This window comes from Microtus oregoni, unplaced genomic scaffold, assembly GCF_018167655.1.
Source record: "Microtus oregoni isolate MIOR12 unplaced genomic scaffold, Mior012 000029F_ref0000214, whole genome shotgun sequence".
NCBI classification, from domain to species: domain Eukaryota; kingdom Metazoa; phylum Chordata; class Mammalia; order Rodentia; family Cricetidae; genus Microtus; species Microtus oregoni.
Window position 1 is genome coordinate 13,939,350 of NW_024543088.1, and position 72,089 is coordinate 14,011,438.

Below are 72,089 nucleotides of genomic sequence, written 5' to 3' on the forward strand. Positions count from 1 at the left end.
TGTTTTCAGTATGTAGCTCTATAATAGAGCTTGAAGTCTATGGTGGTGATGCCTCCAGAAGTTCCTTTCTGTGCAGGATTGTTTTGGCTATTTTGGGTTTTTGTTTTTCCATATGAAGTTGAGTATTGTTCTTTCAAGGTCTGTGGAGAATTGTGTTAAGATTTTAATGGGGATTGCATTGAATCTAAAGATTGCTTTTGGTAGGATTGGCTTTTTTATTATGTTGATGCTCCCTATCCAAGAACATGGGTTATCCTTTCATTTTCTGGTATCTCCTTCAATTTCTTTCTTAAAAGACTTAAAGTTATTGCTGAATAGGTCTTTCACTTCTTTGGTTAGTGTTGCCCCAAGATATCTTATGTTATTAGTGACTGTGTGAAAGGTGATGTTTCTCTGATTTCTTTTCAGATTCTTTTTCATTTGTATATTGGAGAGTTACTTGGTGTGGGAGAATTGTCTGTATTCTGTCAATCATGTTTTAAATAAAAGCTGACAGACCAGGCAGGAAGTAGAGGCGGGGTGATGAAAACAGGAGTATTCTGGAAAACAGGAAGCCCAGACCACCAAAGAAGCAACATGTGACATGCCCCACTGAAAAAGGTGACATATAAAAGAATAATGGGTTAATATAAGCTACAAGAGCTAAAAAGAAGCCTGAGCTAATGGGCCAATCAGTTTATAAGTAATGCAGACTCTATGTGTTTTTAATTGAGACTTGCCAGCTGTAGGGTACCAGGCAGAATAGAAACTCCAACAAGCAGGCCCCTCATGTTACAGCTACTGATTTCTTTGAGCTGATCTTGTATCCTGCCACATTACTGAAAATATTTATCAGCTGTTGGATTTCCCAGGTAGAGTTTTTGGTGTTACTCATATGTACCATTATATCATCGGCAAATAAGAAAAGTTTGTTTTCTTCTTTTTTTAATTTGAATCCCCTTGATATACTTTTGTTTTCTTATTGCTCTATCCAGAACTATATAAACTATATTGAAGAGATATGGAGAGAGTAGACAGCCTTGCCTTGTTCCTTATTTTAGTGGAATCAATTTGATTTTCTCTCCATTTAATTTGATATTGGTTGTAAGCTTGCTATATATTGCTTTTATATGTTTAGATATGTTCCTTGTATTCCTGATTTCTCCATGACCTTCATCATGAAGTGGTGTTGGATTTTGTGAGTGATTTTTTAGTATCTAATGCAATGATCATGTGGAATGCGGCGTGTATCTTGTGGGATCCAGTGAATGGGGGGTTGGTATTGAGGCAGCCTTCCTGCAGAAAATTCTCCTGCTGACTGGCGATAGAAGCTGAGGTAGATGGGGTAGGGATCTTGGATTTTACCCCACTAAGGAGGTCCTAGAAAGTAGGGTATCCACCAGGTAGCTGGTCATTTAGCTCTTGATATTCTCTGTATTGTAGGAAGCTGTGTTTCTGCAGTTGAAAGCTTGAAGTACTAATTAATTAGCCACAGAAACAGTAGCATGGAAGACATTGGTGATGAATGTGATTTGATGAAATTTGGGGGCCTTGCACAAGATGATAGAGAGGAGAATAATATTAATATGTGGTCTGTAGATCATGCTTGTAATACTTTGATAAAGAATATGGTTACTTTTATCTTGACCAAAGAGTCTGCGTGAGGTTAAAGTGAAGAATTTTAAAATAATTTGGATTATTTCCATTGGCAGAGGAAATCTTTAAACATCATGTATAAGCTTTTTCCTCTGTTATTAGTGGTAAAACCTATGAGGATTTCTACTAAAATAGAGCATGCTGAACAGGAGATAAACAGATTTAGAAATGGAAAAGAATAATGGACCTTGGGGCAAGATCCCACCCAGCTAAGTTTTAAACTTGAGAAAAACAATTAAAGAAAAGCTTACAACTAGGTGTGTTGGTCCAATATTTAATCCTAGCACTTGGAAGTCAGAGGCTGGTGAAACTTTGAGTTTGAGGGTAGCCTCATCTACATATCAAGGTCCAGAATATCCAACCTTAGGATATCCATTTAAAACATAAAGATTATAAAGTTGTAATTGAAGAGGGTACCATGTTCTTTTCCCAAAAAGCAGCAGAAGTTGGCAGCTCCAGCCATGTGGTTTCTACATACATATGAATGATACTGAACTTTTCAAGAAAGACAATATTTTATTTTGAATATGTACACCAGTGCAGAAATTATATTCAGTGACATAGGTATCAGCAGAAATCAAATGTTGTCTGACCTCAACCATAATTGGATCCTAAGGAGTCAATCCCCTGAAATAAGTTTGAAAGGTGACTGTGAGAGTCTGGAGATCAGGGTATTGTGGAATGGCTTGTCAAAGAACAAATTTCAGTGACAAAACAGATAATTTAAAGAAATTCTTCAAACTCGGTATAGAACTGCTAATAATAGTAACATACATTGTTCAATTCAAAAGTACTTTGTGTATATTTTAATGATTCCAATAACAAAAATTTTGTAAGATTCTACACGAATGACATCCATGTAATTGTTTGTTTATTGAGACAAAACTATTTGATTTTTCTTGCACTTTCCTTCCTCCATGTATTTCATTGTATCCCTCTTTATTCTTTTGAAAATTTATTCCTTCTTTTTTCATACATTATTGTTCTATATGTAACATGTATACAAATAATAACAAATTTGATTTATTTTATACTATAATTATCAGTAATATATACCAAAACTCTGAAATATATCAAGGGTATTTCTGATAAGTAGTATTAGAAAAAAGAGGAAGAAATAAAGAGATGAAGTATTATTCTACTATTTATTAGTTGTTTTTTGAATTTTTTGTGGGGGGAGAGGATGTATCAGAGTGCACTAACAGCAGAGTACAGACAATGAGTTTGCTGGTTGGAAACATTAACACCGTGATGGTTGAGGTTAAAAATGATCTTCTATACTTGTCTGGAATGTCCTTACTCATTTCTACATCTTCAGACTTATTGCTACAAGGATGAGAGAGCAGACAAGGTGGTCAAGACAGATGCAAGGTTATTGTGTTTCTGGATAACAGACACTAAAAACTGATATCACCACTTCTTCCTCTTGTGAAACCATTGTATGGAATATTGCAACTGAATGCTTTGTGTGGTCCAGCTATGGCTTTTTCTCACTTTTTCTCATTCTTTTGCTATGGGTCATCCAAAATAGCAATCCAAAACATACAAGCAGAATTTCTGTGACATACAGTTATGTCTCAAGTAATGGTGCTTTCCAAAGTCAACTGTGGTTGATTATGAAATTACAGAGTTGAGGGAATAGGAAAAAAAACAAGTATGTTTTTCAAAACATAGAGGGTACAGGTGCAGTGTCCTAGTTCTATGAGATCCCCAGAGCATGAGAGGGAAATATAAGCAAGAAAAGCCAGTGCATTCAGGACAACACTGGTTACATTTAGAGGGGAATCTGAACACTCCAACTTACGCTCAGTTGTCTGGACTTTGTTTCTGTCAGTGCTCATGCCTGGCATGACAACCATAGGCTATGTGCAGCCTGAGAGACTGATGCAACATCGGGAACCATTTGTAGCTAACAGAGTCTTCTGTGATACTGATGAGGTGTTCCATGACCTAAGTCAATAATCTCCTTGGTTCATCCTAACTGCAGGGCATTGTCTCCGTGCAGACCTGACATGTCCATTTCTTTGCTTCTCTTCTTCCTATTCCTGCAGTCTTTGTTTACATTAGCAGAAACATGTCAACGGGACTATTCTGAATACAGGATGTCCAGCACCTTTATGATGGCTGACATAATTCTAGGTGCTTTTATTCCAATTTATTACACAGTAGAACTATTTCGAGAAACCAAGGTATTTTTTGATAGCAAACCGGATCTATTATTCAATATCAATTCGTAAGTACTTGTGTGACTGTGCTGATGGTATTCTGGCTACATGACAGTTCATGCTCCATGTACACATGTAACTCCTTTAAGAATAATGAATTATAAACACAAAAATGTAAAACTCAGTTGCAAATTTTATTCTTTCATTAAGCTACTACAGCCCATTGTATTCCTCTTCTTCATTTTTCTAGTCAGTTAGTGAAAAAAAGAGTGAAATCACTAAATTTTGTGTCTGTCCATGCTGTGATTCTATGGTTAGCTTATATTATTTTTACACACACTGATTCAGATAGGAAAAGGAGAGTTTCCACCCTGTTTACATATATGTAGGGATCTAAATGTCATATGTTTATATGTTTGGTTTTGTTTTTTTACTACAGACTTGGAGAGTTTCTGTTAAATACCCATGTCTCTAATAGATATCTTAGCATCTCCTATCCCATATGCTCCTATCCCACATGGTTCTATTTAAAGGACATCAGAGTTTGGACACTGTAGTCAGGTTTATTACTTACTAATTTCTCATTCTTCATGCTTGATACTCTGTCTTTTGCTTTGTGAGTTCTGCTGGAGTCACTTTCCAGTGTTTTTATTGAAGGTTTTGTAATTTTTATTTCAAGCATTCCTATTTGTTATTCCCTTCTCCAGGAATTTCAATTTCCTATTAGTATTTATATTTTTTTATTTGTCTTCTTGGTACTGAGTCATATACATATATACTGCTTTTTTCCTTTCCCCTCTGACTTTTTCTTCCTGTACAGCATTGTGTTTTGTCTCAATGCCCAGTTGAATTCACTTGCTTGTTTTTATTTTCGTCTAGGTCATTCATCTTTTCACTTTTCGATTTACTCATCTGGCACTTGATCTCTCTGAATACCTTTGACTTCATTTGTTTGTTACCTATGATATTGTGGAGGAGTTATTTAACTTGAGTTTTCAGATTTCCTGTTGTTTTTCCCTGTTGTTCCTATAATTGTTACCCATGTTCTTTTGAACATTGATTCTAAAATAAGAGGTTCCTCTACTGAGAAGTAGTTTCTTGAAAGTTCAAGCCATGTACTTCTCTGTGAGCAGGAATCACCCTTCTAGGCCTCTAGGTATTTGTGGTGTTATAGAGTAAGTGAAAAGAAAATTCTGGAAATGACTGATTTATTTGTCATTTTAAGTACTATTAGGAATACATTCAGAGCATGGAAACTTTAGTAACCCAGTAAAACAGGAGGTAGAAGGAGTGCCAAGACCAGGGGATGTAGAAAGCAAATCCTCAGGAATAGGCAGTAGGCAGAAATGCTTGCACTATTAACTGATAACAACACTTATCTCGAGTCTGTTTGATCTGTCAGAGGTGGCTAAAAGTTTCCACTCTGAATCTTACATGAATATTTTTAATATTTTCAAGTTCACAGATAGAGATAAAAGTTTTAGATATTTTACCATGACCACTTCCTGTGATCTGCACTGAAATCCTCATTGTAGAAAAAGTAGTTCATCGGTGTCTAAAAACAGTTGCAATAGTTTATTCTATATAGGTGTAGGAAAAGCTTAGAACCCAAAGGGGAATACAAACATGAACACTCTTTCCCTGTTTCTTTTGTTCAGACTTTGGATATGAACATCAGAGATTTTTTCACCACAATCAGTACCTCTTATAAATCTACATTCAGAAAACAGTGAAATTAAATTAAAAATGTTGCCCTTTGATATGATGCTTTAGCGAGGCTAGACAAATAAGCTTATCTGATCTTTACTCATTAATATATCTATATTTGTCAAGGATAAATAAATAGCTTATCAGATCTCCATTGATTAATACAATTTCTCCTTTTAAATATTGAAATCTCCTTTTCTCAAGCCTTAAATCGCTTCCTCAGACCTTGATAATTTGCATGTACATATTTGAAAACTCTCAAAATTTACATCAATGTTAAACCATTTTGCACCATCTCATCTTTTACCAGGGTACATAAATGGTTGATTAATGGAAGCAATAAAAGAAGTTCTTTTAAATAAAATAATATTAAAAAAATTTTGCTAGTAATGTCATGGTAACTTCAGTTTAGTTTTCATTTAAACCTATTTTGTGAGATTGTCTTTCTCAGTGTGATACCTGTCAGCAAGGTAACCCTACCAGTGAGTCTGCCTTCTTGAGCAGATGACCTATTATCTTAAAAAAAAAAGACCTGATTCTCAAATATGATATGTACTGACTATGCGGCTGCAACCTTGTTGGATTAGCTGAGTAGATCTACCTATTGATGCTAAACTTATAAAGCTACAATTTTTTAGCAACACCATCTGAGATCTGAGAAGGATAAATATGAACAGGAAATATAATCTAAGTTGCATTTATATCTGGAAAAATGACAGAGACTTCACCAGATACCTGGGCAGCCAGCCTGGGTTCCTCCATAGTGTTCTCAATGACATTTTTGGAAGCAGAGGTTGTCACTCTTTGAATATCACTCAAGACACTATTTAAGCTATGGCAGCAAACGGGCAGCATCAGTCTTCAACCATCAGAACTATGGGGATTTACTATAGAGGAGAAACTTGAGAAAACTAACCTTGTTTGGCCAGGCAGAATATGACGTTCAGTCCAATAGTTCCTACACTCTGGCAAGGACCTGGTGGTGGGTGAAGCATGTGCCAGTTATTAGCCCAGATGTCCAAATTTTCAGAGCTAAGGTAAGATTCAAGTGGAGTCTGTTTCTGCTATGTTTGTGGATAGTCTCAGCTGCTGATTGTAGAAGCTGGTATTTTTGTCTATCATGGGAAGCCTTTTTCACTGAGTAACTTAAATTCCATTTTCAGCAGATTTCTCTGAGGGCATTGAGGGACATCATATAATTTATTATTTACACCTTCAGACAGACTTTATTTATTATTGGTTATTTGCTTCAGGCTTGCCCTTGATAGAATATCCAGAAGGCTAAAGATTGCCCTCATTTCATTTGTACTCATCATAATGAAGAGCATCACTCTGAGCACATTAAAAAGTTTGATTGTTTATAAAGTGTCCTATCATTAACTTGCATGTCTTTTTTGATTTTTAATTTTTATTAAGCTCTACCATTTTCTCACTTCCCCTACCTGCCTTTCCCCTATCCTTCAACTTTCTCCCAAGGTCCCCATGCTCCCAATTTACTCAGGAGATCTTGTCTTTTTCTAGTAGCCATGTAGATTAGATCTATGTATGTCTCTTTTAGGGTCCTCATGTTGTTTAGGTCCTCTGGGATTGTGATATGTGGGCTGGTTTTCTTTGCTTTATGTTTAAAAACCACTTATGAGTGAGTACATATGATAATTGTCTTTCTGGGTCGAGGTTATTTCACTCAAAATGATGTTTTCTAGCTCCATCCGTTTGCCTGCAAAATTTAAGATGCCATTATTTTTTTCTGCTGTGTAGTACTCCATTGTGTAAATGTACCACATTTTCCTTATCCATTCTTTTGTCAAAGGGCATTTAGGTTTTGCCAGGTCCTGGCTATGACAAACAATATTACTATGAACATAGCTGAGCACGTGTACTTGTGCCACGGCTGAACATCCTTTGGATATATGCCCAAAAGTGATATTACTGGGTCTTGAAGAAGGTTGTTTCCTAATTTTCTGAGAAATCACCACACTGACACCCAAAAGGGCTTTACCAGCTTGCATTTACACCAGCAATGCAGGAGTGTTCCCTTTGCCCCACAATTTGTCCAGCACAAGTTGTCATCAGTGGTTTTGACCTTGGCCATTCTTATAGGTAAGATGGAATGTCAGAGTTGTTTTGTTTTACATTTCTCTGATGACTAAGGATGTTGAACATTTTCCTAAGTGTCGTTCAGCCATTTTAGATTCCTCTGTTGAGAGTTCTCTGTTTAGATCTGTATTTCATATTTTTGTTTGATTGTTTGTTCTTTTGATGACCAATTTCTTGTGTTCTTTGTATATTTAGATCAGACCTCTGTCTGATGTGGGGTTAGTGAAGGTCCTTTTCCCTTTCTGTAGGCTGTCATTTTGTCTTGTTGACTGTGTGCCTTGCTTTACAGAAGCTCTTCAGTTTCAGGAGGTCCCATTTATTAATTGCTTCTCTCAATGTCTGTGATGCTGGAGTTATATTTAGAAAGTGGTCTCCAGTGCCATTGCATTCAAGTGTGCTTTTCACTTTCTCTTCTATAAGGTTCAGTGTGGTTGTCTTTATGTTGAGTTCTTTCATACATTTGAACTTGAGTTTTGTGCATGGTGATAGATATGGCTCTATTTTCATTATTATACATGTTGATATCCAGTTATGCAGGCACCATTTGTTAAATATGCTTTCCTTTTTTCATTCAATATTTTTTGCTTCTTTGTCAAAAATCATGTGTTCAAAGGTGTGTGGATTAATATGTAGGTCTTCAATTTGGTTTCATTGGTCCTCCTGCCTGTTTTTATGCCAATACCAGGTTATTTTCCGTATTGTAGCTTTGTAGTAGAGTTTGAAGTAAGGTATTGTAACTTGCATGTCTTAATTATCTTCTATAGTTTACAACTTTGTTTTATTTTCATTTTATTTTTATTTTAAATTTTCTATTCAGTTTTCATACCAACCACAGATCCCCCTCACTTCCCTCCTCCCACTGCACCTCATCTCTACCCTCTCCGGATCCCCCAACCACTCCTTATCTTTCAATAAGTCTTCCTATGTGGAGTTCACAAAACCTGGGACATCAAGTTAAAAAAGGACCAAACAACTCCCCTGCAACAAAACTAAGGAAGGAATATCACCATAGTGAATGTACTTCAAAAAGCCCCCTCATGAGCAAGTGACAGATCCTAGTCCCATTACCAGGGGCTCCACAAACAGACCAAGTTACACTGTCACCCACAAAGAGAGGGCCTCATGTAGACACACCAGCTGTCAGTCCAGAGTCTGTGTGCTTCCAGGAGCTAAGATCAGCTGTGTCTGTGGGTTTTCCCATTATGTCCTTGCCCTTCATGCTCTAATAATCCCTCATCCCTCTTTTTAACTGGATTCCTCAGTTGGACCCAGTGTTTGACTGTGGATTTCTACATCTGCTTCTATTCGTTACTGGATGAAGGCCCTCTGGGAGCAGTGAGGGTAGCACCAAACTGTTTATAGAAGAAGGCCAGTTCAGATACCATCTTCACTATTTCAAGGATTTTTAGCTAGAGTAATGCTATAGATTCCTGGAAATTTCCCTAATGCTAGCTTTCTCTGTAACCCCATAAGGGCTACCTCTATCAAGTTATCTCTTTCATTGCTTTCCCTCTCTGTCCCTCCACCAATTCGAACATCACGGTACCTCATGTTCCCATCCCCTATATCTTCTCCTCTACCCCTCTACCCTTAATTTGCCCAGTAGATCTCATCTATTTCTTCTTTCTAGGGAGATCTGTGCATCTCCTTTAGGGCCCTTCTTGTTACCTAGCCTCTCTGGGGCCACGAATTATTGCATGATTATTGTTTGCTTTACAACCAATATTCACTTATGAGTGAGTATATACTGTGTTTGTCTTTCTGGGTCTTGGTTATCTCACTCAGGATAATTCTTTTCTAGTTCCACTCATTTGCCTGCAAATTTCATGATGTCACTGTTTTTATAAGAGATTAATACTCTATTCTGTAATTGTACCACCATTTCTTTCATCCATTTTTCATTTGAGGGGCATCTAGCTTGATTACAGGTTCTGGCTATGTGACTAATGCTACTATGAACTTAGTTGAACAATTGTCCTTGTGGTATGATTGAACAACCTTTGTGTATATGCCCAAGATTGGTAATGTTGGGTCTTGAGGTAGATTGATTTCCAGTCTGAGAAACCACCATACTGATTTCCAAAGTGGGTGTACACGTTTGCACTCCCACCCTCAGTGAATGAGTATTTGGAAATCCAATATGTCATCTTTGGTCATGGAGCTATTGTGAAGTCAAACTATTTACAATAAAACAGCTTGGAATATTGGAATCTCTAAGTCTGAGACATAAAAGAGATTTGAATACTGTACATGAGGAGTATGCATAGCAAGTTCTTTGAGTAAGTAGAGAACACACTGGGAGGGAGAACAAGGATAGGAGAGAGAAGGGTAAGTTTCTCGTTTTTCCCAAGTGTATTAAGAAATCTGTCAAGGAAAATATCCCAAATCACAAAAGATCAACACGTGTTTCCACGTAATCATGCCCAATATGGCAAGAAAAGCTGCCTCATGCACTCATGCACAGACTACAAAAACCGAATAACCAATTCACCCAGCAATAAGGAATGGCTTCAAGATTACATCTCAAATGTTCTCACTTAATCCAAAATCAGAGAACTGAGATAACAGAAACTGGAGATCCCAAGGTCTTGTCAACTGACACTTACTTAAATATCGATTAAAATCAAGCAACCCAATTTAAAACATAAGGAACTAAACTAGGTGTTCAGAACAGATGAAATATAAATGACAGAGAAAGAGTTAAAAGATGTTCAATCTGCTTTGCAATCAGTGAAATATTAATTACAGCTTCGTTGAGCTTTCATTTTACCAAGGAACATAAATTATAATAAATGCTGACATTTATGTGGGTAAAATGGAACACAAACTGATGTAGGTCCTATGGAAATTTGTGTTAAGGATTTCTAGAAGTATGGAAAGATATCTGCATTATCAACTATGTCTATCAATCCTGGAAATATACCAAAAGTACTGCATATCTGACTATAAAAATTCTTGATCATTTTCATTGTCGTTCTATTCACAATAGCCTTGAAATTGAATATGCCTAGATATCCACCAACTGATGAATGGATATTGAAACTGTGATGCATGTACACAATTAAATTTCATTCATCTGAAAACACAAATAGAATTATGAACTATGCATGCAATGATTGGAGCTATAATGACCAGTTTAAATGAGGTAATGCAGATATAATAAGACAATGCTAAATGTGCTTGTATGCAGATTCTAGTTTTGAATTTTCATGTATCCCTACTTAACTGGAGTACACATATATATCACTAAAATAAAAGGTGCAAACGAGTTGAGATTTCACTATTTGGGGAATAGAATACATGTGATGCAAAGCAGAAATTGGAAATACTGGAGCAGAAAGTGTTATGTGAGGAATGATGGGAGAGCCCAGTGGAGAGAGGGTGTTGATGAATAACTAACATTAAGACCTTGCAGAAAACCTAACGGAAATATACGACTGTAGTCTCTTTCCTAAAATATATACACCTAAAACTCATTTAAATGGAGTTATTTTATAGTTGGGGGGTAATGCCTCTCCCAGATACCGTGGACCATTAAATGCAATGCCCCGTGCTAGGTATGGGTTACCTGTTTTAAATCATTTGTGAATGTTGTCCATGTACACTCAGACACTACAAGCTATTTCCACTGTTCTTGGTTACCCTACAGAATTTGATGGTAGGATCTGTTTAATAGAACATCACATAGTCAAGTCATAGGACACGGAGAAATCAAGTTGAGGCTGACGTGAAAACTTTATTTCTACCTGCTAAAATTCATGGATGGTGAGAGTTGGTGCATATTTGATAAAAGCACACTCTATGCATGCAAGATAGTCTCATGTAATGAAAACATACCTACTCTACTAAATATAGTGAAGAAAATTTGAATCAAATTTTAAAATACAGAAAGGAAGATGAAGTATAACAGAAAGGCCTCTCCCTGTTCTCAGTCATTGCAGATTCCAGATGTACATATGGAGGGAGGTCAACTGACAGTGTGGACTCTTCCCTTTTCTTTGGTTGAAGTTGTACCTGAGTTTCTATTTTATGAAGGTCTAATGTCGACCAGCCTGTGTTAATAGGACCCATTTTCTCACTTTGAACATCAGAGTTCTGTAGACATATTGAATTGTGAATTCTGAGTGCTAGATGGATTCTCTCACTCTCTGAGGTAAACCCAGGCCATGCTACTATGGTTGATTTCAGTTGGAGGGTGTCTCCATAGTGGTTTGAGACTGGGAAGATTTGAGAACAGTAAAGGTCCTGACACTTGAAAAGCTTTTGGTTGTTAGTCACCAGACAAGGGGGCTTGTGTGTGGCTCGAAGACAGACCACAGGAAACTCATGGTCATGTGCTTCACTGCAATGACCAACAGATTCACATTTCTGTATTTTTACCCTCCTCCTGGTCTCAGGCTCAGAGGTTTCATTTAAACTCCAGGATAATTCTCTGGTAAGAAGCTTGGTTTGTGGTTGCCCATGGCTGGAATCACTTTCTTATGCCTTCCTAGACTAACTTACCTGCTGCCTGATCCTCTTGTTCATAATTTTCCTGCACTCCTATCCTACGTCCAACTCTATCCTGTCTCCCCAGCTCCATTCCCTCTCGAAGTCATTGTTTTAGAATTATTGCTATGAAGAAAATGCTCATATATATAAATAAATAAATATAACCACCGGAATCAATTGTTTGGTGCTGCATATTTCTTCTGTGCCATAGGAAAAAGATCTCAACCCTTAGCTCAAATAGGAAAAAAGAGAATTTATTCTAGATCCAAATTTGTGTGTCTATGGCAAGTGAACACAAATTTAGTTGATCCCAGATACCATGTTCTAATGTCGAGGTAGTTTCATGAACTTTTCACTGAAAATTTAAGAAATCTGTCAATCAATTAGTGGAAGCATCAGAGAGGAGGTGACAGGCAAAATGGGAAAAGTTATCTTACAAGTCCAAGATGCTACTTCATCTCAATATTTGCTTTTAGGATGTCAGAAGCCAGTGCTCTACTAAGAGACTAAATTCCAAAAGGGTTTTATTTATTACTTATAGGAGATTTGTTAACCTGCAAAGGTGCCCATAAATGGCTCTTCAGGGTGCTATTATTACCTTGGAATAAGATAACAAGCTTCTAGACCTGCAACATTCCAATCTCCTCAGGTCACTGAATTTCTAATCAGTCAGTCTGAAGACACAGCACTTTCTAGGAGTTTTCATACCTGCCGTTATGCATAGGTACATGTTTATACACATGTGTGCATTTATACACATAGACATTTCTACACTTCAATATATTTACATACATGCATACATTTATGCTCATGCTTACATTTACACACATATATGCAGCACAAATAGCAAAACCCAGAGTCAGATGTTGGAGTTCAACCAGAAAAGAAAAGCAGCCAAGACATTAGAGAATCTTACATCTACCAAGGGTGGGTGACTGCTGACTGAGCACACTAAGCACAGACTAAGCCTCTCTCCTCTCATTTTATATTCCCTCTATTGCTGGATTAAAGGCATATGACTCCCTAGTACTGAGATAAAAGTTGTAGGCCATCTCCACCTGGATTTGTTTCTGCATTGATCTTGTATAGACCAGGGTGGCCTTGAACTCACGCAGATCCATCTGCCTCTGTCTAGCAAATCCTGGGCTTAATATTGTGTGCGACCACTGCCTGACCTCTAGTGGGTTAGCTTTGCCTTTCTGATTTTCAGTCTCCAAATTTCCTGAATTTGCTAAAGAGTTTCTGAGAATAATGTCCTGAGTGTGCTCATCCTTTTGCTCTTCCTGTTTAGGGAAAGATGGGAGAACTACCAATATTTGCTGACCTTTTACTTTGCCATTGAGGAGATCAATAAAGATTCTCACCTGCTTCCCAATGTGACCTTGGGTTTCCACATGTACAACACATTTGACTCTCACAAAAGAACCTTAGAGGGCTCTCTGATGTGGCTGTCTGGAAGCAGTGAGTTTATTGTGAACTACAAATTCAAAACTCAATACAATGCTCTTGGAATCATTGCAGGAATCAGGCCTGAATTTTCTGCTGCAATTGAAACCCTTTTGGGGCTGTACAAAATTCCACAAGTAAGTTAATAAAATTTTGGTGTCCATAGTCAAAGTGGATAACTGATAAAAGAAAATAGAATAGTTGTCTAAGTTTACTACCAGTGATTAACATAGAAATAAATGAATTACCTGTGTCCTGCTATGATCAACAGTAAAGTGTGGCAAAAACATAAACAGTAAATACTGTGGTTTTCTAAGAGGATCACTTAGATCACTTTTGCATTATCTGAAATCATTGTCAAGATGTGTTGTGGCAGCTCAAAGCTGAATGCTGTTCATAAGTCAAAATACATCACAGATAACAAACTGCCCCAACTGGAGTATAAATATCTCACAGTTCATCCAGTGGCCAATGACTAACAGAAAAAGGAGTAGAAAGTCCAGGACATGTAAATAAATTTGGAACAATTCTCAAGGCCATCACTAGTGAAAATGTTCCAAGAAATTTAATTCTCATTCAAAAAAGTAGATCTCTGAATAGCACTGACAGAAAACAGCTACTTACATAAATATAGACCCGCAATTTGCTCTTGCCTGGCACTGCTGAAGCAAAGCAAACATCAGCAGGCACCACTGCAAACAGAGGAAACATTAGATGAGCCCTATGCTTAGTAATAATCAAGATTAGAAAACCAGACAAAGTAACACTATTATAACTTGGTTAAACAACTCATAAATGCATTGCATCCTAATGTAAGAAAAACAATATACACAATAATTTCCATCTTTCTCAGAGATTTTAATTTTACATTAGTTACTGTGTGATGATTTTGTCATATCTATTATAAGAGAAGGAAGATTCAACAATACTTGATGATGTTCCTATAGATGCTCTTTTCTAAATGGAGTAGCAAAATCTATGATAAAATTTGTTATTTGCTTTCCTAACACTAGAGGTCCTAGGGTAGATGATGTCATGTGGTCAGAGTGAAGCACTTAGTAATACTTCTGCAGTCTTTCTCTACAGGCAGTACTCTGTTCCATTTCAACTGGAACAATATTACTCTATCATGTTCTTGAAATACATTGTTAACAGAATACTGTTCATTTCTTAGCTGCTTCATAACTGTTAGTAACTTGGGAGTCCATAGTATTTGACAAAAGCCACATTCCATATTTAAATGAATGAGAGAAGCTATTCTCACAGAAGACATTTTCCTAACCAATATTCAGTTCCCTGATTCTCTTATGTGAATATGAACTCATTTCCTTTCTAATGGTGATGATTACAAATACCTACAAATTCAAAATCACTTTTTTTTTTGTTTTACTTCCTTAGGTCACATATGGAATGTTTGATTCTTTTCTAAGTGACAAGGATATATTCCCATCCCTTTACCAGATATCTCATAAAGACACAGCTCTTACCCAAGGGGTGATCTCTTTATTGCTGCATTTTGGCTGGACGTGGGTGGGTATCGTTGTATCTGATGATCTGAAAGGCACGGAGTTCCTCTCAGACTTGAAAGCAGCGATAGCATCAGAAGATATTTGTGTGGCTTTTACAGAAAAAATCCCAACTCATTGGAAACCTCAGATGTCTGAGGTTGGGTTGGTAGATTCCATTCAATATATACAAGTTAATGTAAATGTATTCTATGGTGATATGAATGAATTGAAGCTTTTATGCATTCGAAATGGAATCATGTCAATCATAAGAAAGGTGTGGATCATGGCAAAACCCCATTTAGTTTACTTAGAATCTGGATTCAATAAGCAGAATGAGTTGATGAACTTTTTTGAAGGAAGCTTCTCATTTTCAAAGAAGAGAAATATTCCTGGCTTCAAATACTTTCTTGAGTCACTTACGCCATCCCAGTACCCAGGTGATCTTTACTTCCATAAATTCTGGGTTAACACTTTTAATTGCTCACCTCCTCTTTGGCTATCTGGAAATGAAAAACCCTGCCCATTGAATCTATCCCTAAAGAATAAGCAAGAGAAAATTGCTGTGATGGTCACTTCTGATCTCAGTTTTTCCATATGGAATGCAGTGTATGCAGTGGCCCATGCTCTCCATAAACTGCTTTTGAAGAAAACAGAAATAGCACCTCACAAAGATGCAAACCAGGACTGGCTTCTGCCTTGGCAGGTAAGCCTACCTAATAAGCAAAAGAAGCATTGGGAACCTACATTGTTAGAAGGTAATTCAGTGAGGTCAAATACACTTAATATTCTCAGTTTATGCTTAAAAGATTAGATAAAATGTAAAGGCGTTCTTTCACAATGGGTGTGTTTGTGTCTGTAATTATGGTGCATCATTTTGGAGTTGGTTGTTTTGAGTTCAAGATATTAAATTTGTACATATTTTAACAAATTTTTTCCTAGTTATGAGGTGAAATTTTGTAAGATATCTAAAAGCAAGTAACATTAAATTTGGCAAGTTTAATAATCAGATTGAAACATAGGGACAATCTCTAACATCAGCTAATTCATATAAATGTAATTTTCATTTAAAGATCCAAGAGTATAGGAAGAAACTCTTATGGGAAATAAAAATAGTCTGCCATAAACTCAAAAGTAGCTGAAAAAGTACTTGCTCTTTGCAGATTATTTACTCTGTTTTGCCTTCTTTGATTATTTTATTTTAATTAGCTCTTTGGGAATTATTCTAACCATATTCTTTTTAATTTTTTAATTCATTTTACATACCAGCAACAGTTTCCCTTTAACATCTCCAACCCCCAACTCCTACCCACTCCTGAAATAGGGTAAACTGAGGCCACACCTCCATTGCTATTGATAAGTGGATATGGTTGGCTTTAAGACACCCTTATTCAAACTTATGACTCACTTATACTTATGATCCTTGATGTTCACTTTCAAATAGGTTATTAGATAATAACACAACATTAAATGTCAGAATTTGAAGAATTAACCCATTGTGCTAATTTAAATATATAATTAAATCATGTTGAAGGGATGACACAGTGGTTAGAAGGACTTGCTTTCTCTTCCAGAGAATCCAAATTTGCTTGTTAGCATCCATGATACCTTACAACTGTCTGTAATTCCAGAACTAAAAAATATGACACAAACTTTTGTCCTTTTCAGGCATCAGGGATGCAGTTGATATATATAAATGCCTATAGGCATTGAACAGAAATAAAACTAGAACAAATATAGGGGTCAGAGATGGCTAAGTGGTTAGATATACTTGCTGCAATTAAGAAGACCCAGTTTCAGTTCCTAGTGTCTACATAACAGGCTTGCATTTTTTCCATTCCTGGAGATCCAGCACCATCTTCTGTCCTCCAGTGCCATCAGTCACATGCGTAGTACACATACATATATGAAGTAAGGAAACTCATAAACTAAACTAAACAAAATCTAAAACTACAAAGAAATTTTTTTTTTAAATTTAGCTATAGCATGTAACATTTGGATTTTAATTTTGTCTCCAATATTGTTCATATCAAAGTTGAAAGTCAAATGCTGTGGTCCAAATCAAATCAAGGAGGAATGGAGGCTGGCAGGGGGTCTATTTTCTTTTTCCTGAATTATAAAGACACACAAAATTTATGTACATTTAATATATATATTTTCATGAACTTGGAGCTTTGCATAAACAGCTGCTAATATTATCACATCATGATACTCTTTATATCTACATGGATACTTATATACCCAATCATACACACATATATGTACCATACTCGGGTTCAGCTGCTCCTACATTAATTTCATGGAGATAAAAGTTCATCTTATTGGAACAACTTGGAGACAATTATTCAAATGAAGCTTCTTCAAACAGAAAGTCAGAGTAGGAAGAGAGAAAGGATTGCTCTTAGGGACCATCAGTGAGAAATTTGTATGCACCATTCATATCCAGATGATTTTTCTCTCCAGCTTCATCCATTTCTGAGGAAACTCCAATTTACAAACACTGCTGGAGACCAGATATGCTTTGAAGAGTGCAAGAATCATATGGAAAAGTATGATATACAAAACATTAAGACAAATGCTAATCATTTTCCATTTCTAGTTAAAGTAGGAGAGTTTGTCTCCAAAAGTCTACAAGATCAAGACTTGTTCATCAATGAAGTTCTGATCAAATGGCCAAGCAACTTCAATCAGGTCTGGCAAAATTTCAGTCATTAATATGTCAAGAAGTATCTGAAGAGTCATGAGATTGGTTGTGTGATGTCTCTTTGAAATTTCAAGTGATGTTTATATTCGAAGTTCTTAGTTCTGCTGTGTACTGTATGAATGTGCTTACGTGTTAGTGCATGTGTCTATTGTGGGGACAGTCAGCCCTGATTACCTTCCTCAGTTTTTCTCCATTTTATTATAAACAGAATCTGTAACTGAACTCCCTGATTTCTGACTTAACTGTACTCTGGAGAAGTGTACCCCATGCTTTCTTCCTGTCTTTATGACCACCATATTGAGAATAGAGCCATAAAGTTCTGTGCCTAAATATACCCTTCTGAATGATCAAATTCAAATTCAGGACCTCATACTTATGTGGCAAGCATATTAAATACTGACCCATCTCTTTAGATCTGTTTCATGTCTTTAATTTAGAATTAAATCAGTCTTTTGTGTTTGACCTTGGTATTTATGCATATACTTGTATATGTACCTGTACATAGACATACAAGCACTCACATATTTTTAACTAATCCCTGTAGTTAGAATTCGTTTGAATTGAATTTGAATTTGTGTGTGTTCATTCATGTTGCAATAAATGAATAAGTCACTATTTGTGACTTGCCATTGCCCATGCCAGAGGAGCAGAGAGTTTCAGTTGAAGTTCCAGGGGTCAGTTCACCAGAAGTGAATCCTCTGATGGGCCAATCTCATTTAGGCAAGGCCATGGGACTACAGACACTGGAATGATTTTACTTCTGCTATGTATATACACGTTTGCTGCTACTCTGTTTCTCTGGTATCTAGCATGATGTGAGCAGATGTAAGAAATCTCCACTGTCTGTAATATAGTGTGTTTATTTCTTGGAAACCACCTGTTCTAGTGGGTACTTTTACCTGTGGACTGTCAAGAAGATTACCCCTCCCTAAGCTTTACTGCCTAATGTGATGATGATGATGATGATGATGATGATGATGATGATGATAACTTATACAGAGTTTTGATGAATGAAAATAAATACAAGGATATGTTTCACAGACAGGGTCTGTGAGTCTCACCAAAGGGGCTGCACAGATTATAGTTCATGTTAATGACTAGCAATTGAGTCGCATTAGCCCAGATAGTTTAAATAATTTTAATCTTAATATTGGGAGATGTTCATAGGTCTTGAAGTACATCACAGCTGAAACAAAGCTTTAAAAATAACAAAGTTAGACTAAGATTTTTTGTTAAATAACTTTGAGGTAAAAACCCCAAGATGACAATTTAAAGTTTTTGAAAGGCACATACTGGAATAGTTGAATGTGGAACTCTTTAATGTCATGGAGCAAGAACAAAGCAACCCAATTATTACTGGCTGACATACTCTACTTTTTAGGTTTGGTTGATGACCAAAGGTGATGGTTGTGAATTACTTATACACATTTCTGTCCTCAATGTACTGATGTAAAAAAATTATTCCTACATCTTTATATATCCTAAAGAGTTTAGGTAAAGCTGACTGATTCTTTTTTATATCTATAAGTTTTCATTTCTAATTTCTTTAAGATTTCTTATAAAATTATCTTCCAAGATGAGTAATAAAGTAATTGGCCCTCTATTTGTAACTACAAAATACAGCGTGATAGTAAAAGACCTGACTAAAACACTTTGGTTTCTGTGCGCGCTTAATCTGTAACAAGTTGCTTGAGTATGAATGTATGTGGGTTCTTGGGATGATTTGTTTTTTCTCTGTAATGCATAAAATGTTCAATCATGTGAGGGAGATGAAAAGTATCTTTTACTTATAACCATTTACTTAAAAAGTGGAATGTAACTGTTTTGATTCTTGCACTGCCTGGAAGATTCTGTTGGGATATAAGTTCTGTAAAACAACATGAGATAGGAGAGAGAAAATTAAGAGAAACAATAAAGAAGAGAAGGAATAAAGAAGAAAAACATTAAGAGAGCTTGTGAGTGCCTTTTTCTCTAACCCCTCTCAGATAGAAAAGGTTAACATCACTGACTCCATGGATTCCTTCAAAGACTTGTGCTTCTTGAAGCTGTTCTCCTAGACAGCAGTAATTGCTATGTATACAAGTATGTGTCTGGGTGTTTCTGTGTGAAGTCACACACATGGGCACACAATCATACACATTTTTATATAAGCATGATGATGCTCAATACAGCCCTCTTTTGCTGTTTTTGTTTTCAAAACAGGGTTTCTCTGTAGCTTTGGAGCCAGTTTTGGAACTAGCTCCTGTAGAACAGGCTGATCTGAAACTCACAGAGATCCACTTGCCTCTGTCTCATAAGTGCTGAGATTAAAGACATGTGCCATCACCACCCCATTAAATCCCTCCTTTTAAGATAACATGTCCATAGTTTTCATAAAGAAGGTATTATGGATTTTTTTTCAAATCATCTTCATAAGTGATTTTTATGAGCTACCTAATTTGTGCGCTGGGAGCTGAACTCACGTTTCTCTGTGGAACATATATAAATTCATAATTGCTGAGCCAAATCTCTAGCCCCACATACCTAGATATTTATGAGACAAAAACTGTGTCTAAATCATGGCAAGAAGCATGTCTAAGGGAAGAATAGAAACATATGCTTGAATATACAAAAATTAAAAATATTAATAAACTAAAATTGTGATAGAAGTGTAGTGGTTAATATGATTAATGTGGTTAAATAAGGCAGTTGAAGAAAATGCTAAACAATATTATCACTAGCATTTCAAAGAAGAGAACATGGCATTATTCTGAGCATTAGGAGTCAAGGGTGAAAGTCACAGTAATGGATAGTATTTCAGTGTCTATAGAATATCAATATGTGATGGAGCCAGCAGAAGCTGTGACTAGTCATCAATGGCCAAACCCTCTTTCATGGGAAATGTGAATCAGAGTGAATGGTTGTGACCACAAGCTAGGGAAGCAAAAGATAGAAACAGAAGAATTGAGGAAGAGAAGCAGCAGAGCAGATGATTGGAGCAGCTTTTGTTCCTCCCCAAACTGGACTTTTAGTTCATATGTCCACTAGCCAGTGGTTGTGGACAACCATTTCCGTGGTGTAAAGAACTTAATTTCAGTATAAACTGGCCCTGGGCAGCATTGCTGGTGTTGACCCTGAGCTGTAGCTGCTGTAATTGTGAATATTAACTGATGTAGTGAAACATGGTGTCCGGTTTTCTGTTGTATTTTTTTTCAAGTGGAAAAGTTATCTAAATGGTTGACACACAAATTGGTGGAGAAATTGTGCATACGCCAATACTTTTGTTTAAAACCTTTTATTTTGAACTATACTGCTTTTGTGATCTCTTTTCAGAAGAACGGCATGAACAGTCTTCAGCCACAGTTGTGATGGTTGTGAATGTTCACAATTGTGTGTTCCCTGGGGTCTGCAAGTTGTTAACTTAAAACATTCTTTAAAAGGCTGGCTTCTTGTTTGCAAGCCAGCTGATATGGTAGCAACCAAAGATTCCAGTGTTTGAGCATTTGATAGACTCTGCCTGCTTACCTGTGCTAGTAATAAAAGCATCTAAAGTGAAGACTTAAGAAAAAAAAAACATAGCGACTACTAGATTATCCTTAGGACTCTGCATTAACTCTATAATGTTCTTGCTACTATAAAAGCATATTTGTCACAAATTTAGTTACTGTCTTACAACTGAACATGTATGTGTGATGCTTCGATAAATGTGATCACTGTAAACATCTATATGATCTGGGATTTTGTTTTTATTTGGAAACAGGAGATTTTTGTTTACAAGTTCATTAAAAACTAAAGACTGTTAAAAAAAAGAGTGACAGGGCATCTTTCTGTATCTCTGACAATTCAACTGTTGCATAATTCATACAAAGTAGAAGTTCCAGATTGCTGTCTCCCAGGAGAGGATATATGGTTGTTCTACACATTTTTAAAACGCTAGCATAAGTGAGTCATAGTTTGTCACCTTAAAGAAACTTTGAACATTTACCAATGGGAAGTGTCCAAACTTCAACTCTACACACTATACGCTTATAAGAAAACTACACAGTACCTCATAAATATGTACAACTGTCATAGTATACTTGCAGTTTAAATTATTTAGCTTAAAAATATTTTAAACCTGTGACTGATATGCAAATTTATGACCAGGTTTTCTGTTTTGCCTTTAGAGTCCTCAATCTGTATGTTCACAGAGCTGTGTTCCAGGTTTCTGGAAAATTCTAGAAGAAGAAAGACCGATATGCTGTTTTTCTTGTATGTTTTGTCCAGAGGGGCACATTTCCAACCAGACAGGTAGAAAAATAATCCCTTTCCTCAAACTGCTTAAGTAGAAGAAGAAATAGTCTGGTCATTGATGTGGCTCATAGTTATCATAGAAGAATAGCACTGTTGACTGTCTCCATCATTTGAAAGCTTACATAATGTCTTCTGGAATCTTGAAAGCTAATCCTCAGGGACAGGACATTTATATCAGAGCCACCTCAAGGGTCTCTGGACACTACTTCTGAAGTACATGGTGTCTTCAGCAATAGGGACTCACTTTTCAACTCTGGATGATAAACAAAGGCAATAGCAATAGGCTGTAGGCTTTGGGTGTCCCTTTATCAACCCTAGCCAACAAGTCTAAAGGAAGCTTCCCATGTCTGCTACTGGATTTGTATATGTTGTCTGCTCTTGGAAGGATAAGCCCAGAAACGAAAAGTTTACTAAAACTACATGTAAGGTGTAAAGAGGATTAACTCTATTCTAGGTGTGATTTTCAGGAAATGGTGATATTATGATTCTTTGTGGGTTATTAGATATCCTTATTGATGTTTTAACACCTCATTCTTCTGTATTTGTGTTTCTTTCACCCCTGCCCCATGTTTCCTTTCTCTCCAGACATCCTTATTGTTATTTCACTCTCTTACTCACTTCAACTGTATTTATCTTCCTCTTCCCTCTATTATTGGAATCTCCATCTTTTGCCTTTCCCGTTTCATGTTATTTGTTCCCTGCTATCTCGTTCTGTTGTTCCTCAAGCTCCTGAAGTTGTCCTGCTCATTTTCCTATCCTCTGCAGTTTCTCCAGGACATGAGCTCACACCTGAATATTTGGAACTAGGAGCCTCAGATAAGAAAGTACACCTGACATTTGTCTTTCTGTGCTGGGCTTTCATGACTCAACTTTTCAGGATCTTTTCTGGTTCCACCCACCTACCCATAAAGTTTATTATTTCATTACCTTTACAGATAAATGGTATTCAATGGTGTATATGTATCACAATTTTATTACCCTCTTGTCGGAACTAGATACTTAGGTTTTTTTTTTCTATTTCCTAAATACAAAAGCAGCATTGCACATGTGAAGCAAATACCTGTGGAGTACAATGGCATGTCATATGGACATATGCCAAGGGGTGGTCATATGACAGAATTAATTTTAGCTTTATAAAATTCCCCATTCTGATTTCCAAGATGTCTATCTAAACCAGTTACAGTCCCAGCATAAGTTAAATAGTGTTTCCTTTTCCTCTGGGTCAGCTCAAACACTTCTTGATGGCTGTTCTTTGGATCTTTGCTGTTTTGGCTCAGGTATGATGAAATCTTAATGTTGTTTTTATTCATGTTTCTATATTGATAAGGTTGGCAACATATTTTGAAATATTTCGTATCCATTTTATTTCAATGAAAATCCACTCTTCAGATCCTAGGATTCCCCACCCTTCTCTCTCTGGTGTGTCAAGACAGAGTTTCTCTGTACCTATAGAGCCTGTCCTGGAACTAGTTCTTGTGGACCATACTGACATCGAACTCACAGAGCTGTGCTTGCCTCTGTCCCCACCCCCTGAGGGCTGGGATTAAAGGTGTATGTCACTCCAGGGTCATTTTTCTTATGCATTTGACTTTTTAACTCTTTGGGTTTTTTTCAGCTCTCTATAATTTCAATGTCAGATATATACCTGACAAAGAATGTCTCCCATTTTGAGGGGTTTCTCTCCACTCAGTAGATTGCTTCTTTGACTGTAACAGAGGCTTTTAGTTTCATGAAGTCCTACTTGTCTGTTGTTAGCCTTAATTCTTGGACAAATGAAGGCTATTTAATGAAGTTTTTTTTTAACTAAAACTAGATCATAGAGGATTTTGCCTATGTTTTATTCTAAGAGTTTGTTTTAGAGGTTTCAGGCTTAAGTCTTTGATCCTTTTGGAGTTAGAATTTGTGAAGGTGATAAGTGTAGGTTTAACTTCATTGTTCTACTTGTCTTCATAATGCTTTCCATTCTCTAACTTATGCTTTTGGTGTACTTACTGAGTATTAAATGATTGAGCTAACATGCTCAAGTTCGGTCTTGGATATGTTTCTGCATTGGTCTACAGATTATTTTCTGCCTATGTCATATAATTTTGTGGTTGATTATGTTGTTATTATTTAACATTAGCACTGTGATATAACTTTAAATTCAGAATAGTAATCCCTATACCATGGTGCTTTTTCATCCAATATTATTTTGGACTGCCTTGGTGTGTTGAGTCTTGGTATAATATTTTTTTCCTGTCTGCATAGAAAAATATCAGAATTTTTTATTGAGTGCCCATTGAATTTATACATAGATTTTTGTATAATATTTTTCATTAAGTTAATTCTACCTACCTGTAATCTTCAAATGGGATATCTTCTTATTTTTTTATGCCTTTCCCAGTTTCTTTGGAGTTTTTATGTTCTCTTGTCAAATTCCTTTGTGTCCTTGCTTAGATTTATTCCTAAATAATGTACTTTATTTCATAGAATTGTGAATGGTAGTGTGTCCAGATTTCCTTTCTATGTTTGTCCTTTTTATATAGAAAGAACATTGATTATGTAGGTTGATTCAGTATTCTGCCACATAGTTGCAATTGCTGATCACTTGAAGAATTTTTGTGGTAGACTTTTTTGGATCACTAATGCATAGTATTTATAAACTGAAAATAGAGATAGTTTGAATTCTTTCTCTATTTTTATTCCTTTAATTTACTTGTCTTGACTTACTGCTTCAGCTATAATTTTGAGCACACTAATGAAAAGGAGTGGTAGTGGTAGATATAGCTGATTAATTCTTCACTTCAGTGGAATTGATTTAAGTTTTTCTTTATTGAGAATGGTGTTGGCTTGAGTTTCTTATATATAGTGTTTATTGTGCTGGTGTATGTTCCCTCTTTCTGTATATTGTATAGAACATTTATGATAAAGGCAGTTTTATTTTGTCATGCTTTTGTCACATGAACATCTAATGTTTTATACATCCATTTTTGTGGGTTTTACATTTATGGAATTAACTATGTTGAACCACTGCTCTATGTCAAAGAAAAAGCCACTTTAGTCGTATTATACAATAGTTCTGTCGTAAATCTGTATTCTATTTGCAAAAATTTTATTGAGTTTTATGAGCCTATTTATAAGAAATAATGGTGCATGGTTTTCTTTTTTGTTGTGTCAGTACCTGGTTTTGGTATTAGGATGAAATGGCTTTCTAATGGAACTTGGAAATTATTTTTCTCTTTCTATTATTTTAATATTTTAAGTAGGATTGACTGCATATCTTCTTTGAATCTCTGGTGAAATTCTGCTCTGAATTCATGAGGTCCTAATATTTATATAGCTGGAAGACTTTTGTTACTATTTCAATCTCCTGTGTGTTATGGGTTTGTTTAGCTTCTTGACTTGGTGTTTTAATTTTTATGGCATGGCGAAAGGTAGAAACTTATCCATTTCATGAAGGTTTACACACTTACTGAAATACACATTTTCTTTTCTTTTTTAAAATATTCTCTTACCAAGATCTCCTGGAAAAAATGGAAACATGGGGATGGGGAAAGAAGGGAAGGCAGAAGAAGAGGAGAGAGGAGAAGGGGAAAGGGGAGGATAATTTGAGGTAATAAAATAGTCAGGATGGGGGAAGGACAGAGACAAAAAGCAAGGAAAGAGCTATTTTTATTGAGGGAGTGTTTATGCGGACAGCAAAAAATCTGGCACTAGAGAAATTCCCAGGAATCCACAAGGATGACCCCAGCTAAGACCCTAAGCAATAGTGGAGAGGTCAAGACCATGATGGGGATAGCCAATGAAAAAGTTTACCTAAGCTAATGGGAGCTCACCAACTCCAGATGGACAGTGAAGGAACCAACATAGGACCAAGCTAGACCCTCAGAATGTGGGTTACAGTTGTATAACTGGGGCAGACTATGGGACCACTGTCAGTGGCACTAGGATTTTTTTTCCTACTGCTCATTCTGGGTTTTGGAACCCATTCTTTTTGAATGGATACCTTGCTCAGCCTGGATATAGTGGGGAGGGCCTTGGTACTTCCTCAGAGTAATATGCCTTACCCTCTCTGGGGAGTGGGTGGAGGGTGGGGTGGAGGAGAAGGTAGAAGGAATGGGAGGAGGAGAGGGAGTGGGAACTGGGATTGATATGTAAATTTAAAAATATGTTTTGCTTTCTTTTTACAAAATAAATAAATAAATAAATAAATATTTCCTAACAATATTTTGAGATTCTTTCATATTTGCTGTAATGTTTCTTTGCCATTTATGATTCTTTTAAATTAAGTCCTCTGTTTCTTTCTTTAGGTTACTTGAGCCAAGTGTCTGACCTTATGGTTTATCTCATCAAAGAGTCCGATATTAGGTTAGCTAATTCTTCCTATTGTTTCTTTTTTCCCATTTCATTGATATCTACTTTAATTTCATAATGTATTACCATCACCTGGGTTTATATATTCTTCTTTCTGTTTTTCCATTATTTAATATTAGAATTATTTTTATTTTTAAAATAATCTTATTTTACATACCAAACTCAGTTTCCCCTCCCTTCCCTCCTCTCACTCCCCCCATCCACAATTCTCCCACCCCACCTCCATCTACTCCTCAGAGAAGGTAAGGCCTCCCATGGGGACTAATCAAAGTCTGTTGCTTCATTTGAGGCAGGACCAAGACTTTCCCAACATGACTAGGTATTCCTCCATAGGGAACAGGGTCCAAAAAGTCACTTCATGCACTAGGAATAAATACGATTTCCAATGTTAGTAGCCCCACAAACTACCCATGCCACATAACTGTCACCCACATTTGGAGGGCCTACTTCAGTCATGTGTAGGTTCCCCACCTCTCAGTCTAGAGTTGGTGAGCTCCCACTAGTTCAGGTTAGCTGTTTCTGTGAGTTTCCCCATCACGGTCTTGACTTCTTTGCTTATGGTATTTCTCCTCCCTCTCTACAACTGGATTTCAGAAGCTTGGCACAGTGATTTGTTGTGGATCTCTGCATCTGCTTCCACCAGTTACTGGATGTAGATTCTATGATAACAATAAAGGTAGTCCTTTACCTTACAAAAGCTGCTTGGTTTCAGCAAGTCTGATTAATTTATTGTTGCTCTCAGTGTCTGTGCTACTGGTATTATATTCAGAAAGTAGTTTCATGTTCCAATGTGTTCAAAAGCTACTTCCCAGTTTCTCTTCTACGAGGTTCAGTGAGGCTACATTATGTTGTGATCTTTGATCCATTTGGACTTGAGTTTTGTGCATGGCAATAAATAAGTATATATTTGCATTCTTCTACATGTTGGAATCCAGTTATGCCAGAACCATTTAATGAAGATGCTTTCTTTTTACCATTGTATAATTTTACCTTCTTTGTCAAAAATTAGGTGAGCATATGTTTGTAGCTTAGTATGATTCAATTCCATTAATCCACCTGCCGGCTTTTGTGCAAATACTAAGATGTTTTCATTACTATAGCTCTATAGTACAGCTTAAAGTCACGAATGGTTATGACTCTCGAAGTCCCTTCATTGTACATTGTTTGGGATATTTCCTGTCTTTTTTCATATAAATTTGAATAATGTTCTTTCAAGGTCTGTGAAGAAATGTACTTGAATTTTGATGGGGACTTCATTGAATCTATAGATAGCCTTTGGTAAGCTTGACATTTTTACTATGTTGATTCTCCCTATCCAAGATCATAGGAGATCTTTCTATTTTCTAATATCTACTTCAATTTATTTCCTCAAACACTTAAAGTTCTCATGATATAGGTTTTTCACTTGTTTAGTTAGAGTTACCCCAAGATATCTTATGTTGTTTGTGGTGATTGTGAATGTTTCTCTGATTTCTTTCTCATTCAAATTATTGTCTGTATATAGGAGGGCTTCTGAATATTTTTGACTTAATCTTATATCCTGCCATTCTACTGAAGGTGTTTATCAGATGTAGGAGTTCCTTGATAGAACCTTTTTGGGTCACGATATTGGTATACAATCATATCATTTGCAAAAAGTGGAAGTTTGCCTTGTTCCTTTCCAATTTGTATCTCCTTGATCTCCTCTTTGGTCTTATTCCTTTAGCTATAACTTCAAGTACTATATTCAATAGATATGGATAGAGTGGACAACGCTGATTTTAGTGGAATCAATTTGAGTTTATCTACATTTATTTCAATGTAGCTAACTTTCTTGGGTTGGAGTTTTCTCTCTAATACTTTCTGAAGGGATAGATTTGTGGAGAGGTAGTGTTTAAATCTGGTTTGTCATAGAATATCTTGTTTTTTCCATCTGTGGTGACTGAAAGTATTGATAGAAATAGTAGTTTGGGCTGCCATCTATGACCTCTTTGTGTTTGCAGAACATCTATCTAAGAAGTTCTGGCTTTAAGAGTTTCCATTGAGAAGTTGAATGTAATTCTGATAGGTTTGCCTTTATATGTTACTTGATCATTTTTCATCACAGCTCTTAATATTTTTTCTTTATAATGTATATTTTGTATTTTGATTATTATGTTGCGAGAGGACTTTTTTTTGGTCTGGTCTATTTGGTGTTAAGTAACCTTCTTGTATATTCATAGGCATGTCCTTCTTTCAGTTGGGCAAGTTTTCTTCATTGATTTTTTTGAATATATTTTCTGTGCCTTTGAGCTGGACTTCTTCGTCTACCCCTATTATTCTTAGGTTTGGTATTTTCATGGTGTCCCAGATTTTTTAAATATGTTGTGTCAAGAATTCCTTGACTTTAACATTTTCTTTGTCTGATGAATTCATTTCCTTTATAGTATTTTCAACATTTGTAATTTAATGTAATTTTATCAATGAACCTATTCCTGCTATAGTATCTTCAACACCTGAGATTCTCTCTTCCATATCTTGTATTCTGTTGGTTATGCTTACATCTATCTGCAGTTCCTGAACCTTTACCCAGATTTACCATTTCCAGATTACCTCGATTTGTATTTTCTTTATTGCTTCTATTTCAGTTTTCAAGTTTTGAAGCATTTGGTTCACTTGTTTGATTGTGGGGTTTTGGTTCTTTTGTGTGTGGAGGGGGGGGGTCTTTTGGGCTTTCTTTGCTTTCTTTAAGGGATTTGTTGATTTCTTCCAATTTCTTTCTTTTCTTCTACTTCTTTAAGGGAATTTTTTTTATTTTTTTAAGGAGGTCTATCATCTTCATAAAGTTATGTTTTTAAATTTTTATTTTTCCAAACAATTACTTACACTTCCTTCCCTCCTCCCAATCCCCTCCCGCTCTCCCACATCCCCTCCTCCCTCTCATGCCCTGCTTGAGAGAGGGCCAGGAATCCTGCCCTGTGGGAAGTCCAAGGCCTAGGGAGCTGTGCATCCATATAGACTAGGTTCCCAAAAAGCCAGAACATGCCATAAAAACAAGTCCCATTGCCTTTATCAATGGCTTCTTTTTTTTATTGAGAAAATGAGAAAAAAAAAACAAGTTTCCACCTCCTCCAAGACTCCCATTTCCCTCCCCCTTCTCCCACCCTTTTCCCCCTCCTCCCACCCTTCTCCCCCTCCCCCCACTCCTCTCCCCCTCCCTCTCCAGCCCAAAGAGCAGTCAGGGTTCCCTGCCCTGTGGTAAGTCCTAGGTCCTCCCCCCTCCGTCCATATCTAGGAAGGTGAACATCCAAACTGGCTAGGCTCCCATAAAGCCAGCACACTAAGTAGGATCAAAACCGCGTGCCATTGTCCTTGGCGTTTCATCAGCCCTCATTGTTCGCCATGTTCAGAGAGTCCAGTTTTATCCCATGCTTTTTCAGTCACAGTTCAGCTGGCCTTGGTGAGCTCCCACTAGATCAGCTCCACTGTCTCAGTGGGTGGGTGCACCTCTTGTGGTCCCGACTTCTTTGCTCATGTTCTCCCTCCTTCTGCTCCTCATTAGGACCTTGGGAGCTCAGTCCAGTGCTCCAGTGTGGATCTCTGTCTCTATCTCCATCCATCACCAGATGAAGGTTCTATGATGATATGCAAGATATTCGTCAGTATTGCTCTAGGATAGGGTCATTTCAGGTTCCCTATCCCCAGCTGCCCAAGGAATTAACTGGGGACCTCGGCTTGGGCACCTGGGAGCCACTCTAGGTTCAAGTCTCTTGCCAACCCTAAGGTGGCTCCCTTAACTAAGAATTGTGCTTCCTTGCTCCCCTATCCAACCTTCCTTTATCCCAATCCTCCTTTTTCCCCAAGTTCCCCCCTTCCTCCCCTTCTCCCGTTTCTCTCCCCATCTCCCCTTACCCCCATTCCACCCCACCCCCAAGATCTCAGTTTTCTCCACGGCAACTTTGTCTACTTCCCATAGCCAAGAGGATAACTATATGTTTTTCCTTTGGTTCACCTTCTTACTTAGTTTCAGGGCCTCTACTCCCTGGGTGCTGCCTCTTTCTTCCTGGCCCACCCAGCTTCCGTAGCTATCAATGGCTTCTTAGTCAACCTCCATTGTCAGCCACAATCAAAGAGTCTGATTTGATCACATGCTCATTCAAACCCAGTCCAGCTGGATTTGGTGAGCTCCCATTAGAACAGGCTCACTGCCTCAGTTGGTAGACCAACCCCTCGCGGTCCTGACTTCTTTGCTCATCTTCTCCCTCCTTCTGCCTTTCAACTGGACCTTGGGAGCTCAGTCTGTTGCTCTGATGAGGGTCTCTGTCTCTATCTCCATCTGTCACCTTACGAATATTCTACGGTGATATTCGAGATAATCACCAGCGTGATAGTGGGGCAAGGACAGTTCAGGCCCCTCTCCTCTGCTGTCCAAGGACCTAGGTGGAGACATCCTGTGCACACCTGGGATCCCCTCTAGAGCCAAGTCTCTTGCCAACCCTAAAATGGATCCCTTACTGTAGGTATCTTCTTCCCTGCTCCTATATTCACCCTTCTTCCATCCCCATCCTCCCACTCTCCCAAGCTCTTGCCAGTCCTTCCTTCTCCCCTTCTCTTCCCAAACTCACCTCCACTCCTGCCCTACCCCCATGCTCACAGCTTTTGCCAGGAAAGCTTGTTTGCTTCCAATTTCCAGGAGGATCTATATATGGTTTTCTTTGGGTTCACCTTGTTATTTGACTTCTCTGGGTTTGTGAATTATGGTCTTAATGACCTTGGTATATGGCTAGAGTCCACAAATGAGTGAGTACATACCATATTCATCTTTTTGGGTATGGGTTATCTCATTCAGTTTAGTGTTTTCTATTTCAATACATTTGCATACAAAATTCAAGATGACATTGTTCTTTACTGCTTTGTAGTACTCTAATGTGTATATATTCCACACTATCTTTATCCATTCTTCAATTGAGGAGCATTTAGGTTGTTTCCAGGTTCTTGCTATTACAAATAATGCTGCTGTGAACATAGGTGAGCAAATGAATGTATGTATCATATTGTAGTATGATTGGGCATCTCTTGGGTATATTCCCACGAGTGGAATTGCTGGATCCTGAGGTAAGCTGATCCCGAATTTCCTGAGAAACTGCCACACTAATTTCCAAAGTGGTTGCACAAGTTTGCATTCCCACCAGCAATGGATGAGTGTTCCCCTTACACCACATCCTCTCCAGCATAAGCTATCATTGGTGTTTTTGATTTTAGCCATTCTGACAGGTTTTAGATGGTATCTCAAAGTTGTTTTGATTTGCATTTCACTGATCGCTAAGGAAGTTGAACCTGACCATAAGTGTCTCTTGGCCATTTGAACTTCTGTTGAGAATTCCCTTTTCAGTTCAGTGCCCCATTTTTTAATTGGGTTAACTAGAATTTTAAAGTCTACTTTCATGAGTTCTGTATATATTTTGGAGATCAGATCTTTGTCTGATGCGGGGTTGGTGAAGATCTTCTCCCATTCAGAAGGATGCTTTTTTGTCTTAATGACAGTGTCCTTTGCTTTACAAAAGCTTCTCGGTTTCAGGAGGTCCCATTTATTCACTGTTGCCCTTATTGTCTGTGCTACTGGAGTTATATGTAGGAAGTGGTCTCCCGTGCCCATCTGTTGCAGTCTACTTCCCACTTTCTCTTCTATCAGGTTCAGTGTGGACAGATTTATATTGATGTCTTTAAGCCATTTAGACGTGAGTTTTGTGCATGGTGATAGATATGGATCTATTTTCATTCTTCTACAGGTTGATATCCAGTTATGCCAGCACCATTTGCTGAAGATGCTTTCTTTATTCCATTGTATAATTTTAACTCCTTTGTCGAAAATCAGGTGCTCATAGGTTTGTAGGTTAAAATCCAGGTCTTCTATTCGATTCCTTTGGTCACGTTCTCTGTTTTTATGCCAGTACCACACTGTTTTCATTACTGGAGCTCTGTAATAGAGTTTAAAGTTAGGGATGGTAATGCCTCCAGAAGTTCCTTTATTGTATAGGATTGTTTTGGCTATCCTGTGTTTTTTTGTTTTTCCATATAAAGTTGATTATTGCTATCTCAAGGTCTGTGAAGAATTTTGCTGGGATTTTGATGGGGATTACATTGAATTTATAGATTGCCTTTGGTAGGACTGCCATTTTTACTATGTTGATCTTACCCATCCAAAAGCATGGGAGATCCTTCCATTTTCTGGAGTCCTCTTCAATTTCTTTTTTCAGTGCCTTAAAGTTCTTGTCAAATAGAACTTTCACTTCCTTGCTCAGAGTTATCCCAAGATACTTTATGCTACTTGTGGCCATTGTAAAAGGTGAAGTTTCTCTGATTTCCCTCTCTGCTTCTCCGTCCTTTGTGTATACGAGGTCTACTGATTTTTTTTTTTTTGAGTTGATCTTGTAACCTGCCACATCACTGAAGGTATTTATAAGCTGTAGGAGTTCTTTGGTGGAGTTTTTGGGGTCACTAATGTACACTATCATATCATCTGCAAATAATGAATGTTTGACTTCTTCCTTTCCAATTCAAATTCCCTTGATCTCCTTATGTTATCTTATTTCTATTGCTAAAACTTCAAGCACTATGTTGAAGAGATATGGTGAGAGTGGATAGCCTTGTCTTGTTCCTGATTTTAGTGGAATGGCTTTGAGTTTCTCTCCATTTAATTTGATATTAGCTGTTGGCTTGCTATATATTACTTTTATTATATTTAGGTATGAACCTTGTATCCCTAATCTCTCCAAGGCCTTAGTCATACAGGGGTGTTGAATTTTGTCAAATGCTTTTTCAGCATCTAATAAAATGATCATATTTTTTCCTTTCAGTTTATTTATATGATAGATTACATTGATATTTTCATATGTTAAACCAGCCCTGCATCTCTGGGATGCTGCCTACTTGATTGTAATGGATAATTTTTTGATGGGTTGTTGGATTCTGTTTGCCAGAATTTTATTGAGAATTTTTGCATCGATGTTCATGAGTGAGATTGGTCTGTAATTCTCTTTCTTGGTTGGTTCTTTGTGTGGCTTTGGAATCAGGGTGACTGTGGCTTTATAAAAAGAGTTTGGCAAGGACTCTTCTGTTTCTATTATGTGAAACACATTAAGGAGTATAGGTATCAACTCTTCTTGGAAGTTCTGATAAAATTCTGCATTAAAACCATCTGGTCCTGGGCTTGTTTTTTTGGGGGGGGGAGGTTGGGAGGTTTTTTATGACAGCTTCTATTTCCTCACGAATTATAGGTCTATTTAAATTGTTCACCTGGTCTTGATTTAATTTCAGTAAATGGTATTTATCATTGTAGAAGCCTAGACACTGATTGGATTGAAGGTGGTAGTGGCCAAACTAGATTGGGGCACCGAAAGTAGGACTTGGAATAGATTTGGGAATTTGAAAAGGAAGAAAAATGGAAAAATCTTGGAGACTCACCTGATTATATCATAGGGGGAGAGACGGTGGAAGACTATGTAGGTAGCCACATCAAGTACCAATAAGTAAGTTTCAATGTATGAAATACAAGTATCACATGGCTGGAACCCAATAATAAAACATACTTTCTTTTTCTATCATGTCTGTACTATACATACCACAACTTTCTATTTTATAAATGAATCAGAATTTCACACATGATACATACACAAACAAACAAATTTTGAACATTTTTTAAATCCTGTGATATTGTATTACTATGGCTTGGAATAAATGAACAAGATCAATAGTTTGAGAGTAGACACAGCACTAACTATTTCTCTGAGTATAATAAAGTGGCAACATCATTGCATTCACCAAACATGTGCTCCACAATATCATCTGTGCTTAAGAGCAGAACAGTGCCAGTGTTTGTCAGTGTTTGTATTTGACATGATAGTTAATTCTTAAATATGCACTACCTGATTTTACAATAGTAAATGAATAATGATGCTTGAAAACTTATTATTTTGATTTCTATAACATTAACATAACAGATATTTAAACATACATATCACACAAATAGTCTAAAAGTCTCTGTGAGCATCTATGAGCTCAGTTTAGTTGGTTCCATAGGCGGTCTTTTGGTACCATGACACCAATGTGTCCTAGAGTCCTTCCTCTCCCTCTTTCTCAGGATTCCATAAACCCCTCCATAATATTTTTCTTTGTGTGTATGCTTCTGTTTCCATCAATTTCTAGGTTTGGAGTCTCTGATTATTGTTGGACTAGACATCAGTTTCTCTTTATTTGTGAGATGTAGCATGGTTCTCTTTTACAGCTAACTCATTTTCATTAAGAAGTTGAGTATTGTTTCTTATATGTCTATAATGAATTTTTGTGGAATTTTAAAGAGGATTGCACTGAATCTGTAACTGCTCTTTGTAAGACAGACATTTTTACTATGTTAACCCTGCTGATTCATGAGCATGGGTGATCTTTCCATCTTCTAATATATTCTTAATTTTCTTTATTTAAAGACTTGAAGTTTTTGTTGTACAGGTTTTAATTTTTTTGTTAGTTACCTCCAAGATATTTTATATTACTTGTGGCTATTTTTAAGAGTATTGCTTCCATGATTTCTTCCTCAGTCTCTTTATCATTTGTATAGAGGGGGGATACTTGGGTTTTTTTTTTTTACTTAATTTTGTATACAGTCACTTTGCTGAAAGGTGTTTATCATCTACAGAAGCGTCATGGTAGAATTTTTGGGATCCCTTATTATACTATCATATCATCAGCAAATAGAAATACTTTGACTTCTTACTTTCCAATTATTATTCTTTTGATCTCCTTTAGTTTTCTTGATGCTCTATCTAGAACATCAAGTTCCATATCAAATACACAGGAAGAAAGTAGACAGTCTTTTCCCTGATTTTTGTGGAATCACTTTGAATTTCCATCTAATTTGATATTGGTTATTGGCTTGCTATATATTGCCTTTTCTATATTTAGGCTTTTTCTTTTTATCTCTGATCTCATAAAGACTTTGATTATGAAGGGACTTAAATTTTCTCACAGGCTTTTTCAGCAACTGGTGAGATCATCTTTAGTATTTTCATTCAGTTTGATTATATGGTGGATTACATTGGCAGATTTTTTGCATGTTGAACCATCCCTGCATCTCTGGGATGAAGCCTACTTGACCATGGTGGATGATATTTATGATAATGTTGGATTTACTTTGCAAGTATTTTATTGAGATTTTTTGCATCAATTTTCATGAAGGAAGTTAGCTTGAAAATCTAGTTTTGAGTATTTGTGTGTTTTTTTTGTATCAGGATGACTGTAGCCTCATAAAATGTATTTTTCGCATGTTCCTACTTTTTTTATTTTGTGGAGAAATGTTAAGAGTATTGGTATTAGCTTCTCTTTGAGGCCTGATGGAACATAGCAATAAAGCTAGGCTTTTGTTGGTCAGGAGACTTTTAATGATAGGTTCTATTTCCTTGGGGGATATAAGTCTATTTGGATTGTTTATCTGTCTTGATTTAATTTTGGTATGTGGTACCCATCTAGAAAAATTTCCATTTATTTTAGATTTTCCAATTTTGTGGAGTAAAATTTTTGTAATATGATCTAATGATTCTCTGGATTTCTTCATTGTCTGTTGTTATGTTCCCCATTTGGTTTCTGGTATTTTTTAATTTGGATGTTATTTTGTTGCCTTTTAGTTAGTTTGAAAATGGATGGTCTATGATGTTGATTTTCCCAACAAACCAGCTCACTTATTCTTTTTATTATTTTGTTTCTATTTTATTGAATTTAACCCTCAGTTTGTTTATTCCCTGACATCTATTTCTCTTTTTCTTCTACAATTTTCAAATATGATGCTAAGTCTCTCTATGAGAATTCTACAGTTTCTTTATGCAGGTACTTGGTGCTATGAATTTTCCTCTTATCACATCTTTTATTATGTCCCATGAATTTGACTCTGTTGTATATTCATTCTCATTAAATTTTAGGAAGTCTTTTATTTCTTTAATTTTCCTTGACCCATGAATCATTCTTTAGAGAGGTGTTCAGTTTCCACGAGTCTGTAAGCTTTCTGTTGTTTTTGTTGTTGTTTAAACCCAACTTTATTCTATGGTGGTCTGATAGATGATATGTTATTTCAATTTTTTTTTGTATTGTGGAGATTTGCCTTGTAATTGAGTATATGGTTAAATTTGAAGACTATTTTAAGAGATGCAGAGAAGAAAGTATATTCCTTTGTGTTTGATTAATATGTTCTGTAAAAAAAAAACCTATTAGGTCCATTTGAGTCATAATGTCTGTTATTTCCATTATTTCTGTTTAGTTTCAGTTTGGATGACCTCTCAATCGATTAGAGTGTGGTGGTAAAGTTTCCCACTATTAACATGTGGGCATTGATGTATGATTTAAGCTTGAGTAATGTTTCATCCACAAATATGGGTGTCCTTACATTTGAGTCATAGATGTTCAGAATTGAGATGTTATCCCAGTGGGTTTTCCTTTAATAAGTATGAAATGTCCTTCTGCACCTCTTTTGATTTTTTTTTTTTCGAGACATGTTTTCTTTGTGGCTTTGGAGCCTGTCCTGGAACTAGCTCTCGTAGACCAGGCTGGCATTGAACTCATAGAGGTCTGCCTGCCTCTGCCTCCCAAGTGCTGGGATTAAAGACGTGCACCACCACCTCCCAGCTTCTTCTCATTTGATTAACTGTGCTTTGAAGACTATTTTGTTACATATTAGGAAAGTTATACCAACTTGGAAATTAGGTTCATTTGATTGGAAAACCTTTTTCCAATCCTTTTCAGTAACGTCTATCTTTGATGCTGAGGTGGGTTTCTTGTATGTAACAGAGGATGGATCCTGTTTTCTTTTTTATCAATTCTGTGTTTTAATTGTCTTCTTGGTCCTATTGACATTGAGAGATATAAAATGACCAGTGTTTGTTATATCTTGTTATTATGTTGTTTGTGACAGTGGTAGAATGATGTGGTGTGGTATTGTGTAGTGGTGTGTGTGTGTGTGTGTGTGTGTGTGTGTGTGTGTGTGTGTAGATGGGCAGGTTGTATGTGTATGTTTTCCTTCTTTGGATTTTGCTTTTGTGAGATTATCTATTAATTATGTTTTCACGGGTGTATTTAGTTTCCTTTGTTGAAGTTTCTATTCTTTAGTAGTACCTTTTATAAAGTTGGAATTGTTGATAAACAGTGTTTAAATTTGACTTTGACATTTATCAACTTGTTTTCTCCATCTATGATTGTTGAAAGATTTGCTGGGTGTATTAATCTGGGCTTACATCTTTGAAGTCCTAGAGTCTACAATACTCTGTTCATGCCCTTTTAGCTTTTAGAGTCCTCAGTGAGAAGTCTGGTGTAATTCTTATAGATCCATCTTTATATGTTATTTTATTGTTATGCCTTACAGCTTTTAAAAGCATTTTTTGTTCTTGACATTTCGTGTTTTGATTCTTATGTGACAGGGGACTTGTTTTTCTGATGTAATCTCTTTGGCATTCTGTAAGTTTCTTAAAAATTTATAGTCATGTTTGCAAGTTAGGAAAATTTCTTCTATTATTTAGTTAGGTGTATTTTCTGTATTTTTATGCTGAGGTTCTTCTCCTTTTCCAATTATTTTTAGATTTTGTCTTTTCATGACGTTACAGATTACCTGGATGTTTATTGTTAGGAGTTGTTATTAGATTTAACATTTTCTTTGCCCAATGAAATTAGTTCTACTACTGCATCTTCAACCCCTGGCACCTTTTGGATTCTGTTGGTACTGCTTGTGTCTGTAGTTTATGTTTGCTCCCATGGATTGGCTAGTTCCTGAATTCCCTCAGTTTGTGTTCTTTATTGCTTCAATTTCAATTTTCATGTCATGAATGTTTTCTTCTTTGCTTGTTTTTTCTTGTTATTCTTGATATTTTTTAAGGGATTTGTCAATGTCCTCTAAATCTTTGGTGAACTTTTCCTCAGCTTCCTCAAAGAAGTTTTTCATTTCCTCTTTAAGGACCTCTATCATCTCCAATAAAGTTGTTTTAACGTAATTTCCTTTTGCTTTGACTATGTTGGAATATTCAGGTTTTTCTGCCATGGGGATAGATAAGTTCTTGTGACATCCTATTTTTCTGGTTGTTGTTGATTATATTTGAATACTGTCATTTAGGCATCTAACTGTGGGATAATTAATTCTAGTCCTTGAATTTTGAATTTCTCTTTGTTGAATGGTGTTTTGTTTCTGGTTTCTCTTTTCACTTTGGTTTCATCGTCTTTGAGGCCTAGATTACTGACACCTGACATGACCTCTGGTCTAGCTGGGAGTCTCTGTCTAATAAAGAATTTGCCCTCTGGTGATTAAGTTGAACTTTGTTGTAGCAGAAGATCAGTTTTTTTTTTTGGCATGCAACTGAGCATCTGTAGTCTGATCAATCTAGTGTGACACAATTTTAGAATTTCTTATATGATTATATGTCAATTTTACTTTATCTGAATAAGTAGATCATTATTTCATTGCCCAAGGCAAACAGTAACAAACTTGTCTGCACGAGGCTTATCATGAGGGATTCATGACAGACAGTAAAATGGAATTTCTACAGAGTTAGTCCATTAGTGTCCTTCTTGGCACTATAGTAAAGCAGATTGTGACAGGCTATACACGATTTCAGTGGAAGTTGCTCTCCAAAACTTAAATATGGAATGAGTAATAACTTTAGAAATTGAAATCTTGGTTCTTTTCCTCCCATAGATCAGCAGGAGTGTATCCCTTGCCCAATTCGAGAGTATCCAAACCCTGAGAGGAACAGCTGCCTACAAAAGTCAGTGACATTCCTGTCCTTTGATGACTCTCTGGGCATGGCTCTGGCCTGCACAGCTCTGTGCATGTCTGTCAGCACAGTTGTAGTTTTTGGAATCTTTCTCAAGCACCAAGACTCACCCATCGTTAAGGCCAATAATCGGACTCTCAGCTTCATCCTGCTCGTCTCTCTCCTCCTCTGCTTCCTGTGCCCATTTCTCTTCATTGGCCAGCCAAATACAGCCTCCTGCATATTGCAACAAATTACATTTGCTCTGGTGTTCACTCTGGCTCTTTCCACTGTTTTGACCAAAACTATAACTGTAATTCTGGCCTTTAGAGCCACGGCACCAGGAAGAACAATGAGAAGGCTCTTTGTCTCAGGCATCTATAACTCTGTCATCCCCATCTGTTTCCTGATCCAGCTTATTCTCCTTGGAGTCTGGCTGGGAACCTCGCCTCCCTATATTGAAGCAGATGTACACTCTGAACATGATCACATCATCATTTTGTGCAACAAGGGCTCAGTCACTGCTTTCTACTGTGTGTTGGCATATTTAGGGACCCTGGCCATAGGGAGCTTCACTGTGGCTTTCCTGGCCAGGAACCTGCCTGATAGATTCAATGAAGCCAAGTTCCTGACATTCAGCATGCTAGTGTTCTGCAGTGTCTGGGTCACCTTCATCCCTGTGTACTACAGCACCAAAGACAAAGTCATGGTGGCTGTGGAGGTCTTTTCCATCTTGGCATCGACTGCAGGGATGCTTGGGTGCATATTTTTCCCAAAGTGCTACATAATACTCCTAAGGCCTGATAAGAAATATTGAAATGTTTCAAAAACAAAGGACACTCTCAAAAATAATGATCATTTTGATCAATTAACTAACTTTATCATTAACTACCTTAACATAGCAAAGCAAAAAGTTATAATTATTGAACTATTTTTCAGAAAGGTTTTCTGAAGTGTATACTTTATTAAAAGTAAAAGATTCCATCACTGTTTATTACAGACAATCTATTCTGTAATATAAGCTACTGCTGAAAATTTATTCTATGTAGTTATTCGTGTTACTTTTAAATTTATGGCCAATAGTTATACCCAATATTTAATTACATGATAGTATCCAAGATAAATAATACGAGAATTACTTTCTATCTTAAAGTCTTTTATTTTTAGAGTATAAGGGGCTTTGTGTGATAGTTGAGATTCTTGCATTGGTCAGGCAAAGAACTGGTTCTTTGAGAAAGGGTTCTTGTACAAATATCAAGCCAATCCATAAATTAGCATGTAGAATACTCTAAAAGCTAAAAGTATGTCTGCTACCAGGACCAACTATAACATTTTTTGACATATGCACAAAAGAACTGACATCCCACTGCAGAGATGCTTGCTCAGACATTCACATTGCTGTTCTTTCAAAATAGGTAGGAAATGGAAACCCTTAGATATCCATCAACTGCCAACTCGATAATGAAAATGTTTTACTCATAAATGGTTGGAAATAGAAAAATCATGTTGAGTTAGGTAACCCAGACCAAGAAAGAAAAATGTCTCATGTTCTATCCACCCTGAGTATCCCCCAGACTAAGTATAGAAACCAGGAAAGAAGGTGAGAATGCAGTGGAGAGCAGAATACCAGGGTACAAGTGATCTTATTGGGGAAATAGTAAAAGGAGCTACTCTAAATAAGAATAGGGTTGATCAATTCAAAAGAGGGAAATATGCATAATTACTACAAATAGATGTAAAAGAATCATGAGCAATAATACTATCAACTACCTATCAAAAGTAACTATAATAAATGTACATCAGGTACAATTATACAACACAGATTAAGTAGAAAATATACAACCATGACTTTAATAAAAGAAGATAATATCTAATAAAATATTTATTATTAGCCCTCATATAAGTTTAGTTCACCTCTCACCAAGGAAAATTTTCTTTGCAACAATTCATGAGAAAAAAAATAGTGAAACAAATGGCAGAATTCTGGAACCCAGTCATATCTGGCACAACTACAAAACAAGTCCCACATCTAAGGGTCAGAGAACATGCAGATAATAGAGTCCTATGATTGTAAAGAGCAGTGTATCAGAGTTGTCTCTGTAACTGTGTCTTCTAATATGTCAGAAGATACACCATAAGTCTTACCAATATGACTGCCTAAACATGAACTGAACAAGGGAAATGATAATAGGTATTCAAAAATGATTCAAGAAGAGACCATAAGGCCCTGACCTTACACAAAAATCTACATGGGATGAGTAAAGGCTGAGAGTGGGAGAAATAGTTCTCCCCATGGAAGAACACACCTGTCAGTTATCCACCAGCAAATGTAAACCATGAAAACATACAGACATGTAGCATTAAAAAGGTTGAGAAAGATATATATGAGTGTATATATGCATAAATATATGCATGTAATAACATTTAATGAAGAAACAGTCCATAGATTTGAAAGAGCCAGAAAAGCTGTTTGTGAAAGTTTATAATGCAGAAAATGATGGAATTATGTGAGAACTTCAGAAAAAGAAATAATGAATACTCAGTTGTTTTTAAAAAAGGAATTTTTAGATAATTTGATAAAATCAAAATGATATTGAATAAGGTAACCTAGAGCTAGAAATACAAATTTTTACATTCTTTATCTTCTGACGTTACTAGCTCCAAATTAAAAGGTGCACATGTAGCTCTATATGAAGGCTTTTTGCCTTGTCTTGGTGTGCCTGGTTTTGTGCAATTGGACTGTTTGACTCTTATAGGCCTGATCTTTTTCTGAAGAGGAAATAGAAGAAGAGTAGATCTGAGGGAGGCTATAGGCAAGGGTGAGCTGCAAGGAGTGGAAATGGGAACCTGTAACCTGGATATATTGTATAAGAGAGGAATGTATTTTCAATTACAATGAAAAATAAAATACAAAGAATGTGTAGGAAAGGGAAAGTCTAATAGTTGTTCTTTCTTCTATTAATTTTAAAAAACCAAGAGTCTATTTTTATATATTTAGTGCTATGTAAATTTCCAAAGGAACAAAGCCACAAAGAGTCTTACTTAGCTATGAACCACCACACGAAATATCAGTATGACAAAATAACCTTAAAGGTGCAATAGTGGCATGCAGATTATGCAGATAGACAATAATTGTCTAATCTGACCTAAGACCTAATCAACAAGAGTAAACCATGGCTGGAAATGTAAACCTAGCTAACTACCCATGGCTACTGTACTTATGGAGGTTAGAAGAGAACCTATAATCATTACTTTGCCAAATCAGCATAATTCCTAACTATACTAAAATCTTTTTTTCTACCGAAGAGTGTAGCTCTCAATCCTGATGAAGCAAAGACACAGAGACCCCTACAGAAAGCCACAGCCAATAAACATGAAAAGTTGATACAACTACTAACCCTTAAACTTGGGGATCATTACAGGAGAGGACATGATATCATTCTAAGAACAAGAGCAATAGGTCCTTTGTTGTGACTTTGTGTTGTCCAGAAATTTCAGAAGATCCACTCATAAAATCCCAACAAATGACTGCCTAAACATGAGCTGTACATGGATGATACCAATTAACATACTAACCTGGATAAGACAAAGCCCACATGGCCTCAAGTCCACTAAAATATTTAGAGACAACTAAGATGCATTGAAAGAAGGAGAAATAGTCTTCTGTTGTGAAATATCGCTTTACACTCTGTGAAGATTTGTCGGTGTTGTTAATTTAATAAAAATACTAAATGGACAATAGTTTGGCAGAGATATAACAGGAATTCTGGACAGAGGGCATTGGTAAAAAGATAGGCAGGGTTGCCAGCCAGATGGGGAGAAAACAGGATGGGTATTAGAGAGTAAGATAGACAAGTCCAGTATAAGAATGCAGATTAAAAGATATAGGATACTCTAAGTTATAAGAGCTAGTGGGACAAGCCTAAGCTATAGACTGACATTTTATAATTAAGAATGGGTTTCTGTGCCATTTTTGTAGTCCAAAAAAATCCACCTACAGATGGAGTCCTATTTCTGGTAATGTATAGTCATATAAGCTCTGAAAAATCTTTTAAAAATAAGTTCAGAACACAGATCAAACATAGCTTCCTGATGACCAGTCTCTATCAAGTAGGCCCTGTGCATACAAAGACACAGCTATTGTCGATTACCTGTGAACTAGAAACTGCATCCAGGGCCATATGCTAAGCTGAGCTGGACCATTGGCTGACATATCAGTTTTAGACTTGTCTCATTTAATCAGAGAATACTCCATATGCTAAAAAAAGATACATCCTGAGGGGAAAAGAAAACACTAAACAGGTTACAGTGTGTGTAAAAAAAAATATGTGTAGGCTTAAAGAGAAAAAAGATGGGTATACACAAAGAAAAGAAGAGCTAGTTGATAAATAATAAAGTACTTTAAAAGAGATTAAAATAATATAAAAATACAAGCAACCTATAGATGGACATACACAGAGTCTGGATCCTTTGTAGTGTCCTGTTGACTTTAATTTCTTTTTTCATTTTTATTTATTTATTTATCGAAAAAATTTCTGCCTCCTCCCCGCCTCTCATTTCCCTCCCCCTCCCCTCACTCCTCTTCTCCTCCCCCTCACTTCCCCCTCCCTCTCCAGTCCTAAGAGCAGTCAGGGTTCCCTGCCCTGTAGGAAGTCCAAGGTCCTCCCCGCTCCATCCAGGTCTAGGAAGGTGAGCATCCAAACATGCTAGTCTCCCACAAAACCAGTACATGCAGTAGGATCAAAACCCAGTGCCATTGTCCTTGGTTTCTCATCAGGCCTCATTGTCCTCCATGTTCAGAGAGTCCGGTTTTATCCCATGCTTTTTCAGTCACAGTCCAGCTGGCCTTGGTGAGCTCCCAATAGATCAGCCCCATTGTCTCAGTGGGTGGGTGCACCTCTCGTGGTCCTGACTTCCTTGCTCATGTTCTCGCCCCTTCTGCTCCTCATTTGGACTTTGGGAGCTCAGTCCAGTGCTCCAATGTGGGTCTCTGTCTCTATCTCCATCCATCGCCAGATGAAGGTTCCATGGTGATATGCAAGATATTCATCAGTATGGCTATAGGATAGGGCCATTTCAGGTTCCCTATCCTCAGCTGCCCAAGGAACTAACTGGGAACATCTCCCTGGATATCTGGGAAGCCCTCTAGAGTCAAGTCTCTTGCCAACCCTAAGATGGCTCCCTTAATTAGGATATATACGTCCCTGCTCCCATATCCACCCTTTCTTTATCCCAATCATCCCATTTCCCCAGGCTCCCCCATCCTCCCCTTCTCACTTTTCTCTCCCTGTCTCCTCTTTCCCCCATCCCACCACACCCCCATGTTCCCAATTTTTGCCCAGCAATTTTGTCTACTTCCAATATCCAGGAGGACGACTATATGTTTTTCTTTGGGTTCACCTTCTTATTTAGCTTCTCTAGTTTTTGATTTTTGACGAGTGAACAATAGCTATTGAGAGACATTGAATTATAGAAACTCCTAAATTAAACCAAACTATATAATTGTAAAAGCCTTAACTTCAAAGTAGAAGTCAAAAAAATATGTTACAATGGGAAAGATGTCATGCCTTGTTTCCATAAAAACACAAAAGGCTGGGGATTCATTGAAGATTGGTGGAGATAAGAATTTATCAAGGGAGACCTTGTAAAACTCCTGGTTACAAATGTAAAGAGATAAACCTGAATATATAACAGCTGACATATATTTTACCTACTCAAACATAACATACTGCACATTCCAAAGTTGTGTTAATGCAAAGTATAGAGAGTTATAAAAGGAAATAGATTTAAAAATAAAACAAAGTCTTTAAAGAAACAGTAAAAGTAATATAAAGAGTACAAACAGTCATAGATTAAAGTAGTAAAGAAAAATAAATCGTATAAAGATGGAATATACACAGAGTCTGGATTATGTTTATTATTGTGTTTTCTTTTAATTGTTTGACTGCAGACATTTGATTCTGGAAGCTGCTAAGATAAACCAACATAAAAGTACCTTGAGTTCAAAATTTGAGTCTAAGTATATGTTACTGTGGAAAAGAGGTTCTGCTTTTGTTTCCACAGAGGATGGACTCCCATGGATTCCTTCCAGGGTAATATGGTTTGATGGACAAAGAACCCTAAAATGGCTCCATGAACCCTAAAAATACTTAGTCCAAGAATCAGCAAAAAGCAGTCTAGAGAACAACATCCAAATTCCCAAATATTTTTTTTGTAAGTCATCATTGGTATTTATTATTTGTGAGATGTTTTTTTTAATTAATTTATTTATTTAAGGATTTCTGCCTCCTCCCCGCCACCGCCTCCAATTTCCCTCCCCCTCCCCCGATCAAGTCCCCTCCCTCATCAGCTCGAAGAGCAATCAGGGTTCCCTGACCTGTGGGAAGCCCAAGGACCGCCCACCTCTAGCCAGGTCTAGTAAGGTGAGCATCCAAACTGCATCTCTATGTAATATTCCCCTTTAAATGAAAACAAACATTTACAAATAATATTTGGGAATTTGTAATGGCTTTGGGGGTGCCTAGGCAAATTCCCAAATATTGTTTGTTTTCATTTCACTTTACATTGGTATGAACTTGGTGTGCTGATACAAATTTAAGGTCAATATTTTATACTATATATATATAATGTATAATTTAAAATTATGGATTAATATATAGTCCATTTATAAAAAAGTCCCATGTGCTGAGCATGCATACCCTCTACAAATAAACTCTATCTCTACTCCCCAGAATATCTCTCACTCACATCCTTCAATGAAAGTCCCTAAAGGATGAATGTCTCAGTCTCTGGAGGACCACATGTTAGGGATTTTCCCCATAATATTTGGCCTCCTAGCCTCCTGACAAACAATTGCTAGTGTCTAGATGTGTCTGCTGAGGCTTGATGCTGAACAGGGCTTTTCAAAGCTGATTTGAACAGTTTGTGGCAAGCTCTGGATGAGGAGAGTGGAATGCAGACAGTATAGATCACTGTACAGTGTCTCTGCATACTCTTATTTCTAAACAGAAGGTGACTTGTGTTCCAGTGAATTCTCCATAGTGGATAGAGAAGCACATTTTCATAGGAGCCAGTGTCTTTAAAGTTAAGGCCCAATTGTCTGAAGTCTTGAGGTTTTTTTTTTTTTCATCAATAATAAGACTATATACATGGTATTTTAGGGCTTGTGCCTTTCTCTTGGAAGATTAATTAGCAAGAAAGTAATTAAGGAAAGAGTGCTCAGTTGCTATTGCTGAAGAACATTTCAGGTCTGGTGGTAGAGGCATATGCCTTTAATCCTAGCACTAGGGAGGCAGAGGCAGGCAGATCTCTGAGTTCAAGGACATTCTGGTTTACAGTGTGTACAGTGTGAGTTCCACAATAGCTCCAAAACTACATAGACAAGCCCTGCCTTTAAAAAAATAAGTTTCTGAAAAGCCATAAGTAAGGAAGTTCTTCATCTCCACAAGTGAGGAGGCAGTAGGAAGCTTGCTTTGAATAGTGACCACTTTGTGGGTCATGACTCTTCAAGGACTATATCTACTAGTGGGAAATATGGGACTTTAAGGGGGCATAATGGGACAGTTTTCTCAGTGGCCTAGATCTTAAGCTACAGCATAAGATCTATTTCTGTTAGGCTGCTTTACTATTGAAAATTACCATCATTTAGAGAATTCTAAAACAACTATGCAATTTGAAGTTGTTTCTTTGAGGGAACTGAAGAACTCAGCACCTGGCCCAGCAATAACTGACCCAGTTCTCTGGTGTTCTTTCACCATAAACCATCCCACCTAGCATAGAAGCTCAAGTGGTGGGTTCTCTTGCCTTCCTAAAGATTCTCCACAGGGAATCTTAGAACAGACTCAGAAAGAAAACCAGAATCGCATGCTCTGTCGTATTTTCTACAGTTTAGGTGAACTAAGATCTTCAGGCTCATCCTCTGATGTTAGGGTGAGTGGTACCTCCTAACTGGTCTTCCAGGAATACTTGGCACCATAGGGCTCTGATCACCACATCAGCTTCAGATTTAGTTTTTCGCTGAAATCTGACCGGATGGTTCTTGTCCTCTGTGCTTGGAATCCTTTTAGATAATTTTCTTTGTTGATGGCTGTGTGCTGTGGGACAATGGTCTGTGCCCCATCAATTATATTTTAACAAAATGCTGATTGGCCAGTAGCCAGGCAGGAAGTTTAGGCGGGGTGACCACACAGGAGGTAGAAATGGGGCAATGAACACAGGAGAATTCTGGGAAGAGGATTCTGCAGTCTGCCTTTGTGATCCAGACACAGAGGAAGCAAGATGTGACTTCCTTACCGAAAAAGGTACCAAGGGACATGGTTAACACAGAAAAGAATTATGGTCTGATATAAGTTATTAAGAATTAATTAATAAGAAGCCTGAGCTACTGGGCCAATCAGTTTACAATTAATGTAGACCTCTGTGTGATTCTTTGGGGCTGAATGACTGCAAGACTGGGCAGGACAGAAACCCCTAGCTAAAACTGTGTCTTACAATAACTTTTGGTTTTGTCACTTCACTGGGTATGTTTTAGCTAAACCTTTCACTATTAAGATAAGAATTTCTGCCATAGCAAGCTGATGGCAGGACATGCTGGCCTTACTTTCAGGGGAACCTTTTGGATTAGCCTGTGGAAAAATGATCTGCCATAAATCAAACAGTGGAGAGGAATATATTGGAATCGCATTTACACACCATCAGTAAAGCATAGCTCACTGAACAAATGAAGTTAGGTTTCTTCTATATCCCAGAATCTAAACATTATTCATCTATATATATGAATGTGTACATACACACACACACACACACACACACACACACACACACACACACATATATATATATTCTGCGGTTGTTTGCTTTAAATGGGTGTATTGGCAAATGTTATCATTTTTAATATTTTCTACAGAGAAAATATTTTCCAGTTTCAGATAACCCTGGGTTTTGAATTATATGTTTTTATGTTGAGGATGTCTGTGTATTTTTCTTCTGCAGTTGTACATAAACTATTTTTATCTTCACATGACTCACTGTATAAAGTACTGCCTTATGCCATAATAAAGATAATAATTCTTTATAAAATTATACTTTTACAAATATAACAATTTTATCTTTAAGATAAATGAGGTTGGAAAAGTAATGATAAAGACCTCTGCAGGATATGCAATTGAATGGAAGGACTCATATGCTTTCTATGCACAGAACATCATAAGCCAAATATAATGACCTGGAAATTCAGTCTTAGACATGTGCTTAAGTCCAGTCTGTGGTTCCCATAACTCAAAGATAATAATCATGTGACTTTACAAACAGTATGCAATTCTAATGGAAATCCTGATATCACTGGACAACTGGATCCCCTGGCTTTCCTACCTGTGATTTTCTAATTTAAATATTTCAGAATTCTGTGTAAGCTTATATTTTAGGGCTAAATTATATTCATGAATGTTTATCTCTTGAATCCGCATGCTTCTTCACAGACCATTTTCTTTATATTTGTCCATGCAGCTATATCTTCTGAGGCCTCTGTGTGCCTAAATTTCAAATTAAAAAATGTAAAATTGTCCTTCACCATTGCCTGAATCTTGGCTGACCATGACTTTGTCTGCTATTGTCTCCATTCTAGTAAATAGCAGCAGGGAAATTTTATTGCAACACTGAAGAAGGAAAGGCCTGGATTGTAACATGAGAGTCTATTTTTCACCCTGGCTGCTCAGCTAGCTGAGCCCTGAAATAATCACACAAAAACTGTATTCCTTAAAACTCTGCTTAGCCCATTAGCTCAGGCTTCTTCTTAACTCTTAAAACTTACATTAATCCATTATTCTTATCTATGTTAGCCACATGGCTCAGTACCTTTTTCAGAGAGGCAGGTCATATTTTGCTTCTTCTGTGTCTGGACAGGACTGGGGAGAAAGCTTCCCTCTTCCCAGAATTCTCCTGTTCTCATTGACCCACCTCTACTTCTTGTCTGGTTGTCCCGCCTATACTTCTTGCCTGGCTACTGGCCAATTAGCATTTATTGAAAATGTAATAGAACACAGAATTGTCCCACACCACTATCAGCATTTATTTAAACCATAATTGACAGAATATAGAATTGTTCCACACCACTGGACTCCAGTCCTCCTTCAAAACCCTTAACAGCCACTAAGTTCTGTTTCCAACATGTGTCTCTTTCTGCAAAGAACAGACTCATTTAATGTTAGGAATAACATAGGAGCATTTTACTTATTTTATTGTACCTGAACAGTCCAAGAATAAGAATATAGAAATGTAGGTTTGATGTAGGAAGCCCTTCTGTATTTGTGTTGCTTTCATTGGTTGAATAAAGAAGCTGCCTTGACCTTCTGATAGGGCAGTACTTAGGTAGGCGGAGTGGATAGGATGGAATGCTGGGAGGAAGAAGGGCAGAGTCGAGATGCCATGGTTCTCCTGCCCAAGATGGACGCTGTGGTTAGACTCATGCCAATAAGCCTCAAGTGTACTACTGGGGCTCAATGATTTTAAGTAGGGAAAAGTAATCTTTACACAAGGAATCCTATGTGATGTTAAAGATTATGTGATTATTTGTTGGAAGATATAACAAGTAAGGTATGTTTATTGTAAATCAACACTTGTAATCAATTCTATTGTAAAAAAGTTGGTTCATGTTTTTCTCCTACTCTAAGCAAAGTGAACTGATTTCACTTCTTTTATTTATTGAGAAAAGGAAAAAAAAAGTTTCAGCCTCCTCCCAGCCTCCCATTTCCTTCCCCCTCCTCCCCTTCACCCCACTCCTCTCCCCCTCCCTCTACAGTCCAAAAAGCAGTCAGGGTTCCCTGCCCCGTGGAAAGTCCAAGGTCCTCCCCCATCCGTCCATATCTAGGAAGGTGAACATCCAAACTCTTTTGACAATTTGAAAATTAAGTATGTCCAGTGTTGCTTCTGGGAGTTTGGTATGGCCTGGTCACATAATTAGCACAAAGATAATAGTATGGGCTATTATCCACCACCAGCCCCAGCTGTCAGAGTAGAAAATAGAGTATACATATTTTCATTGAATTGACAACAGTGTGTGTCTAACATTACTGACTTCCCCAGGGCTATCAATGAGCACATGAACCTTGTACTCCCTATAAATTACAGCATTTTGTACCTTCAGTTTTCTCCCTCCAACTCTGCTATATACCACACATCTCTGTTCTCCTTCAAGTTGGCCCTTTTTTCATGCATTGATATTTTTATACATAAATTTTATATGCATATATTCCTAAATACAAGGAGACCAACCAATACAATGTTACTATTATTGGACAAGCACTTTATGTGTTCTTTGGGGAATGGCACCTCTCCTACTCCCTGCTTTCCTAAATGACTAGAGTTCTTTGTTTGATATTGGTGCCTTGTATCTTTTCCTTGGCCAGCTTTGCATGCCCATTGGTATCATTCAACTACCTCACACCGATTTGAACTTCAATTATACAAAGTTTAAAGTAATCTATGTAGTGTGTCATTCTCTGTCCTACCAGTTCCCAAATGACAGGGAGACTACTTATTATGAATGCTTGGCCTTAACGTAGGCTTGTTTCCAATAGTAGGTCTAATAACCTAAATTAATCCATAGTTTAAGCCTACACTCTGCCACACACCTCACAAGCTCCTTCTTCCCTGTTTACTAGCAACTCACCTGCAAGACTCAATTTTTCCTCCTACTTCCTCTCTCTGCCCAGAAGTCCTGTCTATACCTCATGCCTAAATATTGTCCATCCAATCTTCCTATTAAATCAATCCCACCAATCCATTTCTACTGTACACACATCCTGTGACAAATCTACATCTATTTTATGACATATTTTCATTGTTGCTGTCACTATTGGAAGAGTTCACACTTATGATACCCAGCCATTAGAGAATAAACTATCAGAACAAAAACAATACAATAAAAATTGGTCAAAATGCTTAACAGTTTTATTGCAAAGGCACAGAATATAATACAAGCTGATATTTATTTAATATCACAAAAATCACAGGAAAATAATCTTTACACAGAGCATAATCTCATTACATAGGCAACCATATACCAAGAAAGTAAATATGCATCAAAATCTGAAATAGTATGACACTGGATTATTTTAAAGACTTATTTATTTATTTATTTATTTATACAGTATCCTGACTATAGGCCAGAAGAGGGCACCACATCTCATTATAGATGATTATGAGCCACCATGTAGTTGCTGGGAATTGAACTCAGGACTTCTGGAAGAGCAGTCATTGCTCTTAACTGCTGAGCCATCTCTCCAGCCCCCAACTGGATGTTTTTTAACACATTTCTAAACATACAGTCAAGAAATGTTATTGCTTAATTTACTCCTACTAGAAATATTTACTTATTTATAATAGTTAATGCATGAATGGTATGTTTACAACAATGATGTATAAATTCAGTTTACAACAAATGTTTAATGACAATAAAGTTCAAATTTGGATACAATGTTTCTAAATTTATAAGAACTTAAAGCTGTCTAAGTATTCACTAAGCTTTAAAAATTAATTGAAGGATGTGAGTCTCTGTAATATCTTGGTTAATGTATGAAGAACTGTACAATGAATTATTGTGAGGTATACTAAGAAATTTTATGAAATGTACATCATATATGAATTTTGTGATGCTTTCTAAGACTTGATTTTGTGTTAAAGGACTTGCCACATTTTTTACATTTGTAAGATTTGTCACCATTATGAAGTCTACCGTGAGCATGAAGAGCTAAGATCTCGGTAAAGGACTTGCCACATGCTTGACATCTGTAAGGTTACTCACCAGTATGAATTCTCTGATGATTATGAAGTGTTGAGACATGGCCAAAAGACTTGCCACATTTTTGACATCTGTACGGTTTCTCACCAGTATGAATTCTGTGATGACTGTGAAGATTTGAGACCCTGGTAATGGACTTGCCACATGCTTGACATCTGTAAGTTTTCTCACCAGTATGGATTCTGTGATGACTGTGAAGAGTTGAGGCCCTGGTTAATGACTTGCCACATTCTTGACATCTGTAAGGTTTCTCTCCAGTATGGATTCTGTGATGATTATGTAGAGTTGAGACATGGGCAAAAGACTTGCCACATTCTTGACAGGTGTAAGGTTTCTCACCAGTATGGACTCTGTGATGTCTGTGAAGAACTGACACCTGGGTAAAGGACTTGAGACATGCTTGACATATGGAAGGTTTCTCACCAGTATGGATTCTCTGGTGAGCTTGGAGATTTGCATGATGGGTAAATGATTTGCTATAATCTTTACACTTGTATTCCTTCTCTTTGGGATTAATTCTCTTATGCATAGTGAGGCATACACATCTGTATAAGCACCTTCCACATTCCATATAGTTGTTTTGACTTTCTTCATTTTGATTGTTTATATAATGCTTCTCTTGTTTCTGTTCATGCTGGAACAAAAATAAAGGTGTATGTTATAATAAAAAAATTCTCCTTACAATTATTGTGTATGTATTGGCTCTTAGGAAAAACAGACTTATTCTATGTGTTTAAATAATGATAAAGCCATATTGTGAATTGGTGTTTTGGGAATTTGTTCCTTCAAGATGGAGGAGGGTCATCCGTCTATCTGTTGCTTTCATTGGTTAATTAATAAAGAAAGCTGCTTGGCCTGATAGGGCAGAACTTAGATAGGCGGAGTGACCGAACAGAATGTTGGGAAGAAGGGAAGTGAAGCAGTCGCCATGACTCTCCTCTCTGAGATGGATGCAGATTAAGAATATTCCTGGTAAGAAACCACTTCATGGTGCTACACTCATTAGAAATGGGTTAATCAAGATGTGAGAGTTAGCCAGTAAGAAGCTAGAGTTAATGGGCCAAGCAGTGTTTAAAAGAATACAATTTGTGTGTTATTATTTCCAGGGCTAAGCTAGCCATGCGGGATCCAGGCAGGAATGCAGCCCGCAGCTCCTACTACAGATACCATAAGGTCAAAAAATAAATACAAATAAATTCCCAAACTAAACATTATTGGCAAAAAGAATGTATAAATATTCCACTGAGTGGTATCTTGGTATCCATCAACTACTCGGTATGGGGATTTCTTGTAAGAGTGACTCTTATCCCAGTTCATAAACTAATTTTTCTTGGGGACCTGTGGTCTATTGGAAATAGCTTAGGTAGACTATAATAGCTTGAAGAAGATCAAGAAGTGATGAATAGTACAGGAAGAGATCAAAGGAACTTTATATGCAGATGCAATGAATTTAGGTTTACAGACTCTAGGAACTCCACCAAGAATCTACTACAACTGAAATAAACGTAATCAAAATTAAGGGGTGCAAAATTAGGTAAAGATTAGAATTAAATGCTTTCTTTTTGTTAAATTTATCTTTCTTGATTCTTTGACAAGTTGGAATAGATGAGTTAACTTATGTTAGTATCTACAATTTGATTTTATTCATCAATATATCAGTTTTTCAACCATATAATTACAGTACAAATTCTGATTATATAACTGTGGAATAATTTAAAATTGTGGATAATACCCCACACATATAGTTTTACTTTTCATGATTGTTTAAACTATAGTGAGTTTTCTGTTTGTTTGTATCTATATGTTGCTGAAGACTGTCTTTTTGAGATCTTCAAGAATTGTGTTAGAAATTTGATGGGATTTTCACTGAATTAGTACATTACTTTCAATAAGATATTCATTTTTACTACATCAATTGACCAATCCTTGAGCAGGGGAATTTTTTCTATCTTCTGATATCATGTTCAATTCATTTCTTTAATCCTGAAGGTTTTTATAAGGGTCTTTCACTTTTTTATTTCAAATTACCCCAAACTATTTTCTGAGGCTATTGTAAAAGATATCGTTTCACTGACTTCTATTTAAGTCTTTTCTCATTTTTATATAGGAGCGCTACTGCTTTTCTTAGTTAATTTTGCATCCCTTAATTTTGATTCAGTTTATCTCAGTTGTAGGAGATTTTTGGTAGAGTTCTTAGAGTCTGTAAACCTAAATCATAGCATTTGTTACTTTGATCTCTTCCTTTACTATTCATCACTTCTTGATCTTCTTCATCCGTGTTACTGTTCTAGCTAAGATTTCAAGTGCTGTATTGAATACATATGGAGAGAGTGAGTACCATTTAAATGGTTCCCTGTTTTAGTGGAAAGGTTTGAATATCTCGGTTTAGTTTGATGTGGGATACAGGCTTGCTGTAAATTGTGTCTTTCCTTTGGAGGTAAGTCTCTTGCATCCCTAATCTCTCCAGGACTTTTATCAAAATGGGTTATTAATTTTGTCAAAGGCTTTTCTGAATCTAATAAGATAAACATCTGGAATTTGACTTTCAGTTTGTATAAGTGGTAGATTACATATATTGGTTTTAAATTGTTGACCTACTATATGTCTTGAGATGAAGCCTACAATAGATCACCTTTAATGATATGCTATTGGATTCAGGATGAAAATATTTTATTGAGCCTTTTGGGGCATAGCGCCTCCCTGCCCAGCCTGCTAGGACGCTGGGACCGAATACGAACCAGGAGGACAAAGGGATGGCCGGTAGCTCCTTTGTTCCCATAGCCTGCCCGCAGCGAGCAGGGTGGGCCCTTTGTTCGCGAGCTAACCAGGCAGCGCGGAGTTTCGATCTGGGCACCGAGTGAAACATCATTGTGGTGAGTGAGTGCTGCGGCAGCTGGGAACATACCTCAGCCCGCCCACACTTCCAGGCCATCCTACAGGGGCTATACTGCCCAAACCGCCTCTCTATTCCTATCCCATTCAGCTTACATCCAGATCCCCACACCCCCTGTCTCCCTCCCTCTCTCCCTCCTTTGGGGCATAGCGCCTCCCTGCCCAGCCTGCTAGGACGCTGGGACCGAATCCGAACCGGGAGGACAAAGGGGTGGCCAGTAGCTCCTTTGTTCCCATAGCCTGCCCGCAGCTAGCGGGGTGGGCCCTTTGTTCGCAAGCTAACCAAGCAGCGCGGAGTTTCGATCTGGGCACCAAGTGAAACATCATTGTGGAGAAAAATCTCTGGGGAGTGACATCACTGGGAAGGTACATCAGTGGGCAAGAAGACCTGATCCTGTAAAAGAAGATCCAAAGGGGAATATTGGGAGGAAGAGATGGGCAGACGCCAATGCAGGAATTCTCCCAACAATCTGAAAAACAACACGAAACCACCAGAAGCCAGTGACCCCACAACAGGAGGACATGAACACCTTAATCAAGAAGAAGTAGAAAAAACTGACTTCATGAAAGTGATTGACACCCTTAAACAGCATATAAAAAACGCCCTTATGGAAATGGATGAGAAGTATAATAGAAAGTTCGAGGAATTGAGTAAATCAGTGAATGATACCCTAGGAAACCAAGGAAAAACAATCAAGCAGATAAAGGAAACAGTTCATGACTTGAAAACTGAAATGGAGGCAAAGAAGAAAACACAAACAGAGGGCCGGCTGGACATGGAAAATCTAGGTAAACGAATAGAGACTACAGAATCAAGTATAACCACCAGAATACAAGAGATAGAAGAAAGAATCTCAGATTCTGAGGATAACATAGAGAAAATAAACATTCTGATCAAAGAAAACAGCAAGTCCAACAAACTCTCATCACAAAACATTCAGGAAATATGGGACACAATAAAAAGACCAAACCTAAGAATAATTGGAGTAGAAGAAGGAGAAGAAGTGCAGCTCAACGGTACAGAAAATATACTTAATAAAATTATAGAAGAAAACTTTCCCAAACTGAAGACAGATGTACCTATGAAGGTTCAAGAAGCATACAGAACACCAAATAGGCTGGATCAAAAGAAAACATCCCCTCGCCATATAATAATCAAAACACAAAATATACAGAATAAAGATAGAATATTAAGAGCCGCAAAGGAAAAAGGCCAAGTTACTTATAAAGGTAAACCTATCAGACTTACACCTGACTTCTCTATGGAAACCATGAAAGCCAGAAGGTCCTGGATAGATGTACTGCAGAAACTGAGAGACCATCGATGCAAGCCCAGATTACAATACCCAGCCAATCTTTCGTTCACTATAAATGGAGAAAATAAAATTTTCCAGGATAAAAACAAATGTAAACAATACGCAGCCACAAATCCAGCCTTACAGAAAGTAATAGGAGGAAAATCACTAACCAAGGAGTCCAACAATGACCACAATAACTCAGACATCTAGAGACTCTTCACCAGCGCAAATCAAAGAAGGAAAACACACAAACCCTACTACTAAAAAAGTGACCGGAGTTAACAACCACTGGTCATTAATATCACTTAATATCAATGGGCTCAACTCACCTATAAAAAGGCACAGGCTAAGAGATTGGATAAGAAAACAGGATCCAACATTCTGCTGTCTACAGGAAACACACCTCAACCACAAAGACAGGCACCTACTCAGAGTAAAGGGCTGGGAAAAGGCTTATCAAGCAAATGGACCTAAGAAACAAGCAGGTGTGGCCATACTAATTTCTAACAAAGTTGACTTCAAACTTAAATCAATCAGAAGAGATGGAGAGGGACATTTTATACTCATAACAGGAACAATTCATCAGGAAGAAGTCTCAATCCTGAATATCTATGCCCCTAATATAAAAGCACCCACGTACGTAAAAGAAACATTACTAAAACTCAAGGCAGACATCAAACCGCACACACTAATAGTAGGAGACTTCAACACTCCTCTCTCACCAATGGACAGGTCAATCAGACAGAAACCTAACAGAGAAATTAGAGAATTAATGGAGGTAATGAAGCAAATGGACTTAACAGACATCTATAGATTATTCCACCCAAAGAGGAAAGAATATACCTTCTTCTCTGCAGCTCATGGAACCTTCTCGAAAATTGACCATATACTTGGTAACAAAGCGAACTTACACAGTTACAAAAAAATATTAGTAACCACCTGTGTCTTATCAGATCACCATGGATTAAAGTTAGAATTCAACAACAATGCTACCCCCAGAAAGCCTACAAACTCATGGAAACTGAACAGTCAACTACTGAACCATACCTGCATTAAGGAAGAAATAAAGAAAGAAAGTCTTCCTTGAATTCAATGAAAATAAAGAAACAACATACTCGAACTTATGGGACACTATGAAAGCAGTCCTGAGAGGAAAGTTCATAGCACTAAGTGCCCACCTAAAGAAAACAGAGAAAGCACATACTGGAGACTTAACAGCCCACTTGAAAGCTCTAGAAAAAAAAGAAGCAGACTCACCTAGGAGGAGTAGAAGACTGGAAATAATCAAATTGAGGGCTGAAATCAACAAAATAGAAACACAGAAAACAATCCAAAGAATCAATGAAACAAAAAGCTGGTTCCTGGAGAAAATCAACAAGATTGATAAACCCCTATCCAAACTAATCAAACGACAGAGAGAGAACACGCAAATTAATAAGATCAGAAATGAAAAGGGGGACATAACCACAGACACAGAGGAAATTCAGAGAGTCATTACATCTTACTACAAAAGCCTGTATGCCACAAAACTGGAAAATGTAAAAGAAATGGACGCTTTTTTAGATAAATAGCATTTACCAAAACTAAACCAGGACCAGGTGAACAATCTAAACAGACCTGTAAGTCGCGAAGAATTAGAAGCTGTTATCAAAAACCTCCCTACCAAAAAAAAGCCCAGGACCAGATGGTTTCAATGCAGAATTCTACCAGAACTTCCAAGAAGACCTAATACCTATACTCCTTAATGTATTCCACAATATAGAAACAGAAGGGTCATTACCAAATTCCTTTTATGAAGCCACAATTACTCTGATAACAAAACCACTCAAAGACTCAACCAGGAAAGAGAACTACAGGCCAATCTCACTCATGAATATCGACGCAAAAATCCTCAACAAAATACTGGCAAATCGAATCCAAGAACACATCCGAAAAATTATCCATTATGATCAAGTAGGCTTCATTCCTCAGATTCAGGGCTGGTTCAACATAAGAAAATCTATCAATGTAATCCAGCATATAAATAAACTGAAAGAAAAAAACCATATGATCATTTCATTAGATGCTGAAAAAGCATTTGACAAAATTCAACATCCATTTATGTTAAAAGTCTTGGAGAGATTAGGGATACAAGGGTCATACCTAAATATAATAAAAGCTATATACAGCAAGCCGACAGCTAACATCAAATTAAACGGAGAGAAACTCAAAGCCATCCCACTTAACTCAGGAACACGGCTAGGCTGTCCACTCTCGCCATACCTCTTCAATATAGTGCTTGAAGTTCTAGCAATAGCAATAAGACAACATAATGGGATCAAGGGGATTCGAATTGGAAAGGAAGAAGTTAAACTTTCGTTATTTGCAGATGATATGATAGTGTACATAAGCGACCCCCAAAACTCCACCAAAGAACTTATACAGCTGATAAACAGCTTTAGTAATGTGGCAGGATACAAGATCAACTCCAAAAAATCAGTCGCCCTCTTATACACAAAGTATATGGAAGCAGAGAGGGAAATCAGAGAAGCTTCACCATTCACGATAGCCACAAACAGCATAAAATATCTTGGGGTAAATCTAACCAAGGAAGTGAAAGATCTATTTGACAAGAACTGTAAGGCATTGAAGAAAGAAATTAAAGAGGATACCAAAAAAATGGATGGACCTCCCTTGCTATTGGATTGGAAGGATCAACATAGTAAAAATGGCAATTCTACTTAAAGCAATTTATAGATTCAATGCAATCCCCATCAAGATCCCATCAAAATTCTTCACAGATCTGGAGAAGACAATAATCAACTTTATATGGAAAAACAAAAAACCCAGGATAGCCAAAACAATCTTATACAATAAAGGATCTTCTGGAGGCATTACCATCCCTAACTTCAAACTCTATTACAGAGCTACAGTAATGAAAACAGTGTGGTATTGGCATAAAAACAGAGAAGTCGACCAATGGAATCGTATAGAAGACCCGGATTTTATCCCACAAACCTATGAACACCTCATTTTCGATAAAGGAGCTAAAAGTATACAATGGAAGAAAGAAAGCATCTTCAACAAATGGTGCTGGCACAACTGGATGTCAACCTGTAGAAGAATAAAAATAGACCCATATCTCTCACCGTGCACAAAACTCAAGTCCAAATGGATTAAAGACCTCAAATCAGCCCGAACACACTGAACCTGATAGAAGAGAAAGTGGGAAATACCCTACAACAGATGGGCACAGGAGATCGCTTCCTATGTATAACCCCAGGAGCACAGACATTAAGGGCAACATTGAATAAATGGGACCTACTTAAACTGAGAAGCTTCTATAAAGCAAAGGACATGGTCACTAAGACACAAAGGCAACCTACTGACTGGGAGAAGATTTTCACCAACCCCACAACAGACAAAGGTCTGATCTCCAAAATATATAGAGAACTCAAGAAACTAGACTTTAAAATGCTAATTAACCCAATTAAAAAATGGGGCACTGAACTGAACAGAGAATTCTCAACAGAAGAAGTTCAAATGGCCAAAAGACACTTAAGGTCGTGTTCAACTTCCTTAGCAATCAGGGAAATGTAAATCAAAACAACTTTGAGATATCATCTTACACCTGTCAGAATGGCTAAAGTCAAAAACACCAAGGATAACCTTTGCTGGAGAGGCTGTGGAGGAACGGGTACCCTCATCCATTGCTGGTGGGAATGCAATCTTGTGCAACCACTGTGGAAGTCAGTGTTTCGGTTTCTCAGGAAATTCGGGATCAACTTACCCCTGGACCCAGCAATACCACTCTTGGGAATATACCCAAGAGATGCTTTATCAAATGACAAAAGCATTTGTTCAACTATGTTCATAGCAGTATTATTTGTAATAGCCAGAACCTGGAAACAACCTAGATGCCCTTCAATGGAAGAATGGATGAAGAAAGTATGGAATATATACACGCTAGAGTACTACGCTGCGGTAAAAAACAATGACTTCTCGAATTTTGCATGCAAATGGATGGAAATAGAAAATACTATCCTGAGTGAGGTGTCCCAGACCCAAAAAGATGAATATGGGATGTACTCACTCATAATTGGTTTCTAGCCATAAATAAGGGCCACGGAGTCTACAAGAGGTGAACCTAAAGAAGCTAAGTAAGAAGGTGAACCCAAGGAAAAACATATAGTTGTCCTCTTGGCTAAGGGAAGTAGACCAAATTTCCGGGGAGAAAATGGGATCTTGGGGATGGGGTGGGATGGGGGTAAAGGGAGATGGGGAGAGAAAAGGTAGAAGGGAAGGAGGGGGGACCTGGGAAACAGGAGAATTGGGATAAAGGAAAGGTGGATAGGGGAGCACGGAACCACAATTCTTACTTAAGGGAGCCAGTTTAGGGTGGGCAAGAGACTTGACCCTAGAGGGGCTCCCTAGTGCCCAAGATGAGGTTCCCAGTTAGTTCCTTGGGCAGCTGAGGATTGGGAACCTGAAATGACCCTATCCTAGAGCAATACTGACGAATATCTTGCATATCATCATAGAATCTTCATCTGGTGATGGATAGAGATAGAGACAGAGACCCACACAGGAGCACTGGACTGAGCTCCCAAGGTCCCAAGGAGGAGCAGAAGGAGGGAGAACATGAGCAAAGAATTCGGGACCACGAGGCATGCATCCACCCACTGAGACAGTGGAGCTGATCTAAGGGGAGCACACCAAGGCCAGCTGGACTGTGACCGAAAAAGCATGGGATAAAACCGGACTCTCTGAACATGGCGAACAATGAGGGCTGATGAGACACCAAGGACAATGGCAGGGGGTTTTGATCCTACTTAATGTGCTGGCTTTGTGGGAGCCTAGCCAGTTTGGATGTTCACCTTCCTAGATATGGACGGAGGGGGGAGGACCTAGGACTTACCACAGGGGGACTGCTCTGTGGACTGGAGAGGGAGGGGGGGGAGAGGAGTGGGGGAGGGGGAGAAGGGTGGGAGGAGGGGGAGAAGGGTGGGAGGAGGGGGAGAAGGGTGGGAGGAGGGGAAGGGAAATGGGAGGCTGGGAGGAGGTGGAAACTTGTTTTTTGTTTATGTTTTTTTTTCTTCTTTTCGCAATAAAAAAAAATTAAGAAAAATATTTTATTGAGGACTTTCATAAATGTTTTCAATGAAATTGGCATATCTTTCAGTTACTTTTTGTGTGTATATATGGTTTAGGTATCAGGGTAACTATCTTCACAAAAGAATTCAGTGTTCTGCTGCTTTAATTTTGTAAAATAGTTTGAGGAATGCTCATGCTAAGTCAAGAAGAATTATTAAGAGATAAAAAGTACCTCCTACTACCATTATTCTGCTGCTTGGATACAGTATTTAATTATTCCTGATGTCTTATTGGTTTACCCACAGAGATTTACATCTCTAGTCCTTCATTCCCATTGCTTCTGGTGAATTTTGATAACTAAAATTGACTCACAGGTGGACATGGGACAAACAATAAGAAATCTTTTAGTTCTAACTAGTATGTTTATGTCAAACCCATTCCATGGAATGTTCAGAGCTCATTCAGGACAGAGTGATAATGTTAAGGCCAGGAAGGCATGAATGACTATAAAAATAGTAGTGCTTTCTATACTACATGACAGTTGCCCATATGAACTCAGGTGATTAGGAAAGCATGCATCAGCCCAAGCAAGCTTAAGCCAGATTAAAATTCTAAGAAGAAAGCCTGAGGGGATTTGAAGACGTAAAATTTGCTGGGAAGTTCCTATCATCTGAAAGATGTTTGGAGAAAGGGCATAAAGTTTATTTTAAAAATGTATAATTCCTGATAGTTCAACCATATTGCAAGTCATATTCAATACCCAGGACTGTATGGGAATTACAGACTGAACTCAGTATAAATAAAGATGAGAAAAAAATCAAAGATATCTGCTGTAGGAAATCCCACAGCCAGTAGCCTTTAGTTACCCACCCACTTGGGCGTGGCCTCTTATACTATTTTTGCAGATGTAAAGAGTGCTTCTGGCCTCGGTTGCTGTTCTTCATTCCAGCAGAGGATTCTGATTTGTGAGTCTATCCCTAAATAATTAAACATCTATTATTCTTAATTCTGAGCTAGTGTGGGATTTCTTTTGAGTATCCTTCATCTGGCGCCCAACATGGGACACAAACCATAGACCCTAAAATTAAGAGTCTCATGCTCTACCAACTAAGAAAGGGCATTAAGTCAAAAATGTGCAACTCCTGATACTTCAACCATATGCAGGCCATTCTCCACACCCAGGATTGTATGGAAATTACAGATCGAACTCTGAGTATAAATAAAGATGAGAAAAAAATCAAAGATATCTGGAGGAAGCAGAACATGGGAAGAGTTGGGAAGCTGAATATGATCGAAAGTCATTGTGAGGCATTCAAAATAATAAAAGTATATATGAATAATAAAAGTATATACAAATTTACTTCTCCAAGAAAACTCAAATATAGGTAGAGATGAAACACAAAAGAAAACACAACCTTTATGTGGAAAGTAACATTATAAATTTTGATATTAAGAGATTTTCAGATGATATTAAAATAGACCAATAACATGTATGGATAAACAACTCTTAGTTTCTAAAGAATATTTTGCAGAAGTAGAAAAAGTTATCTTTTAAATTCTGTAGATTCTAACATAAAGTACAAATTCTACAATTTTCCAAAATGAGTTTAACAATAAAATTTGTATTTTCTGATTTTATGTGATACTACACAATAGTGAAAACCATGTAATACTATCATGAGTGCAAACAAACACACATGAACTTAAACAGAGAAATATTCTTTGAAACAGCATGACAAGTTTTTATGCTAATTTTCATCTCAATATTGTTCATTTCAGGGCCTGGTGGCATTTGAGGATATGACAACAAATCATATTACTTCTGATTTATACCATAATTTAAGTATTCAAAGTGAATTTTTAGGTCATTTCATGTGAATGAGGCTTATAAAGTAATTTGGGACAATTATTCACTGTGAAGTTTTATACCATTTCAGGTAAAGATCTTTGCAAACCCTACTTCACAACAGAATTCCTCCATGTGAAAATACTTTGTTGTGGCTTACCTTTTTCATTGCCTTCTTTCTTTCCTGTGTTCACATTCCAGGGCTCTTTGCTTTGTTCAAGGGAGCTGATCAGGTCTGGTTTTGACACTGAAATACCTGAATATTGGAAGAGACACATGAGCAAACTTGGAATAATAGTAAAACACTTGGGTTTCTAATGAACCACAATACTATATAAGATGGCATGTAACATAAAATTCGAAATATGATTACCTAGTTGCTATCACCCTATATTTTAAAATACTCAAAAGCACTTTTTAAATGTTCTGCACTTTGAGTTTCTTTGTAAATTACTACTGAATCTAAATGCAAATATGTTGTGAATCATTAAGTTACAAATCAATATATAATCTATGGTGTTTCTGAAAAGTAAAATGTATTATAAATGTTTGAATGATGAATGCCATCTCCAGGAGTCAGGAGTATATTGACAAGATAAAGTTACACAAATCATTGTGTTCTAAATGATGAACTCTAAGATTTTTATTAAACTGACATATGAAAGTGAGGCAGACAATTCAGACATAGATGTAAAACACACTTGTAGGAAACAATTATGATAAAGAAGGAATCATGAAAGAAAGAAATCTCACCCACAGAGACCATGTTACTGTAGTTCCCCAACATGATTTCCCTGTACAAAGCCCTCTGTGCAAAGTCGAGGCAGTCCCACTCATCTGGAGAGAAATCAATTGCCACATCCCGGAATGTCAAGATTCCCTGTCATGAAAGAAAAGATTTATCAAGATCCCAGGTACAAATTTCATTACTTAGACTAAGGATATAGGAATTTATTTCAAAACTTTAAGTGTTCTTGATTAGCATTATTCTAAAAGACATGCTCCAAAATATAGTCTACACTAAAAATCTTTGTGCTGAAAATATTAAGCCAAGGACAAACTTAAGCTGTAGATGTACAGGCAGAAAAGGGGTATGTGAATGGGAGCCAGACTATCTTCATGTGAAGTTCCAGCCTTCACCATTTAATGGCATCTATTATTATTGCAAACTGTCTCTTTCGGAATCACATGTTAAATAAACATGAGCTGTAAAGTTGCAACCATGCATGCATGAAGAGCTGTCAAATGAAAATATGCTAAAAGTAAGATGTGGAGCCAGGGATAGAATTGTCATATCCAAGAATTAAGCAGATATTCTTACTGCAAAATACTTCAATGACAACAGTGGGAAAGGCCATGCATGATAGAGCTGATACCTGTGTGTGGCAAGCTGGGAAGACACTGACTTCTAATGCCTTAATAAGTATTGGGAACACTGTGGGCAGATTAATAAAGGACAAATGAGGTAGACTGCACAGCTGATGCATGACTCGAATCAGCTGACGTCCAAAGCTGACGCTCCCCTGAAGCTACAAGGCTCCATCATTGCTTCAAGAACACAGTATGAGTATGAGACCTAAAGTACAATAAGTTACTCATCAAAATTTACTAAGGAAACAAAAAAAAATGTTGATTCAACAACTCTGGGAACAGCAGTCCCATAAATTTGATTTTTCTACATTAGAGCTAACATTACAAACTGCACCTTGCCCTTCATATATTTTTCTACAAGAAATCTCATGGGGAAGATAGGAAGAAAAGGACAAACCACCAAGGACATGCCCTGTTTGACAGTGTAGTTATATTACTCATTATACAGTTCCTTCTTGTCTTTCTCACATTCTAGTTCTTGAACATACCCACTCTCAGTTAACTACATCGTAATTATTTTCTTTTATGTTTCATATTGTTTTACTAGGTTTTATGTTTTTTTCTGTATGTTTCTGTAGTAAACAATTTTCTTCCACTCTTCCAGTTAAAATCTGTATAATTTACTCTCATTCCTAAATTATTTTCTCTGCCACCTTCCAACCTTCTCCTCTCACATTATTACTGCAGTCCTTCATAGTTTTACTGATTTTTAAACACTGTGGATACTATAATACAGCTATAGTTTTCATCAATGTGCATTTTTCCCTTGATTTATCATTAGTTGGTTTAATACTGATTTCTATTTTAAACTAAATGATATTAGTTTCTAATAAGAGCAGTAAATTTAATAAGACATGATCTAATATCATTATTTTTGGTCAATTCACAGTATCAGAAACTACAACATTGATTGCAAGTGTTTATTGTAAAAAGTCACTTGTTTGGTTCAAGGCCTTTGCTTTCTTCTATACTATGCATGCTAAGCCCTCACTGTGACTCTTCTTGTATACCCTGATGTTGCCATGTGTTGTAGCAACCTTGCTTTAAAAGAATACATAGGTATTTTCACAATGGGTATATTCAGCATTTGGGGTTGTTCTATAACTTATTAATCTACACTTAGATTATCTTGAAAAAGCCTCGTGTCACAGAGAAAGTGATTTTGGAAACAGATCTGGAAAGCTCATACCTATGTGAGACATCTATATTACCTCCAAAGACGAGGGAACCTTGCGAGAGAGATATGGGAAAGCACAAAGGAGCAAGAGGGTTTGGAGGAGTAAATATAAATGCTATGTTCTGGATATGACAGTCAATAAAATATGAACTTTAAACCAACAGACACAAAATACCTGTAGAAAACTGAAGTTTTAAATATTCCCTTCTGGATAGAAGAGGGGCTTATGAGGGCTTATAGAGTATACAGAGTCATAAAATAAAGTTAATGCTTTTTAAAAAAGGGTAAAGTCTTTTAAGCGACAGAGTACAGATAATCATAGATTAAAGGAAGTAAAAAAAATAAGACACATAAAATGGAAAATTTACAGAGTCTGGATTCTATATATCATTGTGTTTTCTTTAAATTTTTTGACTGTGAAGGAACTAAGTACAGAGAGACTTTTCATTGTATGTGCTGCTAAGCTAATCCAGCATGTATATTATAAAGGTATCATGACTTTCAAATCTGGGTCTAAGAATATGGTGCTTTGGAAAAGAGGTTCTTCTTTTGTTTTCACAGAAGGTGAGAACCTGTGGATTGCTTCTACACCAATATGGTTTTATGGACCAAGGCCTCCTGAAAGGTTGCTATGAACACCGTCAAAAAATTGTTTCATCCAACTGCTAGCACTCATGATATACAATAAAAGATCTGATTAACAGTGCCCCCATACAGCATGAAGCAATTTGGAGAGAAAAAACTATGCCCATATTCCCAAATATTGTTTATAAATGCTCTTTTACATTTAAAAAGGGATATGATATAGATATGAATAATTTACACTGGTATAAATTTTGATTTATGTATACAAATTTAAGGTCAATTTTGTTATATGTATTTGTGATCTTGATTAAGGTATTGTGATTGTGTAGCTCATTTATTAATGTAATAGATAATTAAGAAATATAAGTTAATAGATAATCTCTATAATAGTCAAGTTTGTTGTTAGATTTTCTAGATGTGCATTTCAGATAGATAGACATTCTTCATATCTTTCAAAGACTACAGAATATGGCATTTAAAATGTTTTAATAACTTAGGACTTTTTATGACAGTGAGACATGTCTGCTCCTGGCAGCACTAAGCTACTTCCTGAGGAAGATGGGCATCAAAGAGGCTCCTCATGGAGTTGGTTATCCATTTGGGCAGGAAACTGCTCTTGCCTGAACTGCTTCACTGGACATAAAGTACCCACAGAGAGATGACTGCTGAACTTGCCTAAAGGTGAGATGATCCTTTGGGGTTCCTGCTTCATGAAAGAGTCTGCGAGACATTCTGCAGGACACAAAAGAAAGTGACTTGAACTGTCTTTAAATTTTACGGCTTTATGGAAATGTCTGCTGGATACTATGGGCCTGTGGGCTGAAGATGGATGCCCCAACAGTACAGGAGAACTTTGGGTGAATGTCCAGGCAGCGAGATGTCTCAGTCAATTCTAGAGTTTTGGAAGTTGTTTATAATGCACTTCCTGTTTACTTAGGTAATATTACATCCTTCTGGAGTCTTTGATGGAGTAGAAGAATTTATAGTTCTCCTTAGTTATAATAAAAGATAAAGTAAATATAAATACTATAACTGTAATTCTTATTTGATACCTGTTTTGTTATATGTAATTTGTATGTTAAAGTTAAAGCCTAATTTCCCTTTTAAACAGAAAAGGGAAAATGGTGTAGGAGGTCTTTCAGTTTATGTGTTGCTTTCATTGGTTAATCAATAAAGAAACTGCTTGGCCTGATAGGGCAGAACTTAGGTAGGTAAGGAGACAGAACTGAATTCTGGGAGGAAGAAAGCAGAGTCAGAGAGAAAGCCGCCATGAAGACGCCAAGTCAGACATGCTGAATCTTTTCCGATAAGACACAACCTCGTGGTAATAAACAGATTATTAGAAATGGGTTAAATCAAGATGGGAGAGTTAGCCAATAAGAGGCTAGAGATTATGGGCCAGGCAGTGATTTAATTAATACAAATCTGGGTGGTTATTTTGGGTGTGTGCTAGCCAGGTGGCCAGGATCAAAAGCAGGCCTTCTCTCCTTCAACAGATTCATACCTACCACCATGCACAAAACTCAAGTCCAAATGGATTAAAGACCTCAATATAAATCTGAATACACTAAACCTGACAGAATAGAAAGTGGGAATTAACCTTCAATGCATGGGTATATGAGATCACTTCCCAAATATAAATATAACATCATGAACACAGACAATGAGATAAAAACTAAATAAAATGGACCTCTGAAACTGAGAAGCTTCTCTAAAGCAAAGGAGTCAATAAAACAAAAAGCCAGCCTACTGAACAGTGAAAGATCTTTATCAATCGCACATCAGAGTACTGATCTCCAGAATACATAATGAACTCAAAAAATTAGATATCAAAATATCACATAATATGGTTAAAAATGGGGTACAGAACTAAACATTGAATTCTCAACAGAAGAATCTCAAATAGTTGAAAGACGCTTAAGGAAATTTTCAATGTCCTTAGCCATCAGGAAAATGCAAATCAAAACCATCTTACACTGGTCAGAATGGCTAAGATCATAAACACCAATAATTGCTTATGCTGGTGAGGATGCAGAGTAAGGGAAACACTTGTCCATTTCTGCTGGGAATGTAAACTTGTACAACCACTCTGGAAATCAGTATGGCGGTTTCTCAGAAAATTGTGAATCAACCTACCACAAGACCCAGCATCACTACTCTTGGGCATATACCCAAATAATGCTCAACCATACTACAAAGACATTTGTTAAACTATGTTAATAGCTGCATTATTCGTAATAGGCAAAACCTGGAAATAACCTACATGCTCCTCAACTGAAATATGGATAAAGAAAATGTGATACATTTACATAATGAAATACTACTCAGCCATAAAAAACAATGACATATTGAAATTTGCATTTTAATGGTAGAACTAGAAATATGTGTGTATTCATGTATATATATATATATATATATATATATATATATATATATATATATAACCCTGGAAGGGGAAATAGACAAGATCTCCTGATAAAAATGGAAGCATGAGTCTAGGGGAATAAAGGAAGGCAGAAGGGAAGGAGAGGGGAGAAGAATGGATGAGGAGAATTTGAGGGAACTGCATGTTCAAGAAGGGAGGACAGAGATGGAAAACAAGGAGATAGCTTAATTGAGGGAGCCATTATGGGGCTAGAAAGATAACTAGCTCTAGAGAAATACCCAGGAATCCACAACAATTACCCCAGCTAAGACCCTAAGCAACAGTAGAGAGGATGCCTACACTGGCATTGCCTTGTAGTCAGATTGATGACTATCTTAAACATCATCAAAGAACCTACATACATCAACTAATGGAAACAGATGCAGAGAACCACAGCAGAGCATTGGGCTGACTTTCCAAAGTCCAGTTGAAGAGAGGGAAGAGTGAGAATATAAACTAAGAGGTCAAGGCTATGATGGGGATACCCACTGAAACAGCTTACCAGAGATAATGGAAGGCGTCTAACTCTCGCCTGGCAGCAAAGGAACCAGCATAGGACCAAACTATGCCCTCTGAATGTGGGTGACAGTTGTAATGGCTGGGGCAGATTGTGGGGCCACTGGCAGTGAGACAAGGATTTAGTCCTACTGCTTGTTCTGGCTTTTTGGAACCTATTCTCTTTGGAGGGATACCTTGCTCAACCTAGACATATCGGGGAAAGCCTTGGTCCTGCCTCAAAGCAATGTGCTAGTTTTCGTTGACTCCCCATGGGAAAATGTCTTACCCTCTGTGAGGAGTAGATGAGGGGTAAGATGGGGAGATAGGAGGGTGGAAGATGGAGGGAGAACAGGGCAGGGTTCCCTGCCCTCTCTTAAGGAGGGAGAGGGAGGGAGGAGGGTGAGTGGGGGAGCGGGGGGGGGATGAGAGGAGGGAAGGAAGTATAAATTTTTGAATGAAAAAAAATTAAAAATTGAAAAAAAAAGAGGAAGATAACCACATGCCCATCCCCCCCACAAACATACACAGTCCTCTACCTCTACTGGATTGAAGCATATATTAACAAGTAAAAACCGAGGCAGCATATACAGGTCATGTACAGTTCTACACCAAACTTAGTACTGGAACCGAAATGAAATAAGAGGTGGACACATGCCCAGATCCCTAGCCCAGAAGCAATCTCTGACTGATAACCCCTTGCAAATGAAAATTTGGTTTGCTTCAAGGAACTGTCACTAGGATAAAAATCTACTCTCAAAGGTAGGCTGCATGCTGAGACTCAGAAAACTCAACAGCATCTTGGAAGTTCCTTGTGTCATAATGTCATCTCAGAACTTTACGTCTTTTCTTTCCCTTATAATTTATTTTATTTATAAATTTTCTTGTCAGATGTTACCCTAAAGGATATACATATATTACAGTTTCAGTTGAGTGTTTTAGGGAATTCATGACCTTAAGAAGTCGTGGATCTCTGAATCCATATCTGTTTCTTGTGACTTTTCTTGGGCTACTTTTCAACTGATTGTTTGGTTTTTCCTATTATTCTGTGTTAGTTCTGTTTTATCTTACTACATCATATTATATTATATTATTATATTACATTTTGTGTCATTATTCTACCTTAGTTTGTTTTCTATTGAGAGACAGAAAGGGGGATGATCTGGATGGAAAAAGGTATGGGGATTAATTGGGAGTCGTAGAGGGAGAGAAAATCATAATCATGAAATTAAGTGAGGAAAAATATCTATTTTCAATAGAAGGAAAATTAAAAATAACAAACCTATAAAACATACCTATTTTTCTGAAATCTAGACATGAAAACAATTGTGTTCATGGGGGGAAATGTGGGGAGATCTCATGCAAGGGAGCCTCCAATGCAAGGGAACAAATCAAAATAATTAGGGACAGGTTCAGTTTCTGCATAAAATTTGATATTTATGTTCATCAATTGGCAATGCTTCAAAATAATTACTACTGATAACTTGAATCCAATGCATCCTGGCTACAGAATGAAACACTATATACAACACCAGAAACACAAAAGCTAAACTATTGATCTCTGAAGTGGTAGACATTGTAGCAGAGAACCAAGTACAGGTGAATGAAGTCAACATCAATACATTAAGATGAACTGATGGCAGCTTTTCACACAGAGTCACATCATTATTGTAGTGATAGTGATTGCCCACGAAAGAAATCATGGAAACTGTAGTGTGAATATAACAGCACCAGTTTTTTTTTAATTTATTTATTTATTAAGGATTTCTGCCTCCTCCCCACAACCGCTTCCCATTTCCCTCCCCTCCCCCGATCAAGTTTTTATGTAAGTATAAGCTACATGTATCATCCACATTCTAGATTCTCAAGGGAATGCTGTATATGTAGTTTTGTTTTCCACAAGAATATGACATTTCCCTCTTTGGGCACATAATATCACCCAGCTCAGCCTGTCTGGGCGCTGGGTCAGAATCCTCAGGGCAACCAAGCGGGCGGGAGTTCCTTTGTTTCACTAGCCTGCCTGCACCAAGCAAGGTATGCGCTTTGATTGCGAGCTACCCAACCAGCACGGAGACCTGATCTCGGTGCCAGGAGAGCCAACATTGGGGTGAGTTTCTGACCCCACGGCAACAGCCTGGGACAGGGAACTCAGAAGTTCCTCAACCCCCTGTCCTTCTTGGGCTCTCTGCAGGGCCTCTACTCCCTGCATACTGCATCTTTCTTCCTATCCCACGCAGCTTGCATCCAGAACCCTACCCACTTCGGCCCCCCTGCCCTCTTTGGGCACATAACATCACCCAGCTCAGCCTGTCTGGGCGCTGGGTCCATATACTCAGGGCAACCAAGCAGGCGGGAGTTCCTTTGTTTCACTAGCCTGCCTGCACCAAGCAAGGTAGGAGCTTTGTTTACGAGCTACCCAACAAGCAAGGAGACCTGATCTCGGCGTCAGGATAGCCAGCATTGGGGAGAGCCATCATTGGGCACGGAGATCTGATCTCGGCCCCAGGAGAGCCATCACTGAGGAGAGCCATCACTGGGAAGGTACATCAGTAGGCAAGGAGACCTGATCCTGTAAAAGAAGATCCATACGGGAGCATTCAGAGGAAGAGATGGGCAGGCGCCAATGCAAGAATTCACCCAACAATCTGAAAAGCAACATGAAGCCACAAGAAACCAGCGACCTCACAATGGGATAACATAAACACCTTAATCAAGAAGAATTATTAAAGATTGACTTCATGAAAGTGATTGACGACCTTAAACAGCATGTAAAGAACGTCCTTATAGAAATGGATGAGAAATGTAACAGAAAGTTTGAAGAATTGAATAAATCAGTGAATGATACCCTAGAAAACCAAGGAAAAACAATCAAACAGATAATGGAAACAGTTCAAGACTTGAAAACTAAAATGGAGGCAAAGAAGAAAACACAAACAGAGGGCCGGCTGGACATGGAAACTTAAAGTAAACAAACAGAGTCTACAGAAACAAGCATAACCAACAGAATACAAGACATAGA

At 37.3% G+C, this 72,089-nt stretch overlaps 2 protein-coding genes across 2 annotated transcripts in view; one reads left to right on the forward strand and one right to left on the reverse strand.

Moving 5' to 3' along the window:
* Nucleotides 1–3,483: 3,483 nt before the first annotated feature.
* Nucleotides 3,484–39,964, forward strand: LOC121464675 (vomeronasal type-2 receptor 116-like). The gene is given in 8 exon segments (XM_041677697.1): nt 3,484–3,573; nt 3,687–3,880; nt 13,393–13,678; nt 14,940–15,752; nt 17,510–17,737; nt 21,896–22,019; nt 39,055–39,921; nt 39,924–39,964. Coding segments are annotated over 8 exon segments (2,643 nt in total).
* An 11,072-nt stretch (nt 39,965–51,036) lies between these two features.
* LOC121464705 (gastrula zinc finger protein XlCGF49.1-like) overlaps nt 51,037–72,089 on the reverse strand; it is a 26,186-nt gene continuing 5,133 nt past the window's right edge. The window contains exons 3-5 of the mRNA XM_041677727.1: nt 63,771–63,897; nt 63,178–63,273; nt 51,037–52,542 (exon numbers count right to left, since the gene is read on the reverse strand). Coding sequence (XP_041533661.1) covers nt 51,904–52,542; nt 63,178–63,186 — 648 coding nt within the window. The 5' untranslated portion in view covers nt 63,187–63,273; nt 63,771–63,897 and the 3' untranslated portion in view covers nt 51,037–51,903. The remainder of the gene's footprint in view (nt 52,543–63,177; nt 63,274–63,770; nt 63,898–72,089) is intronic.